Genomic DNA, 72089 nt, shown 5'->3' on the forward strand with positions numbered 1-72089 from the left:
TTTATGATACACTGTGTGGGAGGGAGGAGGTACACCCTAGCCTTTGATATTCTTAACCACTTATTATAACAGCCTTCAAAATGGGTATAATAATACATTACTGATTTATTCATTTATATCCACAATTTTGTTTAAAGTTTATTGTGTGCGATATAAAATCCAAATTTTATACTTTTTTCAATTTTCAATTAATTCCACAGTATACTAGTTTCCTCAGAAACTTGTTATGCCAGCATTACAATTTAAAGAGGGAAAAGCCAATCATTATCTTACATCCTAACTGCTTTCAGTTTGCTGTGCTGCAGTTGTACCTGTAAGCATAATTTTGAATATGAACATAAAGTTGACCAAAACCCTCAGCTAAATAATTTGCTAATACTGTACACACTTTGAAGGTTTTGTACATAAAAGATGATTATTTGGGCAGTCAATTACAGGACAGTTAGACTTACCAATGGACTGCCACAATCTTTCTTTTCTCATAATCAAAGCAGTAAGATTTGATAGTTAATATTGTCACACATAAGACAAACAACCTTACAGATTTTTGCTGTTATATCTGTATTTCATTAATGGCACATTCCAAAACAAGACCATGTAGATCAAATATTTAAAGTCCTCTGTAAACTATCAAATATTTCAAATGTTTGTAAGAAAAGGAAACATACAATAACAACCAGTTCAGATAAGAAGAGGAAAAGAATAAATTAAAGTTGGACATTTGTTAGAAACTATATCAGTAAATGTTATTATGCATTGATAATGATTTGAAATTACTTGTGCGTAAAGGAACAAATTTTGATCTTTCAGGTTGAGGCTCAAAGTGTTGCAAAGTCTGAATGTGCTCGTTGCAGTAGAAGTGAAACTATCAAGACATTCCTGTTAAAGCTCCAACGTTCATTTCAACAAGTGACCAAGAATTGTATGTGAAGGCATAATTATTAATTTAATTTTCTAATTGTTATTCTGTTCTGTAAATTATATATTTTCAACCATTTAATAAAATTGTATTTAGTTTTCCAGAAAAAAACAGTTTCTTTGTTTTGTTTTGTTTTATTTAAAATCTTGGACTATTAGGTTGAAGTTTCTATTATAAGTAAAATTACATTGGCAATAGAATTTAACAACTTATAAGGATAGAGCAACTTAAGGTCACAAATCCGACTTACTTATATTTTTAATTATTAACTTAAATCTAAATAATTATATGCTAAGATTTATCATCCTTGTATATTTTTATTATAAGTGATGTCTCTAGACTATTGTGTGTTGCTGTTCAATATGGCAAATCACAAGGATGGAGATAGCAATAAAACATACTTTATTGAAGGTAGTAAACACCCCACAAACACCAGTGACTGATACAACAATTTATCAAAGATATTATATGATAGACACACTCATATATTTTTCCATATAGGTTAATCTCATGCAAATCACAAACATTTATCAAAATATACCAGAAGCTAATTAATTAGGCAATTATTTATGGGGATGTACATCCTTATTTCTTAAATTTGAGCAAAGTTTATTATTATTGGACCATAAACTCTACCCCATAAAATATATTTAATGTCTCTTGATAACTACCGATAAAGTCTCCAAATAAGCTATATATGTTTGAAACTAATCTCTCATTCTGTACACAAATTGTTACTTTAGGTATACATAACTGATAATTACATCATTTAAAAAAGTGTCAATTGTAACACAGGCCAATAGCATATTAGCAACTACAGCCATTAAGAGAAGGCTTGTTAGAGCTGGTTGTGGTTGAGCCCACTAGAGGAATGCCAATTCTGGGTGGGGTGTTATGTAATGAACCAGATTTCATTAGATAACTTGTTAAAAAAACTCTTAGGAGACAGTGATCATGATATGACAGAATTCAGGCAATTTGAGAAGGAAAAACAAAATTAGATGTTTCAGTATTACAGTGTAGTAAAGGGAATTACAGAGGCACGAGAGAGGAGCTGGCCAAAGTTGATTGGAAGGGGACACTAGCAGGGATGTTTGCTGAACAGCAATCGTTAGAGTTTCTGGGAGCAGATTGGAACACACAGGACAGTTACATCCCACAATGAAGAAGTATCTAAAGGGAGGATGAGGCAACCGTGGAAGAGAAGGGGAGTCAAAGACAACATAAAAGCAAAAGAGAGGGCAAATAACATAGCAAAAATTATTGGGAACGTAGAGATGGAGAAGCTTTTAAAGATCAACAGAAGACAACTAAAAGACCTAAAAGAGAGAAAGGATGAAATATGGCAAGCTAGCCAATAATATAAAAGAGGAAACAAAAAGCTTTTTTAGATATGTAAAGAGCAAAAGAGAGGTTAGAGTGGATATCAGACCTTTGGAAAATGACACTGGAGAGGTAGTCATTGATGCACCATCAATAACTCACTCTGAGATGTAAGAAGCGAGATATCGGCTTTTATTGACTGGAAGAATGAACATCACTACATCCTGGAGAATGAGGCCGGGCTCAGGCCTCAATCGCCTTTATACAGGGGTCAGTGGGAGGAGCCACAGGAGCAGTCAGCAGGGGTCTGTGGGAGGAGCCACAGGAGCAGTCCAGACAGGTATATGTAGTTCACCACAGTCATATGGGACAAAGAGATGGCAGATGAACAAATATCTTGCATTAGTCTTCACAGTGGAAGGTGGACTTCACCAGTTTAAGATGGCGCTGGTGAAACACAGCAATGACCTATCGGCAGAAAACAAAGCTACTAATTACTTTATTAATCTCACTTTTTCTGGAAAACAATCATTGCAATCAATAGCCTGCAACTCCCCTTTTGGAATTGAGCTTAAGAAATGCCTGTATGTCCTGATATTTTTATGAGTGTGAACTGAAGTCTTGATGGTACAGGAAGGCTGTGGCGTGGTGTAGTGTGTACAGGCTGAATTGAGGGAGTAGGGCATGGGACAGAGAACAAGGAAGGAGGAAGATGTTTGACCAATTTAAGCGCAGGGCCAGATAAAAAAGGTCAGGGTGTCAGGGTTGGAGGAGAGGGGTGAGCTGGTGTTCAGCCCACTGCTCAACAAGGTTTACTTGTCTCTGCACCGAACTGAAGCTGTGACCTGCAATTAATAGGTCCTGGACCAGCTGCAGTAATGACTGACTTTGTGGCCAAGTGTCAGGAGGCAGAAGTGAGTGTCACTTCTGTTACTAAGGAGAAAGTGCTTGGGAAGCTGAAAAGACTAAAGGAAGATAAGTCATCTGACCCGATGGACTACACCCCAGGGTTCTGAAAGAATTTACTGAAGAGACTCTGGACGCATTGCTAATGAGTTTTCAAGAATCACTAAATTCTGGAATGGCTCCAGGGGACTGGAAAATTGCAAATGTCACTCCACTCTTTAAGAAGGGAGGGAGGCTTAAGAAAGGAAATTATAGGCCAGTTAGCCTGACTTCAGTGGTCAGTACGATGTTGGAGTCTATTATTAAGGATGAGGTTTTGGGTACTTGGAGGCACATGACAATATAGGCCAAAGTCAGCAAGAGGAAATTTTGCTTGACAAATCTGTTGCAAGTCCTTGAAGAAATAACAGGTGGAATAAACAAAGGAGAATCAGTGGATGTTGTTTATTTGGATTTTCAGAAACCTTTGAAAAGGTGCTGTACATGAGGTTGCTTAACAAATCAAGAGCTGATAGTATTACTGGAAAAATGAATGGATAGAAGATTGGTTGACTGGCAGGAGACAAGGAGTGTGAATAAAGGGGTCCCCAATTACTAGTAGTGTGCTGCACGGGTCAGTGTTGGGACCACTTCTTTTCATGTCATATGTCAATGATTCAGATGATATATTTGATGGACGTGGCTAAGTTTGTAGATGATATGAAGCTAAGTGGGGGCACAGGTAGTTTTGAGGAAGCAAGGAGTCTGCAGAATGACTTAAACAGTTTAGGAGAATAGTCAAAGAAGTGGCAGATGGAATATTGTGTAGGGAAGTGCATGGTTATGCATTTTAGTAGAAGGAATAAAGGCGTGCACTATTTTCTAAACAGGGAGAAAATTCAAGTATCAGAGGTGAAACGGGTCTTGGGAATCCTCATGCAGGATTCCCCAAAAGTTAACTTGCACATTGAGTTGGGGTGGTAAGGAAGGCAAATGTAATGTTAGCATTCATTTTGCGAGGACTGGAATACAAAAGCAAGGATAGTGCTGAGGCTTTATAAAACATTGGTCAGACTGCACTTTAAAGTTCAAAGTAAAATTTATTATCAGAGTACATATATATCACCTCTTACAACCCCAATGTTCTTTTTCTGTGGGTATACTTAGCAAATCTATAGAATAGCAACTAACCAGGATCAATGGATGACAAACAGTGCAAATGCAAATATAAATAAATAGCAATAAATAATGAGCATGAAATAACAAGATAAAGAGTCCTTAAAGTGAGACCATCAATTGTGGGAGTATTGTAAGCAATTTTGCAGCTCTTATCTAAGAAAAGATGTGCTGGCATTGGAGAGAGTCCAGAGGAGGTTCACAAGATAATCCCTGGAATGAAAGGGTTAACATATGAGGAATGTTTGATGGCAATGGGTGTAGAAGAATGAGGGGTGATCTCAATTAAACCTATCAAATATTGAAATGCTTAGATAGAGTGAATGTGGAAAGGATGTTTCCTATAGTAGAAGAGTCCAGGACCAGAGGGCACAGCCTCAGAATAGAGGGACATCCATTTAGAACAGAGATGTAGAAAAATTTATTTAGCCAGATGATGGTGAATCTGTGGAATTCATTGCAACAGACCGCTATGCAGGCCAAGTCATTGGGTATATTTAAAGCAGAGGTTGAAAGGATCCTGATTATTCAGGGCATCAAAGTTTACAGGGAGAGGCAGGAGAATGGGGCTGAGAGGGATAATAAGTAGGCCATGATGGAATGGTGGAGCAGACTCGATGGGCCAAATGGACTAATTCACTTATTGTATGCTTTACGGTCTTATGATCATTAAAGCCAAAAATCAGTAAATATATTAAGCAGAGATATCATTTTCCATTTTGACAACAAAGTGTGGTTGCAGGAGACAGAGGACCGGCTATGGGATTGCTTTGAGTCAGTAGACTGGGCCGTGTTTAAATACTCATCTAGGGATCTGAATGACTACACCATGGTTGTAATGGAGTTTACTAAAACAGCTCTACATGAGTGAGTCCCAACTAAATCATTCAGAGTCTTCCCCAATCAGAAGCCCAGGATGAACCATGAGTGCTGAAATCTGCTGAGAGCAAGATCAGAGGCATTCAAGTCTGGTGACCAAGAAAGTTACAAGAGGTCCAGGTACGATCTCTGGAAAGCCATCTCATGGGCGAAGTAGAAATTCCAAACCAGACTTGAATCAACGAAGTATGATCGACAATTGTGGCAGAGCTCGAAAGCTATCACCTCTTATAAATTTAATTCAAGCAACATAGGCGACAATAGGGTTTCGCTTCCAGATGAACTCACTTACTTCTATGCTTGACTGTAAAAGCATGGAGGAACGATCATGAACTCCCACATCCCCTGATGATCCTATGATTACAGTCACTGAAGCCAATGTGCGAGCTGCCTTCAGGAGGGTGAACGTAGGAATATCAGCCGGCCCATACAGGGTACCTGGCCACATACTAAGGACCTGTGCTGATCAACTATCTGTTGTGTTCACTGAGATCTTTAAAATTTCACTTCGGCAGTGTGTGGTATCCACTTGCTTCAGGTAGACTTCAATTATACCAGTGCCCTGGAAGAGCATGGTTACCTTCCTCAATGACCATCTCCCTACAGCACTTATATGCACAGTGATGAAGTGTTTGAGAGGTTGGTGATGAAACATATCAACTCCTGCCTGAGAAGCAACTTAGACCCCCTCCAATTTGCCTACTAGAGCAACAGTTCCACACAGATGTCATCTTATTGGCTTTTCACTCAACCCTGGAACATCTGGACAACAAAGATACATAAATCAGATGCACTATTGGCTACAGCTCAGCATTCAATGCCATCATCCTCTCAAAACTAATCGATAAGCTTCAAGACCTTGGCCTCAATACCTCCTTGTGCAATTGGATCCTGGATTCCTTCACTTGCAGACCACAGTCAGTTTGGATTAGCAATGACATCTCCTCCACAATTTCCAACAGCACAGGTGCACCACAAGGCTGTGTGTTTAACCCCCCCTTCTAATTCCTTTACACTTATGACTTTGTGGCTAACCACAGCTCCAAAGCCATATTTAAGTTCGCTGCTGACACCACTGTCATTTGTTGAATCAAAGGTGGTGATGAATCAGCACATAGGAGGGAGACTGAAAATCTAGCTGAGTAGTGTCATACAACTGCCATTCCCTCAACATCAGCAGGACCAAAGAGCTCATTATAAGACCGTAAGACCATAAAGCATAAGTGCCATTTAGCCCATTGAGAATGCTTTGTCATTTCATCATGGCTGATCATGGATTCCATTCAACTCCACAGGCCTGTGCTCTCACCATATCCTTTGATGCCCCGACCAATCAAGAATCTATCAAATTCTGCTTTGAATATTTCCACGGATTTGGCCTCCACCACAGTCTGTGACAGAGTATTCCATAGATTCACCACTCATTGGCTGAGAAAGTTCCTCCTTACTTCTGTTCTAAAAGGTCGCCCCTCAGTTTTGAGGCTGTGCCCTCTAGTTTGAGAAACCTCCACCAGAGGAAACATACTCTCCGGATCCACCTTATCTAGTTCTTACAACATTCGGTAGGTTTGAACAAGACCCCACATATTCTTCTGAATTCCAGTAAGTACAGGCCCAAAGCTGCCAAACATTCATCATATGTCTAAGTTGTCTAAGTCCTGCTGCAATCACATTGTTCCCTCGGCACTACCTACCCCTCCACCTACCTTCATATCATCCTCAAACTTTGCCACAAAGTTATCAATTCCACTATCTAAATCATTGACAAACAATGTGAAAAGTAGTGGTCCCAATAACGCCACATGAGGACCCCCCCCCCCCCCCCAGTCACTGGCAGCCACGCAGAAAAGGCTGCCTTTACTCCCACTTGCTGCCTCCTGCCTGTCAGCCATTCCTCTATCCATGACAGTATATTTCCTGTAACACCCTAGGACTTTATTTTGTTAAGCAGCTTCACGTGAGCAACTTATCAAATGCCTTCTGAAAATCTACGTAAATGACAGTTGCCTTTCCTTTGTCCACCCTGCTTGTTACTTCCTTGAAAAATTCTAACAGATTTGTCAGGCAAGATTTCCCTTTACAGAAAACAAGCTGATTTTGACCTATTTTGTCATTAGTCTCCAAGTACCCGAAAACTTGTCCTTAATAATGGACTCCAATGCTTTCCAAACCACCGAGGTTAGACTAACTGGCCTATAATTTCCTCTCTTTTGTCTTCCTCCCTTCCTAAAGAGTGGGGTGACATTTGCAATTCTCCAGTCCTCTGGGACCATGCCAGAATCAAGTGATTCTTGAAGGATAGTGACCAATGTATCCATTATCTCTTCAGCAATCTCTTTCAGGACTTTGGGATGTAGTCCATCTGGTCCAGGTGACTTATCCACCTTAAGATTTTTCATTTTGCCTAGCACCTTTTCCTTTGTAATGGCAATGGCACTCATTCCTGCTCCCTGACACCATGCACCTCTAGCATACAGTTAGTGTCTTCCATAGTAAAGACTGAAGCCAAGTACTTCTTAACTTATTCTGCCATTTCTTTGTCTCCCATTACTACTTCACCAGCATCATATTCCAATGGTCCAATATCCACTTCCACCTCCCTTTCACTCTTTATATAACTGAAAAATCTTTTAGTATCCTGCTTTATATTATCAGCTAGTTTGCCCTCATATTTCATTTTTCCCTTCTTAAGGCTTTTTTAGTTGCCTTTTTTTTTTGGATTTTAAAAGCTTCCCAATCATTCAACTTCCCATTCACTTTTTCTACCTTGTATGCTCTTTCCTCAGCTTTTATGCAGTCTTTAACCTCCCTTGTCAGCCATGGTTGCCTGGCCCTGCCATTTGAGAACTTCTTCTTCTGTGGGACATATCTATCCTGCATCTTGTGAATTATTCCCAGAAACCTCAGCCACCTCTGTTCTGCCATTATCCCTGCCGGTATCCCCCTCCAATCTACCTGGGCCAACTCCTCTCTCACACTTCTGTAATTCTCTTCATTCCACTGCAATACTAATACTTGTGACTTATGCTTCTCCCTCTCAAACTGCAGTATGAATTCAATCGTATGATCACTGCCTCCTAAGAGTTCCTTTTCGTTAAGCTGACTAATATAATCGGGGTTATTACACATTGTTAGAGATTTCAGAGAAATAAACCAGACGTCTATGAGCCAGTTTTCATCAGAGGATCAGAGGAGAGGGTTAGCAACTTTAAATTCTCAGGTGTTATTATTTCAAACGACCTGTCTTGAGCCCAGCTCGTATGTGCAATTATGAAGAAAACACGGCAGTGTCTCTAATTAGGATTTTGCAATGATTTCGGCAAGTTGTCTAAAACTTTGACATTCTTCTACAAATGTGTAGTGTAGAGTATATTGACTGGCTGCATCACAGCCTGATGTGGAAATATGGACAGCACAGCCTGGAAAAATGGTCGTTAAGGCCCAGTCCATCATGGGTCAAGCCCTACTAAACATTGTGCATACCTATATGAAACACTGTCACAGGAAGGCAACATCTATTATCAGGGACCCCACCACCCAGGATATGCTCTCTTCTTACTGCTGCTATCAGGAAGAAGGTACAAAAGCCTCAAGCTTCACACCACCAGGTTCAGCCACTGTTACTTCCCTTCAACCATAAGGCTCTTGAACCAAAGGTGATAACTTCACTCAACTTCACTTGTCCCTTTGTTAAAATGATCCCTCAGCCAATGGACGCACCTTCAAGGACTCTTCATCTCATGTTCTCTATATTTATTGACTATTTATTCATTACGATGGTTTCTTCTTTTTTGTTTACATAGTTTGTTGTCTTCTGCACTCTGGTTGACCACCCACGTCAGGGGATCTTCGACTGATTCTGTTATAGTTATTATTCTATACATTTCAAGTATACTACAAGAAAATTAATCTAAGGTTGTAAATGGTGACATATATGTACTTTGATAATAAACTTACTTTAACTTTGACCATTGATTCCATCGTAAAGCTCCATGCCTTCATGCCTCAGCCTGATATCTTGGCTCCATGCAGAGACTGAACATTTTCTCTTTCTTGCTGTTCGTGTTGAAGTTGAAAGTGATCACCTCTGAAACCCTCTCTTGTTTGCAATGCACACAATTCAGTCACAACTTTTCTTGATGCACTCTGGCTACAATGCTCAGAACTGATATTGGGAAGCCCATGGGATTTTCTGTCCTTTTGTATTGCCTCCATAGTGTGACCCATTCTTTACTCCAGGTAACCAGCTCAATCTGAATGTGATTCAGTCTGTTTATGAATTCTGTAACGCTTGGAAGCCCTGCAGATATCAGTCTCAAGCATCTCAACAATACCATCTGATTAAGTGAAATGATTTCATGCTCTAAACTCCTCAACTTCCGTCTTATCTGTGGTTTCTCAGAACGGCACAGCCATCACCCTGATACTAGTGAACTGGTTATCATGTACCAAGCAAAGTCTGTTCTTCTGAACTGCTTGCTATCAGGAACTGTGAACAGTTCTACTTATGTGGAAACATCAGATCACTGTCCAAATGATATTCAGGTTGCTTGAAATAGTCTGTCATCCTTTTCTGTGACCAAGAGATATTTTTATGGCTTTTTTGATGTCTCTTTACACAGATTTGAATTTGCACCTTTGTACCTTCAGAGATTTCTTCTTTTGTTTTTGTTTTAACCTAAATAAACTTTGTTCTTAATAAGAAATATTTACAAGAATAAACAGTGCAATGCCATTTCAATTGCAATTAAGTAATCTTCAATTACATTTTTTAAACCCCAGATACTTCAGCAATAAGCACTTCCTAAGCAAGTATCTCACTGCCACTGCAATATATCTATATATATATATATATATATATAGTATTTTTTTTATATCCTAATTTGCACAACAGGCCCACTTTTGGGAAAAATTCTTCTTCCATACACCAACACAAATTCTTGCTATAATTAACACCACCTTATCATATAATCTACTTTCAATGTCTCTGGAAGACAGCCTTTGTTTGCAGTGGAGACACAAGAACCTGCCAGTGCAGGGAATTTGGAGTGAAAAAACAAACTACTGGAGGATCATCTCATGCAGCATCTGTGGAGGCAAAGGGATATGTATTGGATATTTCAGGTCAAGACCCTGTGTCAGGACTGGCTGTATAGAGAGGATATGATCATGTAGGATCAAACTGAGAGATCACATGGAGTTAGTGATGTATTAAAAACTGGTGCACATCAGGAGACCAGCCAAAGCTGATCTACCTAAGCATGAATTTGTTAGAGCTGTTATATTCACAATTGATGAAATTACCAGTAAAATTACATTTTGATACCATAATGGTGGCTAAAGGAAAATTTAATTGTAACAGACTAGGTCCTGATTGCAGAATAAAATTATTATGCACAGATCCAATGTAAATTCAATTTTCTGTTACAACAATGGTTTGAAATGTCTTGACATGAAACATCGACTATCTATTAATTTCCATAGATGCCGCCTGACCTGCTGAATTCCTCCAGCATTTTGTGTGTGTTGCTACCTTGAAACCTTCTTCTTAACAAAGTTTTTGGTAATTTGTCCTAGGTGTCTAGGTATGGCTAGGTTCCAAATATAAATGTGGAACTTGTCGTTTTTATTGGAATGTATATAATTGTAAGGTGTGGATTGTTACTGACAGACAGGATTCAGATAAATCTGAAAGCATTTTATGAGAATATTAAGAACAAAAGAATATAACCGGGGAAAGAGAAGCCACCATTAGGGACATCAGGAGCAATCTGTGCATGGAGTCAGATGATATAGATGAGATTGTAAATTAATACTTTTCATTGGTATTTACAAAAGGAATAGATATTTTTAGTTGGAGGATGCAGCAATGAGGAAGGTAGAATTCTGTTGTAAGTCTCTACAAATAAAGAGGAGGCACTCGATGCCTTAGTGGGGTTAAAGTTGGATAAATCCTCAAGGTCAAATGAAGTTTATCCCAGGCTGCTATAGGAGGCAAGGGAAAATGTTGCTGGTGTGAGCAACTCTCAAACCTGCATATGCGGACCCCTCCCACTCTCCAACAGCTAACAGGATGTACCTGTCACTCAATCCAGACTCATCAGCCTACTTAACCTCCATCCTCATTCATTCATTGAACCAGCTAGACTTACCCATTTGCTTCTAGCTGGCATTCTCCCTGCTGAAAATTTACTGTGTTAACCATTGTGTTCAGGTCCCTTGTGGCTTGTTATTTTTTGGTCTATTATTAAAGTTATTGCTCACTGATAAATCATCTCTGCTGAACTGCTTTTGTGTCAAGCATCCTCTACAATTCTTGGTAGGATGAGTGAACCTTTGATTGATCCAGCAGAATGTGTTCACCTAAAGGAATTTGTCTGCTGACATGAGTACATGATCCAGAAGCAGGTGGAAACCATTGACATTCTGTCTGTCACAGCGTTTAGCAGCTTTGGGTCTGTGCCCACTGGAGCTTAGAAGAATGTGGGAGGATCCCAATGAAATCTATCCAATATTGAAAGGACTAGGTGGGTGGATGTGGAGAGGATGTTTCCTATGGTGGGGGTATCCAGAACTAGAAGGCACAGCCTCAAAATTGAGCGGTGACCCTTTAGAACAGAGGTAAGGAGGATTTTTTTTTAGCCAGAGAGTAGTGATTCTGTGGAAAGTGCTTCCACAGACTGCGGCGAAGGCAAAGTCCATGGGTATATTTAAGGTGGAAGTTGATAGTTTCTTGATCGGTCAGAGCATCAAAGGATATGGTGAGACGGTAGGTGTATGGGGTTGGGTGGAATCCAAAATCAGCCATGATGGAATGGCAGAGCATGCTTGATGGGCTGAATGGCCTAATTCTGTTCCTATGTCTTATGATCACTCTCTGCCTTGGTGCAGCAGCTGCTCTGCATCAGTCAGCCTCCTCCCTCTGAGCCCTGGATTCCCATGCCCAAATACTTCCATGGATCTCAAACTTGATGCCACAACTTCCTGTCCTAGTTTATCTTATACTCTGAGCTCCAGCCATCTCTGTATTCTACAGCTGCCTGGCTCGCTGAGTTCCTCCAGCATTTTGCCTGTCTTGTCTGTATTCTACAGATTGGGTCAAGATCGCCTTCATTGTCTCTCTCTTGGCTGGGTGAGTTTGACCTAGACCAGCGCTAAGTAGGACAATAAAGCCACCATTTGCAACAAATATGAGGGCTTCACTGCGGAGAAATGCCAGGTTTTCGCCCATCTGGAAAATGGAAGGGAGGCCGTGGATCAGACACTTAGTGCTGGATTACACTGTGGAATTCAGGACCCTCATGGCGCAGTGTGGCTGGAATGCAGAAGCGCTGCTGGCTGAATACCAACATGGACTCCTGGAGTGCTCAAAAGATAATCTGTCTAACCAGGAGATTCCCTGATCTCAAAAGCCTCATCACTCTGTCTCTCTCTATTGAGAAGTGTATTATAGAATGACCCTCCAGACCATTAGGCAGACCCCAGTCCCATTTCTGGCTGCAGACCCCTCAGCACTAATGCCTCCAGAATACACGCAGATAGGTAGAGTTCCCTGAACCCCCCCCCCCCCCCCCCTTTAGTGAGAGCATCGTTGAAGAAACAACTTGTGTGTCTGCAGTGGAACAGCTGACCACCAATTCATCTGATGCCCTCTGGCTGAATTGTGCCTCCAGGTAGACGTAAGTGTCTTTCTATCCCTGGCCCCTTGTTTCAGCATCCATAATCTCTCTATCCTCCTCCACACTCATTTGGCTCTACATGTACAGGAGGCTCTGGTGGATTCCCTACCAAACCTGTCTCTCAACCCTTCAACATAACAGCCATTGACAGGCATCCCTTGGTGTTTAGGATGGTCAGTGCACACACATAACCTGTGCACATGAGTTTCACAGATTATTATGAGTCTATCCCATTCCTCCCGATCCACTCACTCCTCTCATCCTGGGTTATTCCTTGCTGTCCACTCATGACCCTCATTTTGCCTGGTCATCTGGTTCTTTGTTGAATTGGGGACCCACCTGCCAGATCCTCTGCTGGCAACCTCAGTTGACTTCACCCCACAGGAATATCATGACTTAGCTCTTGTCTCCAGTAAAAAAAAAGGAAACCAGCACCTTGCCACCTCACATACTACATGAATGTGCAATTGACCTCCTCCTGGGTACCATAGCTCATCAAGGTAATCTATTCTTCCTCTCCGCTCCTGATATGCAAGCCATGAATGACTACACCATTGAATCCCTACAGCATGGCTTCATTCAACCATCCAAGTCCCCAGCCAGTGTAGGATTCTTCTTCTCCAAAAAGAAAAATGGGAGGTCTTTGTCCCTGTACTGACTACCATGGACCCAAAAAAAATCACCATTAAGAGATGCTATCCTTGATAGATAGTAAATTTAAATTCATGCGGCCCAGATCTTCACAAAATTGCACACAACCTGAACCTCATCCAGTAGGATGATGAGTGGAAGACGGATTCATAATACTCACAGGACACTAAAAATACTTGGTGATGCCTTTCGGACTTTCCAATGGTCCAGCCATTTTCAAAGCCTTCATTAATGAGATCTTCTGAAACATGCAACACAGATAATGTGTTTGTCTACCTCAATGACATTCTCATCTTCTCCAAGAACCCCCAGACAATGTCTGACATACACATTCAGCCCTTCAGCGACTCTTCAAAAATCAACTGCAAGTTACAAAAATGTCAGTTCCATACCCCAGTCATGTCGTTCCTTGGTTTTGACCTTTCACCTCCAAGGTGTAACCATCAACCCAGAGAAAGTGTGTGCTGTCATTGAATTGTGTCCATGCACCCTCAAACAGCTAACTTCTCTAACTTCTACCTCAATTTAATCAGAAAATAGAGCCAAATCGGCACTCCTCACACCTCCCACACCAAGTCACCTACCTCGTAGATAAACTGGTTTGCTGCCACGGACCACTCTTTTGAGAAACTCAAGAGACATTTCACCATCACATCCCTTCTCCGCCATCCAAACACACCAGACCTACTGTGGTAGAAGCGGATGCATCTGATGTGGGCGCTAGGGCCATCCTCTCCCAGCAAGGACTGGATGGGAAAACACACACTTGTGCCTGCTTCTCCCACAAGCTGAACCCTACACAGCACTGTTATGGAGTAGGAGACATGGAACTACTCGCTATTAAATGAGACTTGGAGGAATGAAGACATTGGTTGATGGGGGAACACTGAGCCCTTGCTGATCTGGACTGACCACCAGAACCTCATATCCATACAACCAATCCTCCAACTGTAATAAAGTTGGGCTTGCTGGGCTTTCAAATTAGCCATCTCCTACTGACCCAGTTCCAAGAATGCAAAAACAGTGGTCCTGTCATGACAGCTCGGCCCAGATGAAACAGAAAGTGACCCTCAGCCCGCCATTCCATCCTCTCCGATCCTTCCTCCAATCATCTGGGATCTTGATCCATCAGATCCACTGGACTCTACTGCTGCATAAGCCTGCTCCAGCTGACACAGCTGACAACCATGTGGATGTTCCGGTGGCTGAGCACTCAGACATTTCTACTCATCACCCCTCTGTGGGTGCATGACAGACTCTGGATGTTCTGTGTTGCCAGTTCTGGTTGTTCACCATGATTGCAGGTGTACGCCAGTTGGTCGCTGCTTGCCCTCAGAGCACCTGGTCCAATTCCTCCAACCAGCAGGCATCTGGGCTATTGTGACCCCTATGAGTCGCTTGACGCTGGGAGTCCCACATTTCCATGGATTTCATCATGGGTTTGTGACCTTTTGATGGGGCCATTCTGATCATGACAGTGGTGGACTGGTTCTCCAAGGCTTCCCACTTCATTGTCCTCCCCAAGCTTCAGTCAACTGCTGAGATGGTGGACCCTTTTCTCTAACTTGTAGTTCACCTCCATGGCTTCCCTCGGGACATTGTGTCAGACTGGGACCCACAATTTGTCTCTCGTTTCTGATGACCTTTCTGCTCCCTCCACTGCACCTCTGTGAGTTTGTCCTTTGCCTATTATCCGCAGACAGACGGTCAGTCAGAAAGAGCTAATCAGTGGGGAAAGTGGAAAAGTTTCTGTGATGCTTTGCTGCCTCTAACCCATCTACATGGAAGAAGTATCTGCTCTGAGTTGAGCTGTCCCACAGTCTGCATACATCCTCTGCCACTGGTATTTTGAGTGTTTCATGGCTACTAATCATTATTGTTCCCATGGAGAAGCCAATGGTGGAGGTCCAGTACAAGGACCACGGTTTGCCACTGCCAGAATGCTTGGAGGAGACCATCCAAGTAGCCATCTGGACTGACAGCTGCCAGGCCAAAGTCCATTGGCACCCAGCCAGACCACTCCAGCCTGGGGATCTTGTTTGGCTGTCCACCCAAGATCTCCCCCTGCGCACTGACTCCCACAAGTTCTCGCCCTGGTTCACTTGTCCCTCCAAGATCACCTATCACGTCAATCCAGTCAATTGCCGTCTCTGGCCACTGTCGGGGCTCTGAATACAAGAACCATGTGCTCCAACTTTATAAAAAGTTGTCTGGACCTCAGTGGGAGTACTGGTCACAGATCCGTTGACACTTTTTAGGAAATGTCTAGTAAGCTTGGGAATTGAGATCTATATGCCAGATTAACATGAATGTGTACCCACTTATTGGTGTTTATTTGGTGAGCCAAATGGTCTGTTTCTATGCTGTATGAATCTGCAACATACTGTAGATTTATATGTTGGAGGTATGGAGGGCCTTGGTCCAGATGCAGGTGGATCAGACTAAGCAAATAATAGTTTGGCATGGACTAGCTGGGCAGAAGAGCCTGTTTTTGTGCTGTATTGACCTATGACCCGATCACTCTGTAACAGTGAATTTTGTTTCCATTTGTAGTCAAGTTTAAATGTAAGAGAGTTCTTTACTCTCCTGAGATGCTGCCTGATTTATTTGAGCTTCCCTAACATTGTCCTTTATTTCTGATTTTCATAAACTGCCGTGTGGAATGGCCTTTCTTTGTTTTATTTTTTCTGCTCTCTGTTCTCTTTTTATAACCTGTCCTGCTATTAACAGTTTTCCAGTACCTATCACCATCTCACAGTCGATACTCGTAATGTTATCTGTCTTCATTTGGCCTCTGTGGCCATTTTGTTATGTACCTCCTGTTCTTCTGCTGCTGTAGTCCATCCACTTCAAGATTTGACATGTTGTGCATTCAGATACAATTTTTCTGCATGCTGCTGTTGTAAAGTGTAGATATTTGAGTTACTGTTACCTTCCAGTCAGCTTGAACCAGCTGGCCATTCTCCTCGAACCTCTCTTTTCACCCACAGAAATGCTGCTCACTGGATGTCTTTTATTTGTTTTTCACACTATTCTCTCTGAATTCTAGACTGCTGTACATAAAAATCCCAGGAGATGCAGCAATTTCTGAGATACTCAAACCACCCCATCTGACACCAACAGTCATTCCACACTCAAAGCTACTTGGAAGCTACAAACTCCCCATTCTGAAGTTTGTGCTTAGCAACAACTGAACCTCTTGACCATGTCTGCATGTTTTTATGTATGGAGTTACTGACACATATTTAACTGATTAGATATTTACATTAACAATCCGGTGTACCAGTGTACCTAATACAGTGGCCACTGAGTGCACATTCCTTTGGCTTTTGCCCACTCCATCCACTTCTATGCAACTTTAAATACAAATGCTTTCTAAATTTTCCCTTTTCTACTACAAGCCATTGACCTTAAATGATAACTTGATTTCTCTACCTGATGTGATGAGTATTTTCTGTATTTTCCTCCGACATAATAATCTGGATTATGAAGATCAAGTAAGGGTGCATGCTGAGCTGCAGATACAATACTTTGCAACATAGGTAGGTGCAGACTGAAGCCTCTATTTCTCTGCCTTATCTCTAACCTCATCTATGGCTTGCTACAGCAAGCCTAACACTTTTAGGTTCCAGAAATAGCTGCACCTGGCTTTCAATGCATACAACAAGTGTCAATTAACAGTTTGTACTGTGGATATATGGTCTAAAGAAATTTAGCTCATAGTGAAATTGCAACTAATGGAGGAGAAATTTGATCTCAATTACATATATTGTGCAAAAACCAAAAGATGCTGCACAGGTACCATCCCATTACAGACTAACTGGCAGTAAGTTTCAGTTTTCAAACTGTGTTTGAATTCAATGCGGATTTTTGAGATCATAGGACCCTTTGCTTAATTGGTTATTAAAATTATAAAAGGGTTTCAAAGAATATACAGCATATGAGAAAATATTCCCACTTATAGATGAATCCAAAAGGGCTGACCAAAGATATAATGTAAAATTTAAAAAGACTGGAAATATTTAGCAGATCAGATATATAATTTCCTAATTGCAATATGATCAGATAAAAAGTAGGTAATTGGTAAGTGTTGAGCGCATTTTAGAAAATAAAAGTTTATTTTATAATTATGCTCTATCGATAAAATACTGGATTGTCATTGTATAAAAGCATCTGGTTTACTTTTATCAATTTGTAAGGAAATATGACATTTCCCCCAGATTCGTAATGCTGGAATTATAACATACAAGGAGTAGATTACTGGTTAACCAACAATGTTTAAGTCAATGGGCCAGATCAAGCAGCAGCTGTAGACAACTGTGAGTTCACAACACTGAGCATGTCAATTGATTCCTCACTTCTGTGCCTGCACATTGCAACACAAGGATTACCATTGAAAAGATCAACATTGACAAATGCGAGAAAATCTGCAGCAATCCAAAGCAATCCTTAAAATGCTGGAAGAACTCAGCAGGTCAGGCAGCATCTGTAGAAAAAAGTACACAGTTGATGTTTCAGGCTGAGACCCTTCATCAGAACTCTTTGAAAGGATTAGCACTGACCTGGAAGTTAGTTGCCAGTGCCTCTGCTACTGGACTCAGCACACAATCCTGGTGGGAGTGCACAGTCATCCCGAGCTGAGGAGCTGGATACACTTCATCAGATACACTAAGTGCCTGTCAAAACACGAGGTGGCAGGAACAGGCTGGGCAGCGGGATCTCAGTATTTGCTGTCTGAGGCTACATCCACACTAGACCGGATAAATCCGTAACTGAAGCTTTTTCTCTTCATTTTGATCCTCTGTCCACACTGAAATGGCGTTTTCCTCCCCCAAAAACAGAGCTTTTCCAAAATGCCCTCCAGAGTGTGTAAATTTGAAAACACTAATTGGGCAGAGTAGTGTGGACGGGGTAACCGGAGAGTTTTAAAAATGCTGTTATGACGTGCGGGAACAGATGGTGGTGGCAGCGCAGCATTTCATTGTTTTCTTGAACGCAACCCTCCACGCGACCTAACAATTTCAGAAAAGACGGCAACGAGACTGAAGCCAGAGGAGTTAGAAATGTACTCACCAAATACTTTGACCCATAACTTACTGAATAAATAAGTATACTCACTTTGCCCTGTTTTCTGTCCTTGCTCGTATGAAGGTAGTTTACCTATTTATGCAAGTATTTCTCTGACAATAGATGTGTAACAGCCTAATGTAACATTGTATGGAAATACAAGATAACACAGATGCAGACATGTTTTATACATTTAAGAAGGTGCTTTATTAGTGCAACAGGGTTCGTCAGTTTCTCAATGTTCGTTGTCAGCCGGGTCATGCTGTCCGTGAACTCCCTGTTGGTTGCCTCTATACGCTCCAGTATTTGTTTTTTTTTATATAGTTTTAAGTCCTCCTGCGTGAGACCCAACAGCTGTCCATTGTTTGGCAATTTCCTTTTAAGTTTTTCTAGTCTGTAACTGCACAAACGCGCACTTTCACAGTGAGATTCAACACCAAGCGTGTGGCTTGTTTTCTGAAGATGTGTCCTACGCATGCCCAGTAGGAAGAAATTCACCCAAATACCCATTTTAATGTGGACGGAGGTATTTTCAAAAACGCTTGGTATGGACACCTATCGTTTTTATGCAAAACCAGCATTTTCAAAATTATCCAGTCTAGTGTGGACGTAGCTTGAGACTATATTTCTGGTTGTGGACTACTTCACTAATGTGACAAAAGTGCAAGTGATGCCCTTGCTCATACAGATTCACATTATTGCAAAATGTAAGTATAACACAGGACAAGAATGGAGATGGGGCAGAGACATCATGATCTGTCTCAAAGTTAGATCTAGACTGCTGTATTGTCTGCAGAGATGAGGTGATGTTACTTCAGCTTGTATTCAACTAGTTGAAGCAATATACAAGGTAAAATAGGAATGTATTGGAGAATTAAAGTAAAAGGCAACTGCAAGTTGTTCTTGCCTTACGCATTCCAAGGAAATGTTGTGCAAAATGGGCCCCTAACATGTATTTGGTTTCCCCTACAAAGAAACCACATCCTGAGCATTAAACACAATATATTAAATTGACAAATCACTTGGAAAGTTTGTTTGGTTGATTTCAAAAAGTGGTAAGTTGGTTTATTATTGTCACATGTACCAAGATGCAGTGAAAAGCTTCTCTGGCATACTGTTTACACAGATCTAATCATCACAGTGTGTTGAGGTAGAACAAGGTAAAACAATAATAATAATGTAGAATGAAGTGTAAAAGCTACAGAGGAAGTGCAGTAAACAATAAAGTACAAGATCATAATGAGGTAGATTTTGAGGTCAATCATACAAGTGGAATATTCAATAGTATTTTAACAGCAGGGTGGAATCTGTCCTTGAGTCTGATGGTACCTGCTTTCAGGCTTTTGTATTTTATGCCCAGAGGGAGGATGAAGAAGACAGAATGTCCAGATTGGTTGGGGGCTTTAATTATGTTCACTATTTTATCAAAGCAGAGAAATGTAGACAGAGTCCATGGAAAGGAAAATGGTTTCTATGATCTGCGGAGCTGAGTCCACAACTCTCCAGGTTCTTGCAGTCTTAGGCAGAGGAGTTGTCAAACTAAGCCATGGTGTACCTGGATAGCATGCTTTCTGTGGTGCATCTAAAAAAAATGAATGAGGAATGATGGAAACATACTGAATTTCTTTGACCTCCTGAGGAAGTAGAGGCGCTGATACACTTTCCTGGTCATGGTATCTATCCCTAGGCCAGAACAGGTCTAAGTTGAAATACTTGCACCACAAAAACTATTACATACTGTATATTAGTAAATTTAATCCTGTGTTGTTCTTTGTGACAAATCAAATGGCATACCACTTATTGCAGTCAGAACTAAATTATATAATGTAGCCTAGGGTTAGGGGTATGTAAACTCACTTACCCTTTTTGGGCTTCATTGTCTAAAAGACTTCAACTTTCTGAGACCAATTAAAAATGAAACATTCACACAGTAAGAATAATTCAGATAAATACATTTTTGTTCTGTTTTACCCATGTTTTCTTGTCTTTTTTTTAAAAATATGGATAAGGATTGTGAAACTAACTACTCAACCTTTTGAGAGTTCTTGCCTTATCTTTTATACATGGTTCAACATCTCTGTTTTCTACAAAACATAGATAACATCGACTCAATGATTTTATCAAATTTGCAAACAGCAGCTTGTTTATAATACACCACATTTCTCACAGAATTTTTTGTTTTGCTAACTTTTATCTTTTTATAATTTGAGGATAGAATTTCAAAATGAAAAACACAAGCCTCAAGTCAAGCAGTATTAAATAGTTAGCAAATGTAAGGCTCCTATAAAGCAAATTGCATTATTGGACATCATTCAACAATTTAAAAACAAATTATTTGCCAACAATTTAAAACAGCTAACTTGATACTTCAAAACCCAAAATAATTCATTAAGAATATTTTTATGACATAATGCAACTTACCAAGAATCACGATTCAAATGCCTGCCATTTCTCAGATTTTTGCATCCATTTTCTCCACATTTTGATTACTTATTTGGATAATTGAGGTAATATAATTTACTTGCACCTTTTTCCTCTGAATGATCAGCAAAATGCTTCTTGACTTTAAACTATTTTAAGGAAAGGTTCTATTTTAATCCCAACATAGCTCTGTGCACACCAATTACTGCGATTGGCGATCCTTTAATAGTGTTCGATCAATCAGACAATATTTGGGGAAATCGCTTATGCAAATGAATAATGCATTTCCTGGAAGATTAATTTATTCAATTCTTAAGTAAGTCTAGAATGATCACTCCTCTCTGCTGTATACTGTTGCAGTTGGTTTTCCTAAGACAATGCATGCAGGCAGTGTTCAGGAAGCCTGAATTAATAATGAAGAGTAAAAGAAACCAGTCTGCACGCACTGCCTAGATGTCCAATGGTCGTAATATGTTGAGTTTGAACTGCCACTTCATTCCCACATGAACCACTGGGAAGTAACTTTAATTTATTTTAATTTAATTTATCAGAACTTTAATTTCTGTAGGAGGATTGAAGAGCAGAAGGCTTCCAAGAAGATGGTCTTGGGTGAAGAGAGGCCACTTGGCATCTGTGGCCACTTCCATTCACTCTATGATCACTGGCACCAACTATCCAGAGATAAGGGTGAGCCCTAGCCACTGAGAGGAAAGGCTTACCTTTCAGGCGAATATTGCAGCATTGATTTTAATTAATTTAGCCACAATATATATGATCTGTGAGCATCTTTCCTTATATTCATTTCACCAATCAATACATGTTCTTACAATTCAGAACCAGAATGAGGCTTAATATCACTGCCATATGTTGTGAATTTGCTGTTTTGTGCCAATAGTACAGTGCAAGACATAAAAACTACTATGTTTATGTTACAACAAAGTGTAAAACAAGCAGATAATGTAAAAGAGGAACAGTGTGGTAGTGTTCATGAGTTCATGCACCATTCATAAATCTGATGGTGGAGGAGAATAAACTGTTTCTAAAGCAGCTGTGCATATCCTGTACCTCCTCCCTGAAGGTAGTAATGAGAAGAGGATATGTCTTGGATGGCGAAAGTCCCTAATGATGGTTGCTGCCTTCTTGAGGAACCACATTGTGAATATGCCCTCAACGGTGAGGAGGCTTGTGCCCATGATGGAGCTGGCTGAGCCTACAACCCTCTGCGACTTCTTTCAGTCTTCAGCATTAGAATTTACATACCAGGCGGTGAAGCAACCAGTTGGAATTCTGTCTGAGATACATGTGTAGAAATTTGCTGGAGTTTTTGGTGACGTACCAAGTCCTACTTCATCTGCTACTGAAGTATTTCCACTGGCATGCCTTTGTTGTGATTGCGTCGATATGTTGGACCAAGGATGGATCCTCTGAGATGCTGGTGCCCAGGGAGCTTGAATATGCTCAACCTTTCCATTAATGACCTCTCGATGAGGACTGGTGTGTGTTCTGCATCCTGAAGTCCATAATCAATTTTTTTGTCTTGCTGATGTTGAATGGATAAGATGCCAGAAAATATTCTGAAGGGAATCAATAATTACTTCTTGTTTAAGATGACGCTACTGAACACATGTGACAGCTCACAATGGTAGTTCAAAAGGTAATAAATTTGACTAAAAACATTACTAATAACACCTTTTCTAAAGTAAATTGTAGTAAATCATCAGCACAATGAAGAGGTGAGCGAAGGTGAAGCAAATTCAAGGGATGAACCATGCAGAATTGACACAGATGGAGTGAGCCATTCAAAGAGAAGAAGTTGAGGCAGAGGAGTTCTGATGCCCATACAAACGGCCCGGGTGTGAGGTTGGATCACTCTGGGTGCCATGCTGATTTGGAGAAATTGAAAGCGGCTTTGAGCTGGGTTGTGAAGTCTAGGCTGGAGCGAGTCACTGGGTGGCATGGTCTGGATTCAGAGCCTTTCACTACAGCAGTGCCCAGGTCCTAGTGCAAAGTACAATACGCTGTTTGGATAATTTAAATGCTGGCCCAGACAGGGTGTTGTGATCAGAGGTGAGAACCGATTTTGTTGGCTCTCCCACGATCTTCACTCCTCTCTCCATAGCACAGAGGCTATGAAGACTCCTCCTGGCGGCTGTGCTCCGTGTCCACTAATATGATGGGCTGATATCAAGGCTTTGGGCCTATTCCTGGGTTCAGATCTGAGAGCTCATTTTACTTTGGAATGTTATCGCTAGCTTCTACTGTTTGCATAATTTCTGGCTTTTTTTCCCTTTCCTTGCACATTGGGTGTTGGTCTTTATTTTATTTATTTTTTAATTGGGTTTTTAACTGTTACTTTTTAACACAAATCTCAAGATTGTGTAGTTTATACATTATTTGATTATCAATGAACTTTGAATTTGTAAAGGCAGGGATTAATCAAACAGCCAATGTGACTTTGAAAAGGACAGATCTTTCCTGACCAATTTGAATGAACTTTTTGAAGAGACAGTTAAGTATGACAGCCGGACGGTAGATGCGACTTTAGTAAACTTTTATTGCAACATGGACTTTAGCAAAACGTTTGATGTGGTCCCACATGCAGACTGGTTCAAAAGGTTATGGCCCAAGGGATGTAGAGCAAGTTGGCAAACTGGACCCAAAATTAACTTGGCAATAAAAGAAAGAGGGTGATGGTAGAAGGTTGTGTTAGGATTTGGACATCTGTGCTCAGGTCAGTTCCACAAGGACCCCTGTTGCTTGTAAAATACCTGAGTAATTTGGAATTGGATGTGGAAGGGAAGAATATTACGTTTGTAGATAACACAAAGATTAGCAGAGTTGTTGACACTGTGGAAGGTAATCTTCGGCTACAGAGAGATTTATTTTTAATTTATTTAGTGGTACGTTGCAGAGCAGGCCCTTCCGGCTCTTCGAGCCCCGCTGGCGCAGCAACCCGGACAAACTCTAACCTAATCACAGGCCAATTCGCAATGACTAATATACCTACCCGGTACGTCTTTGGACTGTGGGAGGAAACTGGAGGAGCTGGGGAAAACCCATGCATTCCTCGAGGAGAATGCATGGTGACTCCCTACAGAATGGCACCAGAATTGACCTCAGAACTCCGGAATGCCTTGAGCTGTAACAGCTTCGCTCTAACTGCTACACTACCGTGGTGCAGTGGCGTGGCGTGACTATTTTGGTGAAATGGACTGGAAAATACAAATGGAGTTTAAACAAACAAATGTGAGGTGACATGTTTTAGGAGCACCAATGAGTCTACAACACAGACCATGAACTGTAAGTACTGAGGAACTGAGGGACCTCAGAATAGAAGTACATACAAACGATGCTTAAAGGTGGCAACGTAGGAGATTGAAAAGGTTATTACTGAGGTGAATATTAATTGTTGTTAAAATTTCAGGATATGAAAGGAATAGAAGGACATAGGAATGGAGTGGGATAATGAAGCTAAGGTTAGTCAGAATCTTGACGAATTGTAGTGAGGTCTCAAAGGCCAACTGACTACATTACTTTTCAATTTTTGTTCTGAGGTTTTGGAAACAGCTTGAGAAAACCTCAATTTTTATTTGATGTTAAGTACCAGGGAACTATCTTGTAAGTCTTTAAGTTATCACTTACACGGAAAGCACTATGATGGGGCTGAAACTGTCTGAATGGTGCAATTATCATAGCTCAACATAAAAATACAAATAAATGATTATCAATTTCAGGAAATGAAGAAGGTATCAACAAGCTCCACTACTCACAAACAGTGAAGCAGTGGAAAGAGTCTCCAGCTTTAAGTTCTTGGGAATGAACATCACAAAGAAGCTCTGGTGGACCACCAACACCTCCTTGATAGCAGGGAAAGCTCAGCAGTGCTTAAACCATCTTAGGAGTTTAAAGAGCAAATCTGCCCCAAAAGCTGCTGGTAATCCTGTGGTGAACTACATATACCTGTCTGGACTGCTCCTGTGGCTCCTCCCACAGACCCCTGTATAAAGGCGATTGAGGCCTGAGCCCGGCCTCATTCTCCAGGATGTAGTGTTGTTCATTCTTCCAGACAATAAAAGCCGATATCTCGCTTCTTACATCTCAGAGTGAGTTATTGATGGTGCATCAATTTTATTGACTGGAAGTTAAAACATGGAAGCCGTTTTACGTCCGGAAAGATTGGATTTGGACCCTCAGGATCCCTCCCCCATCGCTGTTCGCCAACCTGACCCGCGACTGTAAACCGGTGGCGACTAAAAGCAGGAGGTACAGCGCAGGGGACTGGGCCTTCATTCAGTCAGAGGTGCAGCGGCTGCTCGGGGAGGGAATCATCGAGCCAAGCACAAGCCCTTGGCGGTCCAGGTGGTTGTTGTTCGGACTGGGCAGAAAAATAGGATGGTTGTGGACTATAGTCAGACCATCAATAGGTTCACGCAGCTTGACGCGTACCCCCTACCCCGCATCGCGGATATGGTCAACCAGATAGCTCAGTACAAGGTGTACTCGACAATAAATCTGAAATCCGCTTATCACCAGCTCCCCATCCGCCCAGAGGACTGCCCCTACACCGCCTTCGAGGCGGGCGACAGGCTCTATCATTTCCTGTGCATCCCATTTGGTGTCACCAATGGTGTCTCAGTCTTCCAGAGGGAAATGGACCGGATGGTGGACCAGTACAACCTGAAGGCCACATTTCCCTATCTAGGTAACATCACCATCTGTGGTTGCGACTGGTCGGATCACGACGCCAACCTCCAATGATTTTTCCAAGTGGCCGAAGCTTTGAACCTTACTTATAACAGGGACAAGTGTGTGTTCAGAACCACCCGACTCGCTATCCTTGGGTATCTCGTGGATACCCAATTACGCCCTATATCCTATTACGCCCAATGGGTTCCCCATTACGCAGACAAGGCCCGCCCCCTGGTCAAGTCTACCACTTTTCCCCTCTCTGCTGAGGCCTGCGCGGCCTTCAGCTGCATTAAAGGGGACATTATCAAAGCAACGATGCATGCGGTGGACGAGACCATTCCCTTCCAAGTAGAGAGTGACGCCTCCGATTTCGCGCTTGCCGCTACCCTCAATCAGGAAGGCAGGCCAGTAGCATTCTTTTCTCGTACCCTTCAAGGCTCTGAACTTCGGCACTCCGCGGTGGAGAAATAAGCCCAGGCCATAGTGGAAGCTATTAGGCACTGGAGGCACTATCTTGCCGGCAAAAGGTTCACCTTGCTGACCGACCAGCGCTCGGTTGCGTTCATGTTCAGCAACCAACAGCGGGGCAAAATCAAAAATGATAAAATTTTGCGGTGGAGAATAGAACTCTCCACCTACAATTATGATATCCTGTACCGGCCTGGCAGACTCAATGAGCCCCCTGATGCCCTATCCTGGGGAACGTGTGCTAGCGCACAGCTCGACCAGCTGTATGCCCTTCATGCACATCTTTGCCAGTGGGGGGTCACCCGATTTTACCATTTCGTTAAAGCCCGGAATCTGCCGTACTCCCTGGAGGACATCAGGATGATGACCAGGGACTGCCAAATCTGCGCTGAGTGCAAACCGCACTTCTACCGTCCTGACACGGCGCAACTTGTCAAGGCCACCCGCCCTTTTGAGCGACTGAGTGTTGACTTTAAGGGCCCCCTTCCCTCCACTGACTGCAATGTCTATTTTCTCAATATTATTGACGAGTACTCGCGATTCCCCTTTGCCATTCCCTGCCCCGACACCACTACCACGTCCGTCATAAAAGCCCTGCGCCAGCTCTTCACTCTGTTCGGATATCCCTGCTATGTCCACAGTGATAGAGGGTCCTCCTTTATGAGTGACGAGCTGCGCCGGTACCTGCTAGCTAGGGGCATTGCTACTAGTCGAACCACGAGTTACAATCCCCGGAGGAATGGACAGGTGGAGAGGGAGAATGCCACAGTGTGGAAGGCCACACTTTTAGCCCTTAAGTCAAAAGGGTTGCCGGTCTCTCGATGGCAGGAGGTCCTCCCTGAGGCACTCCACTCTATCCGCTCCCTGTTATGTACGTCCACCAATGCCACTCCTCACGAACACCTATTTTCTTTTCCCAGGAAGTCTGTCACTGGGACCACCCTACCAGTTTGGCTGACGTCCCCGGGGCCAGTGCTGCTACGAAAACATGTGAGGAGTAATAAATACTCCCCGCTGGTCGAGAGGGTTCACCTTTTGCATGCGAACCCCCAGTATGCTTACGTGGTCTTGCCTGATGGGCGGGAGGACACGGTCTCCATCCGCAACCTGGCGCCCGCAGGAGCAGCAGACCACTACCCCGAACACTCCACGGTAACTATGAACCCTGTACCCGAGGTGACACCGTGCACACCGTGCCCCACACAGACTCCTCCCGACGCTCATGTACCAGGCATCTCGTACGGGTATATTCCGGGCGTCTCGCACACACGTGAGGGATCCCTGACACCTCCAGTTAGGCCAGAACCAGCACAACCTCCGTCTCCTGTGCAATCACCACCTCCGGCACCTGTGCAATCGCAGCCAGAGCTACGTAGATCGCAGCGACAGATTCGACCATCTGATAGACTTAACCTGTAAATATACTTGTAAGAAACTTCGCCACCTGGGGACTCATTTTAAAACAAAGGGGGGGGGGGGGTGAATGTGGTGAACTACATATACCTGTCTGGACTGCTCCTGTGGCTCCTCCCACAGACCCCTGCTGACTGCACCTGTGGCTCCTCCCACAGACCCCTGTATAAAGGCGATTGAGGCCTGAGCCCGGCCTCATTCTCCAGGATGTAGTGTTGTTCATTCTTCCAGTCAATAAGTGTAATTTGAGAGCATGATGACCTACACATGACAGTACTCTAGCTGCACCAAAATCGACCGAAAAGCACTAGAATTGTGATCAGGTCACAATTACCCGATATGGGAACTATCTACAAATCACTATGTCAACAACGGGCTTGCAAAATTGCACCCCAGTAATAACCTTTTCAATCTCTACCATACAGAAACACCTCTGGACAGATATCCAGATTGATAAACAGCTTTTCCCCTCAGGGCTTTCGTGAAACTGAACAACGCCCTCCCAGCCTCCTATCAACCACAGGCACCTGATTGCAATACATGGGCATAATTCAGGATGATATTTTATATTTTATACGTTTTGTAACATGGGCACGTGCAACACTTGAATGGGGCAGCCACTGTCTCATTCAATGTTATATGTTTGTCTTCAATTCAGTTGTAACTTAGGTGTCATTCTAAATTACTCAGAGGTTATTTTAAATTTAGTCACTGTTTTTAGTAACTGAGTTTCCTGAAAGCTGTTCTACACTGAATAGAGTAACACTGCAATCTCGTCCTCAGGAATGACAATAAATCTCCAAATAACTAAAATTATGACGCTGCATAAGCAAGATATTATTTTAAGTATCTTAGTTAAAGCTTGTCATTTCCACATATGGCCTAGATAGAGTCGATGTTTATTTACCTGTTTATTTGTCTGAGCATTGAATTTTCACAACTTCAATCTTCATTACAAAAGAGCTAATCAGATTCAGCACCGCCTCGGAAAATCACGTGTCAAGACCCGCGGGGCGTTGCATTGTGGGCTTGTAGTTTAAAAGCCGTCTTTTTGTGGTGAAATGTTGTAGAAGACCACAACTCCCACAATCCATCACCGGTTTAGGCTTGCGGGGTTTTTGCCCGTCAAGGTTACGAACGAGGTCTTCCCGGTTCGTCCATTTGTCAATCATCATTGAGCCTGCAGCTGGTTGGTCAGTTGTGGAAGTTTCGCCGCAACGCGCTGTTGTCCCGGATACAGAAGGCGTCCGCAAATGATTGATGGCTAATGCCATCTGAGCTCATCTTTGAATGGCTGGTTCTCACGTCAATCTGATCCAAGAGGCTGCGTAGGGAGGTGGAGGTGGAGGTGTTTGGCAGCCTTATTAACGGCCGTCGAAGGCTGCTGAAGTGGATAGTGGCGCACTATGTAGGAAAGTAAGCTGGAAGATAGTTAATGTTATTAATAATTGCAATGAGATTATTTTCTTTTGTTGGTAATTAAGGGATTCTTATGATGTGTTAGGAAGTGCGTGTGGGGGGCTGGCTCGGGCCTCTTCCGCTCAGGTGGTCTGTTGGGGTAAATGATGTCGCTTTTCTTCCACTTTGCAGGAAGATGTGAGGCTTATTTCGGACAGCCATCTCCCACACACCTCTAGACGATGTTAGATGAGCGACCTTTCTCTTATTATCTTGGGCTGATGTAAGGTTGTGATCAAAACATTGGAGATTCTTGGTTCCAACCCAAATTCTCTCCATTTTGAGCACTGTTTGTTTCAGATGCTCAAACGTTGCTGTGGGCATACTATTTTAAGGAAGCTTTGGGTATATCCTTGAATCCTTTCATTTGTCTGGTAATCTCTTGGCTGTGACAGGGCTCAGAAAGTGTCTATTTTGAATGTGAGAGTGATTCTTGATGCCAAATAAGAACTAACTGGCACTTTTTAGAGCTGGTGTATGGGGTGTCAGGGAGGGATAGCACCTCTGGTGGGGGAACATGTTGTGTTCTTTTCAGGCGGTTTGTCCACCTTTGGTTCCAACCTGGCACTCAGCTCTCACCTGTGGCTCCCTGAAGCTATTTGCATACAACAGCGGCCACATCGCGGGCAATGGCTTCAACAAGCCGGCTAAACCAGGTGAGGGTAGCCGATAGGTCTCAAACCCTCGGTGAGATAGGGAGTTGTCTATCCCAGCACGTGAAGCCAGACTCCGGCGGATTGAGTGGACAAGATCAATGGAAGGTCCAAGGGTCAAGAAGGCGGTCTCTGCAAGCCTCGTGGAACGCGTAGAGCATAACAAGACACAGAAGATGTCCTGGCCATCCACTGCATCTAGTCCCATCTCCAGCCGTCTCGACTCTTGTCTTGCCACTGGATCCAGATGGGAATTGGGAAGAGAGAGTGAGGCTGATGCTGTGCAACTCTCCCTCACTTAAATCCAAATCAAGTGCTAGTCTTCAACACCATCATCACATCGTAATGCTGTTGAGGTCTTCAACGACGGTGGACGAACCACCAGAGTTGGTGATGGTGGGCGTAGTGAAGATGCTAATGCGCATTTGCAAATCCTTCCAATGGATTTTGAGCGTTTTATGAAAGTAATGAAAATGTCTCTTATGGAAATGCTATTTGTAATGTGTTCTTATCTTGGAAGCATAGAAGTGGACATTCTAAAATATCTTTTAGAATTTGAGGTTTAATCTTTTAAATATTTTTTTCCCTCTAATGGGCCAAAGTCTGCCTTTACTGTGAATTTGTTACTCATGTGGAAAGTTAGCCATGTTTGCTAGAGTCTTGTGGAGATGGATTTCTACAGGATCTGAGTTTTGTGGAAATTAACCATAAGGTATTCTTGTTTCATTGAGTCAGTGATAACTTGGAGTTTGGCCTCTGAAGCTTGAATGTACAATGCATGTCTGTAGTCTGTAATTGGAATTGGGCTGTGAGAGTACAGGTTAGTGAGATTGAATGCTTTCCACTTGCAGTGTAGCTCCACTCCATTGGTGAAGCCAGTTGGTTTTACTCTCCAGCATTATAGTGAGATGGCCTGAAATTAATACTGAGGTAATGAACTTACGCTTGATACCAGAGGTCTTTATGGCCTCCTCTACTGTCAAGATGAAGCCACACTCAGGTTGGAGGAACAACACCTTATATTCCATCTGGGTAGCCTCCAATCTGTTGGCATGAACATTGATTTCTCTAACTTCCATTAATGTCCCCCTCCCCTTCTTACCCCATCCCTTATTTATTATTTTTCCCTTTTTTCTTTTCTCTTTCTGTCCCCCTCAATCACTTCTTACCTGCTGTCCATCTCCTTCTGATGCTCCCGTCCCCCTTCCTTTCTCCGTAGGCTTCCCGTCCCATGATCCTCTCTCCAGCTGTGTATCCCTTTTGCCAATCAACTTTCTAGCTCCTTCCCCTCCTGTCTTCTATCATTTCAGATCTCCCCCTCCCACTTTCAAATCTCTTACTATCTCTTCTTTCAGTTAGTCCTGACGAAGGGTCTCGGCCCAAAACGTCAACTGTACTTCTTCCTAAAGATACTACCTGACCTGCTGTGTTCCACCAGAATTTTGTGTGTGTCTTCATGACCCTGTTGGGTGAGGTACCCAAAGTAGCAGAAGGCTGCAGATCCAGCGTAATTTTAAGAAATTGACTATTTTAAAAAAAACTGCTAAATTGCTGAGATCGAATTGCCTACATCATAGGATTTTGGAAACAATGCCTACAGCAATAATACACTCATTGCCATCTTACAAAACCCTTTGAGTTTTAGAATAAATTTCACAAATTGAAAGGTAGTAAATGCATCCTACGGAGAGAAAGGGCCAGTTATAAACCAACTACATACCTGATTGAGATGTCTTGGACCTCAGAAAGTCTTTGCCAAGGTGTTACAGAAGATTAAGCAAAATTAGAATGCAATATTTGATGTGATATACTGGTGTAGATTGGTTAGTGGGAAAAGTAAAGTAAGAATAAATAGGTCTGTTTTTTGGTTGGGAGGATGTGGGATTTTGTAGGGATTTGTGCTGTGGCCCCTTGTTATCAGTACTGTCAATGAGAAATCAAGTGTCTTATACCCTGATTTGCTGTGGATCTCACCAAAGTGGGAATGAGTTGTGGGGGGGTCAAGGAAATGAAGGACAAGCTGAGTAAAAAATTTTGCATTAGTCTTTACTGTGGAAGACTCTAGCAGTATAGTGGAAATTATTTTGTGTCAGGGGTCATGAAGTGTGTGAAGCTCTATTGTATGCCCTCTCTTTGGCTTTTATGTTGGCTTTGACTTTTCTTAGCCATGGCTGTGTCATCTTTCTTTTAGAATACTACTTCCTCTTTGGGATATACATATCCTGTGCCTTCTGACTTGCTTCCAGAAACTCCAGGTATTGCTTGCTCTCTGGTCATTCTGCCAGTGTTCTTTTCAATCAATTCTGCCCACATTCTCTCTCATGCCTCTTTAATACTGATAAATCTGACTTTAGCTTCTTCTCAAATTTTAGGGTGAATTCAATCATATTAAGATCACTTGCCCGTAAGAGCTCTTTTACCTTTAACTCTCTAATCAAATCTGGTTCATTACACAACACCCAATCCAGGATAGCTGATCCCTTAGTGGTCTCAACCATGAGCTGCTCTTAAAAAGCTGTCTAGTAGGCACTCTAGAAATATCCCTTCCTGGAATTCAGCACCAACCTGATTTTCCCAATCTACCTGCATTTTGAAATCCCCAATGACTATTGTAAGATTGTCCTTTTGGCATGAATTTTCTCTCTCTCATTGTAATTTGTAGACCGCATTGTTACTATTTGGGAGTCTGTATACAACACCCACCAGTGTCTTTTTACCCTTGCAATTCCTTTGTTCTATCCACAATGGTCTAATATCTTCCGACCCTATGTCATCTCATTCTGATGATTTGATTTTGGATATCAGGGGGACGGCGAACCATGGAACAATTGGAAGGTGATAAGGGGAACTGTGGGAGGAGGGAGGTGAAATCAGTGTACATGCTATTGGGTTGGAGATTACCAAGGAGGAATATCAGGTGTTATAATATGTGTCTGGCCTCAACTTGGATCTTGGCAGCAGAGGAAGCTGTGGATAGACGTGAAGTGGAATTAAAATGATCAGTCACTGGTTGTTACAGTGGAGGGAGGGAATGAAGTTGCTTGACAGCAATTATTTTTCCTCTCCCTACATCACTGCCCCACCCTGCAAATCTTTGTCTGGTCATATGGATGCAGAGGAAGCCAAGCTGGGAGCATTGGATGCATTGATTGATTCTGATAGATGCACAAGTGAAGAGCTGCCTCATTGTTGGTGGACTGTGTTGGTGATAGTGGAAGTTACAGATTGATGGGATATATACAGAGGCCCTAAGGGTGACAGTTGAAAACAAGGAGAGCTGTATTCCTGTTATGTCTGGGGGTGGGGGGGGGGGGGAGGGGGAAGATATGGAGTGAGGGTAGATGTGGGAAATAGAAGTGATGCAGGTGAGGACTGCATTGGTAGCAGTAAGGGGTTCCCCATTCACTTTCTGGAGGGGGGGGATAGATGACATCTCAGAATTTCAGGAATGGAAAGCTTTGATGAAGGGTCTCTGATCAGGAGGCCTGATGAAGAATCTTGGCCCAAAATGTCAGCTATTTATTCCCCTCCAAGGATGCCACCTGGCTTGCTGGGTTCCTCCAGTATTTTGTGTGCATTGTTGAAGGGAATAGTTTCTTTGCAAGTGACAAAATGTGAAGAAATATAGTTGAGGTAAGTTGGTGGGTTTGTAGGAGACATTGGTTGATTTATTTCTTGAGAGAAAGGGGAGGGAAGAGAGAGAGAGGAGTTGGATGTGGACCAAAGGAATTTGAAGTTGTCAGCAAAGGTTTTATGATTGATTAATTAGTAGTTATTTTAAGATATAGAACATTGAAATCTACAGCTCAGTACAGGCCCTTTGGCCCACAATATTGTGCCGACCATGTAACCTACTCCAGAAACTGCCTAGAATTTCCCTACCACACAAAAAAAAGTTGAATGAAATTGATTTGTCATCTGGTAGGAGCCATGAAAAGGAGAATTATTGAATATGTATTGCTGTGTAGTGGACGTTTTATAATGGAAATAATTTTAGTTCCTCTATGTTTGAAAGGGATTTGATTATTTGGAAGTATGAAAGGGATGAAGCAGGTGAGTGGAAACACAGTGATCATTTAATGAAGCGAAGACCTTATGGTTTAGTAGGTGTCATTTCATAAAACTGATTTAACAAGTTTAAATCGGCACAAAAATCAGATAATGCACTATGATGTAATGTTAATACAATTGTTATTGCTGCTTATAATTAAATGCTAAATGTATATTTACCAGTAAAGATGGGGAGGGGAACAGAGGCATAAAGTCCATAATATCTCATACATTGAACCTGATGTTAATTTTTTGTTGGTCTAATTGTATTTCTGGTGCCTGAAACTTTTTTTGGTGGGCTTATTGGTGGTTGATAGCCAGCTTTGAAAATGAATTCAATTGTATTAATTTTGTTTCATTATCTTCATTATGTAGTTTATTTTAAATAGTGCATAGACTGGCAGAGCCAAAGACCAGGCGCTTTGATCATCAATGTCTGTGCTGACTGTACTGCCACTTGGACATGATTCATATCCTTTTATTTCCTGTCCTCATCTAAATACTTGTTAAATGGTGTACCACCATCCTCTGACCAAGGAAATTTTAAAATTTAATTACCAAGTCACTGTATGTTATAAGTACTTCAGTCTTTTGAATAAGCCTACCATTAATGGCTGTGCCAAATGCTTTAGTAAAGCCTATGGAAATAGCATGCCCTGCCTGACACTCATCATTTTTGTCATCAGCTCAAAAACAATTCACGTTTGTAAGACCTAACCTCCTGTGCACAAAGCCAAACAAAATTGTTCCAAACAAATTTTGGGTTGATTCTGTCCATAAGAATCTTTAATTTCCTGGTTTGTCCTTATTAACCTTAAAGTAATAGGCAATTTCCTCACTCATCTGGGATTTCCTCTATTGCTAAAGAGGATCTAAAGATCTTGGTCAAAACTCTAGCAGTCTCTTGCCTCTCAGTAACCTGGGATTTATCCCATCAATATCTGAGGACATCCATTTTCTCTCCCTAATCATCTCTTCCACTTTTAAATTCCTTTCAGAAGCATCAGAACCCTGGAATGTTGAATTGCCAGTACTACTCTTCGCTCAGCCAAGTTTCTGAAATGGCTACAATGCCTATGTACTAATCCAGGCCCCAAGTTTATCTGCATTGTCAATAATAGTGCTTGTATTAATACAAATACATTACAGCACACCAGACCAATGTTCATTAACCTTGCTTGACATGTATTTCCTTCAAACTTGACCCAACCTCTACCTTCCCCGCAATCTCTCTACTCACTGACCTATTGTCCTGGTTCCCACCTCCCTGTCACACTCCCTGTCACCTCCCTGTCCTAGTTGAATCCTCCCAGGGTAGCTCTCTCTAACCTCCTTGTGGGATTTGCTTGTGGAACTCTGGATAGTTTAAACTTATTCGGGTGTGACCTGTTCTTGTACAGATGGTACCTGCCCTGGAAGAGAGACTGATGATCCATGTTCTTGGAGCCTGCCCTCTGCACCAGCTCCTTACCCACACATTCAACAATACTTACTATGTATCTATGTTGTGATTTCTAACATGTGCCACAGGGAGTAATCCTGCGATTAGACTATAAAATATAAAAGCAAAATTAGGCCATTTAGCTCATTGACAATGCTCAGCCATTTACTCATGGATTTTTTTCCCCCTAACCCCAGGAATTCTATTTCTTTAAACTTTCTACCTAATTCAAATTCTCTCTATCTTCTGTTCCTGTACCAATCATTAGTACCAATGTGGGCTGTGATCTCTGGCTGTTCTCCTTCCCCTTTCAGGATTTCCTGTGCCCACTCAAAAGCATTCTTGACCTGGCCACAGGGAGTCTACAGAAACATCTCTCTGTACCCCTGACTGAAGTGCCCCTAATCACTATTGCTCACTAAATCTTTGGCCTCCCCTGTTAAACAACACAGCCAGTCATGATATTACTAATCTGCCTGCTGCTGTTAATCTGAGGCTGTCCCCCTTCACAACAATTTATAGTTTGAGAGGAGTAGCCATAGATTCCTGAACTATCTGCCTACTATTGATAGTCACCCATCATTGTATTACATTTCAGAATTGGAAGTAATAAATGTAAAATCAATTTGTTTTTAACTTCGGAACTTGGCATTACCAGTGACAACTGGATTAATTGGTTGTTTATAATTGTACATTAGCTCTGAAATCCATAAAACCTTATTTGTGGTAGAGACCATTGAAATTGAAGCACTGAATAAAATATAGAGGATCTCACATTTTCTCCCAGCATCCTTTGAAATTAGGGAGTCAGACTGGAATTTTAGTAATTTGCCTCTTGCATATCCAAATTTGTTTTACTGAATGGCAGTCTAGTAGGAAGAGGGAATGAAAAATGATCACATTCATACCAGAGGCACAGATTTACAGATCCTTCCCAAATAATGACACGGTTCTGTTCATGAGAACCGTCCATAACCTGAACGGTTTGTGAATTGGAGTTCAGTCAGCTTCACTGGTTGGATAAGGGTGACGGCTGGTGGGGTGGAGAGAAAATGCACAGAAGTGCCTCATTCCCACCCAGCTGTGTTTGGCAACTTCATCTTGCCAGTCTCCCAGAAACTCACTTGCATGTATAGGCTATCTATAAGCCAGGTGTTTGTAACCTGGAAAGGGCATGAATATATTATTATTCTGATAGGTAGTGTTATGCAGTGTCTGGGGTAGAAATTTGTGCAATCTCTATGACTAGTTATTAAAGTTACTTGTTAGGACTGTAATTTATCTGAAGTTTTTAACTTTACTCCCTAACAACAGCATTTTCAAGATGCTAGAAAATCTTCAGGAGGAATCTTCATTACATAAAGATTTGGGAGGTATTAAGCACTTAAATACTAGACAAATTTAAAATGGAATAATGCTATAGTTTTCTTGTGTAATTAATTTTGGACCACAAGCAGTACTAACAGAATAAGTCATGAACTATTACGTGGAGCTTTTTATTTTCAAGTTGAACTTGCATGGTTCAACTTGTACCTGTAGAATTTACTATTTTTCCTACTTTTATTTCTTGTGTAAATCCTGTGTTAACACTTTGAAATTTATGGTAATCTAAATTGCATCCTTTAATTCCCGACAAAAAATAAGATGGGTTGTTATGATATGCTGGTGAAATGTGTGCTTTTGAGATGGTATATATAAAAAATTATTTTTGTTGCCAATTTATTTTTGGACAAGAGGCATAATTGGTGTTCTGTAGAGTTAACTAGCACTCCATGTTTAATATCTGAGTTGAAAATCAAAACTGCATATGGTAGTAATCTGGAAAACAAGCAGAAAATGTTGGAAACATTCAGAGGCGGACAGTATCAGTTCTGACAGGTTCTTCTATTTGAACTATTAACTGTTTCTTTCCACTGATAATGCATGATCTCAGTATTTTCAAAATTTTCTGCTTTAAATGTATATGGTGTTACATTTGAAAGCTGAAAGTTTTACAAGTTAACAGAAAATATGGATACTTTGATTTGAGGCTAAGCAGTTATTTGCAATAAATCTAAGCATTTGTATCTCTCACCTGCTGTACAACAATTTTCATGGAACTTTGCACGTATAGAACCTTGGTGGGGAGTGGGAGAACGAGAGGTTTGTTAATGATACAAACATATCTATGCTACAAGCTAATGCAGTTTCCAATTTATATTCCTAAAGCTGCCATTTTGTTACCAATGTCCAAGCGGATCTCTTTTCTACCCCCCCCCACCCCCCCCCAAAGATCTTTGTTGGCAATGGTGAGCTACTTCAAACTAGATTTGGTGCACTGCGCTCACCTACTGAGTCCATATGTATAGGGCTAATTGAGTTGACCGCCCACACCCAGGAGACATTATATGTCTAAGTTCTTCAGTGAGTATAGCAAGGATACTTTGTAAATTCTCTGTGTGATGTAGCAATTTTATCTTTAAGCCATATGAATGGCAGACTGATCTAGGAACTTGGTGTTCCTGTACAGGGGGATGTCTTCAAGTAAACACTGCCAACTGTTATGTTGCAAGGTGTAGGAGAGGGAAGCACTAATGGGGCATCCAAAAGTATTAGGAACAACTTTAAAAGTCCCGTAGAGGAAAGCCTAAGAATGCTGCTGGAGTTTTGCTGTGAGGCTTTTAAATCACTTTGTTTATTGTATTGTTACAGAAACATTGTAATATTTTGCCATTTTATCCCAAGGTTGCTATGATAATTTGAATTTTGCAATATATTGTATTAAATGGAATAATATTAATGCTTACATTATAAAATTGCAAATGGATTTAGAATAGTCAGCAGAAATGTTATAAAGGAAGTTCCTTACAAGAGAAAAATTAATTTGAGACCATGCACAAATAACATTAGCTCTGATGAATAAATGTGGTGAACTGTAGAAATTTTGCTAATTTTCAAGTCTAAAGAATTTCAAAAGAGCATTCAAGATAAGTTAGGAAGATGATATTAGAGAAGCACAAATTTGGGGAAGGGTACAAGACCACCTCAGTGGCAATGAACATACTTCAGAACTTGGTGCAGTCCATCGTGGAAAATGTATGAAACCACAGCCATACTGCCTAGGTCAGGCCAGCCCTCTAAACTTAGTCACCAGAGAAGAATGGTGCTTGTAAGAGAGGCTACTGTGACATCAGTCACTGAGGGAGCTGCAAAAATCAGTGGCTATAACTGGAGATGAAGTTACATGATGTGCAAACTCTTAAGGCATTGCACAAAAAGAGAATGGAAGAGTGGCAAGGAAGAAGCTCTGTCTTTTTTTAAAAGAACATATGCTTGCCCATTTTTTAAAAGAAAAATAAATTCTTTTTGCGAAGTATCACTTAGAAGATGCTGTAAAGATGTGGAAGAAGGTCTTTGAGACTAAAGTGGGACTTTTTGGCCTTAACACTAAGTGGTACATATGGAGTAAATCCAATACTACACATTAGCCACGTAACACCATCCCCACTGTAAAGTTATGGTAGAAGTAGTATCATGCTCTGGGGATGCTTTTCAGCAGCAGGGACTAGAAATCTGGTCAGGATAGATGGAAAGATGAGTGCTGCTAAATATAGAACTATTCTAGATTTAAAAAACTGCTACCCTCTGCCAGAAAGCTTAAACTGGTGAGGAAGTTTGGCTTTCAGAAGGACAGTGACCCAAAACCCACTGCCACAGCAACCATATTGTGGCTTCAAATGAAGAAAATTGATGTCCTTGAGTGGCCCAGTCAGAATCCTGAACTTAACCTGATCGAATATTTCTGGCAAGACCTCAAGATTGCTGTCCACTGCTGCTCCCCAAGCTCCCCAACTAATCTGGCATATCTTTAATAATTTTGCAAGGAGGAATGGGCAAACCTTGCCCCATCACCTTGTGCAAAGCTAATCGCGATTTATCCCAAAAGACTGTAATAACTGTGAGGTGGTTCGACTAAGTACTAAGCAAAGGGAGATGAATATTTTTGAATTGCTGACATTTCAGTTTTTGAATTTTTAGTTTTTCATGCTTTTGCAATTTTGTGTTTTGGGCTCTACTATGGAAAAAATGAACATGTGAGTCACAAATTTTAAAAAAAAATCTCAGTTGAATTGATCAAAATCCTTTGTTGTAATAGTCATGTGAACAAGGGGTTGGGTGCTGAATACTTTTATAAGGCATTGTATGTTGAGTCAGAGTTACAAAGAGGGAGAACAGGATTGATGGATTTCTGGGTCCCCTCCAACATTGCAGAGATCAGCTTGTTTAGAGGATAAGTATTTTTATATTTTTGAAATACAGTGAGGAATTGCTGGCCCTTCAAACCGTTCCAGCCAGCAATCCCTCGGTTTAATCCTAGCATAATTACAGAACAATTTACAATGCCCAACTAATCTACTAACCTGGATGTCTATGGACTGGGAGGAAACCCACATAGTCACTAGAATGTGTAAACTCCTTACAGGTTACTGTAATATAGACTACTGATTTTGAACGGCTATTACTATAGACATTTGTTTATTCTTTCTGTATTAACACTTGTGCTAGTTCTGATTGTGTTTTCTTGTGATTTTAATACATTAGTAGTGAATCCTTTGTTCGCAAATGTATATGAGAATACTCTGAGCTGAATGAGAAAAGAACACATTATGAACTTTAAAAATTTTCATTAGACAGTAAAAAAAAGTGTTTATTTCTGATTTGCATCACTTGTCATTTAAAGTATTTTAAAACATGCAAAATGTGTAGCAATTACTTTTTCCTCCCAAAAAATCAAAAGTAATATTTCAAGTCAAATCAAGTCACTTTTTATTGTCATTTTGACTTTAACTGCTGGTACAGTACATAGTAAAAATGAGATGTTTTTTCAAGACCATGGTGTTACATGACACAGTACAAAAACTAGACTGAACTACGTAAAAAAAAAAAACAACACAAGAAAAAAAAAACTACACTAGACTACAGACCTACCCAGGACTGCATAAAGTGCACAAAACAGTGCAGGCATTACAATAAATAATAAACAAGACAATAGGGCAGTAAGGTGTCAGTCCAGGCTCTGGGAGTCTGATAGCTTGGGGGAAGAAATTGTTACATAGTCTGGTCGTGAAAGCCGGAATGCTTTGGTGCCTTTTCCCTGACAGCAGGAGGGAAAAGAGTTTGTATGAGGGGTGCGTGGGGTCCTTCATAATGTTGTTTGCTTTGCGGATGCAGCGTGTGGTGTAAATGTCTGTAATGGCGGGCAGAGGGACCCCAATGATCTCAACTGACCTCACTATCCGTTGCAGGGTCTTGCAATCTGAGATGGTGCAATTTCTGATCCAGGCAGTAATGCAGCTGCTCAGGATGTTCTCAATACAACCCCTGTAGAATGTGATAAGGATGGGGGGGGGGGGGGGGGGGGGGCTGGTGGGAGATGGACTTTCCTCAGCCTTCGCAGAAAGTAGAAACGCTGCTGGGCTTTCTTTGCTATGGAGCTGGTATTGAGGGACCAGGTGATATTCTCCACCAGGTGAACACCAAGAAATTTTGTGCTCTTTACGATCTCTACCGAGGAGCCATCAACGTTAGGGGGGGGGGGGGGGATTCGTTGCTCTGTGCCCTCCTGAAGTCAACAACCATCTCTTTCGTTCACATTCAGAGACAAGTTGTTGGCTCTTCACCAATCCATTAGCCGCTTCCTATTTCAATATGAATTTTCATTCGGGTGCTAAGGGAGAAGTAAATTTTTAAAAACATTTTCAAACTTTTTCAATGCAGTTTTGATATAATCTGATTATAGAAAGTTTAATAAAATATTTAATAATTGTTGGTGCCAAACTGATGTAATACCTGTTATAATTGAGGGGAGGATCCTCTGTTTCAATTAAAGATGACCAATTCTCTTTTCTTGTAGGATGAAGCAGAGCAGAGTTGAACAAAAGGTTGGGATCCAGCCTACTTCCATTGTTGATAAGGGAAGTAAAAGACAGAAGACTGGCTTGGCTCAAGACATTGAGATGTTAAATAGTTCTCATGCAGATTGGGGAAATCTGCACTATGATTTAATTCTGCACATCTTCCAGTACTTGCCATTGGTGGATCGGGCTTGTGCATCTTCAGTGTGCAGAGCGTGGAATGAAGTCTTTCACATGCCTGAACTATGGAGAAGGTTTGAATTTGAACTGAATCAGCCAGCAACGTCCTATTTGAATTCAACTCACCCAGATCTGATCCAGCAAATAATCAAAAAGCACGCTGATCATTTGCAATATGTCAGTTTTAAGGTAAAGAATCGTGTGTAGTTTCCAAAGAAAACTTGGCTCCAATGCACATTAGACTTGGGTATTGTTTACTGTTCCAACCATCCTATTGTAGGAGAAAGGGACAAAGGGGATTTATGAAAGTGTTGCTGGGAATGGAAAATATGAAGACTCTGATTAATTGGGGTTATATTCTTTGTGACAGCAGAACTTGTGGGGAAAACTAAATTGAAGTTTGTTAAATCGAGGGTATTGGACAGTAACTAGGAAGTACCTATCTTTGATCAAAGGTCATAAATGTAAAATAATGGGTAGGAGGAGGAGAGATGAAGAAATAGTGGCCAATAGCTTGCCATACTTGAAGAGTTGTGATTTTCAGGACTATGGGTAAATGGTAGAAGGTGGGATTTAGGTTGTTTATTGACATTAACGGTATGGACCAAATAATTTTGTTATTCTGAGGTCAATGTTTGTGACACATAATTCTTCCTGCTTCCTTTCTCTCACTGCAAATACTTTGCTCTCCTTTTCTGAATTCCAGGCTGCTGATAGTCATCTAATCCTGAACAATGGGGCATATTTAGAGAATCACAGGAGGTTGGTTTACTGTGTGGAAGAATCACAGTTGAGTGTTACGACTTAATGTTTAATGTTACTACTCATTTGATAATCATTTTATGCTCAGAGGTACAGAGTCTAGTTTTCTCGCTCTTTATGCCTATCCTAAAAGTCCTGGGAGCAACAGAATAAAATTTTAACATGCATATCAACCTTGGAGAAATGTAAGCAGCTCATGTGAGAAGTGAGGTGTTTTTTTTTACCTCCTGGTATTCATACAAGTACTAGAATAAAAATCTCAGTATTTGCAGAGTATTAGTTGTGTTAGTATTAAGGCAGGAAAAGTGTTGCGGTCAGTTTCTAAAGTTTGGATCAGAACAAAGAAGCAGTATTTGTAGTGCTTGCAATTTCATGCCATAGGCTGCCCCATTCACCATTCACAAATTCAAAATTGCAGTGTCATACAGACAATAACCACAATTAGAGGATCAAACAAGAGCAAAAATATGGATTTTGGGTGGGTGTGAAATGAAGATATTGTAAAGGAAAAATAAAGTTTTGAATGGCCAGAATTGAAGCATAAAGTATGTTTAATTGAACTTGTGATCATAAACATCTATTATGTGTATATTTTGAAATTGGAACTACCATTGAGTTTGCAACAGTTTATGAAAAATAGGTAAATTGTATTACTTAAAAATTAATTCTTCAATAAGGTTGAAGAAAGAGTACAGAGAATATTTATAAGGATGTTGCCGGGTCTGTAAGACCTGAGTTATAAGGAAAGATTGAATAGGTTAGGGCTTTATTCATTGGAGCATAGAAGATTGAGGGGAGATTTGATAAAAGTTTATAAAATTGAAGGGTATAGATAAGGTAAATGCAAGCAGGCTTTTCCACTGATGTTGGATGAGACAAGTACGAGAGATCATGGGTTAAGGGTGAAAGGTGAAAAACTTAAGGGGAACGTGAGGAAAAACTTCACTCAGGTTTGTGAGTGTGGAATGAGCTGCTAGCACAAGTGGTACATGCAAGCTTGATATCAACATATAAGAAAAGTTTGGATAGGTACACAGATAGTAGGGATATGGAGGGCAATGATACTGATGCAGTTGGTGAGAGTACGCATTTTAAATGTTTTCAGTACAGACTAAATGGGCCGAAGGGCCTGTTTTTATGCTGTACTTTTCTCTGACTCTATGACCCATCAACTAAGTTAAAGATAAATCATTTTTTTCCAGTTAATCCATACAAAGCTTTTGTGGGAAGAGTTCCATATTCTCATTATCTTGAATGTTTTTATTGCTAAATGCTTAACTCTTAAATTATACCCTCCTCTTCTGGAAGAGTAGTTTGAGTTTGGCTTTTAATCTTACTGAGACCTGTGTTAAAGAATTAGTGCAGGTTTGGCAATGTTACTGTGCATGAAAACGGAATTAAAATCAAGTGCATGGTTAAATATGAAGAATACTTTCTTTTAGAAGGCAAAGGGCAGCTTGATGTTTCTCAATACAGAGAAAGGTGATAGTTGGAAGAGGATGTACAAGGACAGAGCAGCCACTATAACTTGGTGTTAAGATATACAAATCTTTAGTTTTAAATTAAAAAGTAATTCAAGTGGTATTGTAAGTTTGTAAAGAACAACACTTACTGATTTGGCTGGAGTTAGAATACTGTCCTGTAGGATCTGGGACATAGAAGTCTTGTGGACAAGGAATGCCGCAGTGTTTTTTGCATTTTGGATATTTTTTTAAATTGCAAGGATATCTAGTGGAGGAGTAAATTTGTTTAAGCATTCATTCCACTATATATTGCAATTTTTTGTAAATCTGTGACTCATTTTGTGACACTTTTGCTTGTATACTCAACTCTGTGTGGAGTCCTTGGACAAATATCAAAACTTGCAGTCCAATGTAATAAGGAAGGTTTGCCAGAATGAGAATTAAAGCAATTTAGGGGACCAAATGATATCAAACAAGAATTAACAGTAATATTTAGAATATCATTCAAGTTAAAGTGAATTCACATCAATTCTTGCTCTTCAGGTTTGAATTATTGTCCTGTTTTTCCTATTTTTAATCCTTGTTTAATACCTTCAGCCTCTAAATTGGTTTACTTTTTCATTTTGGAAGCATTTGCTAGGCCAGACCCGTGAAGGTGGAAAAATGTAGGTTGTATTTAACTGCAGTGAGGCTAGAAGAACACTATGCTAGGTAGTGTAGTTGTTGCAGCTGTTAGAACCTTTTGAAGGCTTACATGTAGGATATTGACAATACAGTATGAACATCAAAAGGATACCATGAGATAATGACTACTCATAAGTTTTCTGAAAATGGTTATTAAGGGAGATATTGAAAGCCTAGGTCATTAATTTTGTTCTAATTAATATTCTTTGAATAGGTCATTATTGTGCAAGGAGGCAGTTTGAATATTTCAGTTTCATTATATGGTGCAGAAGAAGATTATCAGTAAGGGGGTTACTGCAATTCTATCAAAACCATGTAATGTTATTTGTATATTTGGTTTAATGTGGAAAAGGATGAGCTAACTGAACAACTATTAGATTTTCTTCATTCCATGAGTCCTAGAAATCCTCTAAGTCTGTAGGAAAACAAATATTCAGGGTTGCTGCCGTGAGTTCCGTCTCAGTGGACTGGTCTTTCCTGGCTGCATTTGGTACACTTGATTGAAGCTTAAAGAGTCATTACATGGCCTCCTTTCTCACTACTTCTGTCACTTCTCCCCCCCCCCCCCCCCACCCCACGTTTATCCTCGTCTTGTAGCTTCTCTGTTAACCTTGTCGTGTAGCCTCTGTGTTAACCTTCAGCAATATCCAAAGGTCTGAACTTTTTTCCATTTAATGACTCTCAAGATGCCTATAATTTTTTTGTCATGTTGCTTGTCCACTTTTCAGCTCTAGATGAGTGATCTTTCTTCCAGCTCTAGATGAGTAAATTTCTTTCAGCTAAATGCAGAGAACCAAAACCATTGCTTTTGATTCCTGCTATGATGGTGCTAGCCTTTAACACCATCCTACCCCAAGTGTAATCCACCATTTTGCAACTACAACATACCATTTTGCACTGAGATGAGTTTCTGACTATCACCAAGATGCTAACAGTCACCCTCATGCAGGGCCCCGATTTAGAATTTCTGTTCAATGTCAACAGGTTCTTTCCTCACCCAGATGCTGTTAGACTGGCTGTATTCCTTCAGCTGATTGTTTATTGTTTCACCTTCATAATATTCAGTCTCTGGTCACTAGCTCTGTCGATTTGCAGAAATCTCTATGCGTAACCCACCATTGTGGGTTGGTGATCTACCTTACATAAGTTTGAATTTATTCTAACTTACTTTTCATATTACTCATACCAGTTCTGAATGCACTATTGCCTTGTTTTCAAGTTTTCATTGACTTGGCCTTTATCTCTCTAATTTTCCCTAGTGCTAACCCTGTGCCCATGCTATCCAGTTGTGGTCTTTCTCCTTCAAGTCAATACTCAAAGCTATCTGTTTGACCAGATGTTTGGTCATTTGTCTATTTACCTTTTTGGTGTCAGGTTTTATTTTGATATTGTAGAGTAGCTTGGGATGCTAAATTATCAGTGGTACATTTGTACTAGATGTGATGTGAGTGAAGTTTTTCCATACATTTTTGACAGTTTAGGTGGTGTCAGATGTAATATTGCGTTGTACTTCTCTCTGAAGTAGTAATTGAGGTGGCAGCTTCAGGCAAGCAATACGGTCAGGCAATTTTAATATTAAATCCAGTTCTAGTATTTTATTAAGACATAAATGTGAACCAGTTTCATCTTGATTGCTGTGGACATTTGTGTTCTTTGAAACTTTAATTACTGAATCAAAGGTGTAATTGCTTTGTTCGGCTTAACTTAAGGTCTGCTTCTTGTCTTCACTAGGTTGACAGTAGCACTGAATCTGCAGAGGCAGCCTGTGATATTCTTTCACAGCTGGTCAACTGTTCCATAAAGACCCTGGGACTGATTTCCACAGCAAGACCTAGTTTTATGAATTTGTCAAAGGTACTTTTTCCAGTTTTATTCCTTTTAAAGTTCTTGCTTATTATGTAGCATTCATTGTTACCTTTGTTTTCATAGTCACGCTTCGTATCAGCTCTGACTGTGGTGTTTGTGAACTCCAAGTCGCTTTCATCAATCAAGATTGATGACACACCAGTAGACGATCCATCTCTGAAAGTTTTGGTGGCTAATAACAGTGACACTCTGAAACTGTTGAAAATGAGCAGCTGCCCTCATGTTTCACCTGCAGGTAAATCCTGGTTTACAATGTAATTTGCAATTCATCAATAAATATTTTATAGTACTACAATAGTGTGCCCAAAATGTTTCTATTCTAGCAGTACTGATTCTGGGAATCTATTGAATCTTAATTTTCTACCCACCCACCACTTAAGATGTTTAACATCATGCTATCTAATCTTTATTTAATAATTAGAAATTCATTTTTAAATCAGTTTATTCAGAAATTATGTTGGGTATTCATCATCCTAAAGATGATAGTGTTAAACTGTTGAATAGTTTGCAAAGTGCCTCAGTTTATTTATAATATATTTATTGTTTTGAATGGATTTGGGTATTATATCTGACAAATTAATCTTGCTTTACCTAGTGTTTTCCTCATGGATCTAATTGTAAAGTAAAATCACTTTCGTGTTCTCCCTTCATCTGTTTTGTTTAACAAGATGATAGACAAAGAATGCAATAAGAATTGTCTGATAGATTTGCTGAAGGATGCTGGGCTGATCTTCTACCCCAAGGTATGTTTGTATTGGGACTTGTCTAGGTAACCTGCAGAAGTGCGAGTTTCCATTGCTATAACCAGCAGAAACTGCTGGTAGCATATTCTTTGCTGCCAGTGTTTGTTTCAGTCAAGCAGAAAGATCTTCCAGTTTTCCTATTTTCTCAGTTTTCAAGCTGGAAAACCTGCCCACTAAGCTTGTTGTGATGTCTTGAACAATATGGCCCATATTTAAATGAAATGGTTTGTTAGCTCTGAAAGGTTATACTAACTTGGGGAATGAAAGTTGTGATCCATTATTAGTCTTTAGACTCTGGAAGTTAAATGTTAATACAGAGTATAAAAGTAGAGAAGTTGTATTAAATTTTTCTAAAACACTCATCTGATCTCAGCTGGAATATTATTTATTTCTAAGTTCCACATTATGAAAACTTGTATCAAAATTGGAGAGACTCCAGACTAGATTTGAAAGTTTGGGGTGTGGGCTACATTTGTAGATAAGAGATGGTGGGTCTGTTTTTCATGGGTAAAAATCAGGAACCTGAGGTGAGGGATCTTGGGTCCAAGTTTATTGCTCCTTGTAAGTTGTTACCCAGGTTAAGAAGACATGACATGCTAGCCTTTATTAGTTGGAGCATTGAGTTCAAAAGCTGGGAAGCTATGTTGTAGCTTTATAAAACTCTAGTTGGGCTACATCTGGAGTATTGCATGTATCATCCCATTATAAGAAGGATGTTGGGGCTTTGGAGAAGGTGTATAAGAGGCTTACCAGGGTGCTACTTGGATTAGAGAGCATGTGCTATAATGAGAAGTCAGACAAACTTGGGTTGTTTTCTCTGGAGAGGCAAAGGCTGAGAGAAGATCTAATAGACGTTTATAAGGTTATGAGAAGCATAGATAGACAGTATCTTTATTTTCCCAGAGCTGAATGTCTAATACTAGAGGGCATGCACTTAAGGTAAGTGGGTAAATTTAAAAGAACGTGAAGGGCAAGTTTTCTTTTAAGAGATTGCTGGTTGCATCAAGTGCACCGCCTTGGGTGATGGTAGATGCGGATATGTTTGGGGCTTTTAAAGGATGTTTAGTTAAGCACATGAATGTGAAGGAAATGGAATGATATGAATTTTGTGTAGGCAGAAAGGAGTAGTTTAGTTGCTCATTTGATTGCTGTACCAAACCAATTAAATTAGCATTATGGGCTGAAGGGCCTGTCCCTATGCTGTTTTTGTTTCTCTGTAAAAGTTATCTTGAGGCGATATTTGACAGAAATGTATTAAATAAAAAGGAGAGTTGGAGGATTTAAGGATGAGGTCATGTTCAAAGATTGAAGTCAAAGTAAATTTATTATCGAAGTACATGTATGTCACTGTATACAACCCTGAGATTCATTTTCTTGCAGGCAACCACAGCAAATAAAGTCAATGAAAGACCACACCCAACAGGATGGGAAACAACCAATCTGCAAAAAAAAACAAACTACAGATACAAAAAAAATCATAATTAATAAATATTATTTATGAAGAATCCTGGAAAGTGAGTCCATAGGTTATTGGAGCAGTTCAGTGACAGGGCGAGTGAAGTTACCCCTCTGGTTCAGGAGTGTATAAATTTGAAGGGTAACAGAGTTATAAATAAAAAAAGGAAAAACATTTTTCTATGGTTGGAATCTGGAATATGCTGCCTGCAAGTGAGGTGGAGGCAAGTTCCATGTGACCATCAAAAGTAAATTCAATAAGTATACGAGGTTAGGGGAAAAGCCACTACATGGAAGTAGAGTGCCAGTGCAGGTGTGATGTGCCAAATGACCACTCGTGTGTAATCATTGATTCTAAGAATGTGATTATGTGTTTTTTTAAAAATAAAAGTCTTAAGTAATTTTTTAAGGATTTGGAGCGGTGCGGTTATATTTCACAAATCACATGACTCATTGCTGAACTTGAAATTGATAGTACCACTATGTTGTGGGGGAAGTTACTAAATTTATATTATTTCCTATCCATATTTCATCCTGATCCTTTCTCTGCATGTGCAGTCAATTCCCTCTTACAATTTTGTTCAAATTGCCTTTGATTTAGTTGTTTTTTTTTAATTGACTGAATTTTTGCTTTTCTTTAAATATTGTTTTATAATGTACACAGGCATTCTTTGTGTGGCAGACCAATGCTATGGACTCAGAGAGCTGGCACTGAATTATTACCTTTTGAGCGATGAATTGCTATTAGCTCTTTCCAGTGAAAAACATGTTCACCTGGAACACCTTCGCATTGATGTGGTGAGTGAGAACCCTGGACAGACCCAATTCCACAGCATAAAAAAAAGCAGCTGGGATGCTCTTGTTAAACACTCTCCAAAAGTCAACATTGTCATGTACTTCTTTCTGTACGAAGAAGAGTTTGACCCATTTTTCCACGATGAGACTCCAGTCACACACATCTATTTTGGCCGTGCAGTCAGTAAGGAAATGTTGGGTCGTATTGGAATGAACTGTCCAAGACTTGTTGAGCTGGTGGTCTGTGCAAATGGTCACCGGCCTCTGGATGATGAGCTCATTTGTATTGCAAAGCGCTGCAATAACCTAACTGCCATGGGCCTGGGTGAATGTGAGGTTTCATGCAGTGCATTTGTAGAATTTGTGAAGCTTTGTGGAGGACGATTAACTCAACTATCCATCATGGAGGAAGTGCTGATACCAGATGAGAAATATAATGTGGAACAAATCCACTGGGAGGTTTCCAAATATCTGGGAAGGGTATGGTTCCCAGATATGATGCCTACATGGTAAAACTGATGTATGTTATCTGAGATAGAGAATAGGGAAATAGTTTGCTCTGCTTCAACAAATAAAAGTTACTTACAAAACAACTACTAAAGAAGTAACATGCTAAGATTTATGAAAGCCAAGATCTACTGGGGTGTACTTTTTTGTGTGGATTCAGATGATTGCCATAATTATGACTATTTCTGATTACTTTCAGATTATATAATTGTAAAGCATAATTATATTTCAGATTCTGAACCGATTGAAGTGAGAATTGATATTTAAGATACAGGTTGAATACCTCTTATCCGAAATTCTGAAATCCAAATATTTGAGTGCTAACATGATGTCACAAATGGAAAATTCCATAAGGCACTGTGACGGTTCCCAGGCAATGCATAGGTCTCTGCATATCACAGACAGTTCTGAAACATGAGAAAATCTGCAGATGCTGGAAATTGAAAGAAACCTAGAGTTCAGATATGTAATGAGCATAAGTTAATAAATAAATAAATAGAAAAACATTGCATAAAGTGAAAAATGAGTATCTCTATGGAGTATATTTTTTTTAATGGATTTGTCAGTGTTGGAGTGAGCATGTGCTGCTTAATGGTGTGATGATCATGGTTGGTCCTTTGCTTGTAAAGATCTGGAAGGAAAATGACCATCACTGTTGGACTTCCTGCCTGGGCTGTGTAGGTTTATAGTGAGGATTGGTGCACACAAACCAATTCCACTCTAGGCTGGGGCATGTTCCACAGTGGCACAGCAAGCTGTGGCGACCACAAGGCTGTAGGAGAAGTATCGAAGTTTTCCTTCTCCTGGACTGCTTGGCAAGGCTAATGCATCCCATCTACCCAGATTTGGAATCTGAGTTGGGCTTCTCCTAGTCTGGCTGCCAACAAAGGCTGAGCCCTGCCTGCCCTCCCAGTTATACTGCTGGACACTCGATCACACCATAGCATAGCAAGCTCCATAAGAACAGGGATGCCACTTGATGGCACAGTAGTGTAGGAGAGGTCATATGTGAGTGAACTACTGCTTGGCAAGCCAAACAGCGGTCCTGCAGCGATCACTGCACCTGGAGCGGAGAGGCTAAGGAAGACGCTTCAGCTTCCGTAGGTGAGCAAGACCTCCAGCCCAGGACTCACTCGTAACATTGTGCTGATCATGAAACAAGTAAAGATCGATGGCAATGAATTAAAATTTGAAGGTAATTGTGAATATTCAGCAGGCTGGTTGCAGAAATTTTAGAAAAGGCATGGCATTAAATTTTTGAAGTTTAAAATTTTTTTTAAGAGGTAAAGAATCTACTGATCATGAAGCAGCAGAAAAAAACATTAATTTTCATTAGGTGGAGACTGAAAGCCTGCCGTTGCTTGTTCAGTAGCTGATTTGGGTATTCTCCCAATGTGGCTGTGTTGCTTTTGTTACCCTGCACACATCATATTTTCATTATATTAATGTTATGTGATTGTTACTGTTAAGTACCTGTGTGATAAGCAAATGTAAGACTTCTTACTGGTAGCACATAATTCAGTCAGAAATATGGCTATCTTGTATATTCCAAAATCTGAAGAAAGCACTTCTGGCCCCAAGTATTTCAGCTAAGGGGTAAAACCTGTATTCACTTGGTAATCACAGAATTGAGCTGAATAATGTGGACTGCTCAAGACAGTGGCATCTATAAAGATTTTCTTTGGCTCAAGTATAGAAAATCTGAACTGATTGACAATAAGTTAATTTATTTGTGATTTTGTGCATGCTGCTTTTTTTCTGAATGAGAAATAACCCAGTGCAAAAATCTGTCTGCTTCACAGTTTAATTTTGTTTTGATTCCATGGCACCTTACTCACATTGTAAACATAAGCAGTAGCATATTTAATAAAATGTAGCTATTGTTTTGGCTAAAAGAAAACAAACCACATGAACTGATACACTTTAAAACTTGTTTTGGAGAAATGCACCAGATATCGTATCCAGTTTAATTTATTCTCTGATTACTTTTTGCTGTAAATATCACTTGATACATAATCAGAATTTTAAAATCTTTCTGTGTATCAGCTTAATTTACATTTTGAGGCAAAACAGATTTTGTTTAGTTTTCAATGTATTTATTGAAAGTTAGAACTACTGAGTTAAGCTACCTTATTTATCTCTGCAAAGATTATATGGGTAATATTTGATCTGCTCGCAAATGTATAAGCTTGATAAATATCTGGAATATTTAACTATTCTGAGATTTAAACTTGCCATTAGATAGTGGAAAATAACTAATGGTGTAAATAGATATCAGGAATTAATATGGATGTCATTCAAAGTTGTAATGCCTCCATATGCATTATATTGGATTCTGATATAATAACTACAGTGTAGTTGATTATCAATTATTGTACAATTTGAGATGTTTCCTGTAAACGCCTGTGCAAGCAAATGAATATTGAAGTAGGATATGGTAGCATGTATACTTTGATAATAAATTTACTTTGAACTTTATTGATGTGAAAATAGCAATGCTAGATTTTTGAACATGTCATTATACAGAAGCAGGACATTTGGAATTAATTTGGAATGGTATTACTTCATCTGACTTCATCTTCTCAACATTTCCAGTGCTAACACCCTATTTGATAGGTCAGCTCTGTAAATACTATTGTAAAACTTGACATTAGTTTTTCATTCCCATGGAAGGACCCAACATAAATTTCACTCAAAATAAATTTAGCAGATTAGTAACCTTGGTTGATTAGAAAGCTCTCGGATCATGGAAGGTTAATTGGAATGTATTAGTATTACAAGATGATGCCTCATATTGATCCAGTTCAAATGGAGTGTCTAAAGATAAATAAGACAACAATAATCTAAGACAACAATGGTTTGATATCCACATTGCATTTGACATGCCTGAGTTTGAAAAGTTGAAATCCAGTTGAAGAAGCAAAAACATTAAAATGTGGCAAAATTCCATGTGAAGGCACAAAATCAAAGTTACTGAACATGAGGGTCGATGAAAATTTATGGTTTGGAAGTAGTTGTAATACTGTGCTTCATTACACCGTTAACTAAGGTAATCTACAAACAAGTAGCTAAAGCTAAAAATGCTTTTGGAAGTACAATAAATTAATGTACATAAAATCCTTTAATAAAATTGCTGAGAATATCCTGCAGTTACTAAAAATATGGAAAGAGCAACCCTGCTTGTGTGTTTATATGGATCAAGTTAGTAATGTAGCAATAACACTGTTAGCAGTTTTAAAATAAAATCATTTAAGTTGTGTCCAATAAGCTTAAATTGAATATACGGTACCTCTTTCATAATATGACTGAACTTTGCATTTAATTATCTTATGATTACTATTCTATGGGAAATCTTGGCTTGAATAGCAAATGAATTAAAAACAATTTTATTTTGGGTGAAATGTCAACCAACATGTACATCTTAAAAACACTGTTACCAAATTTAGATGACTATCTTATTTTTAAGGTTAATTAAATTTGCTGTAGATGTATGAACTTGCTGATAAACAGTACATCTTCAGGAAAATATTTACACTGCTCATTAAGTTATGTATATTTTATGTATTTTCTTTACTGTGATTATAAAATTCAGAAATCAAAGGTGAATGATTTTTGTGTAATTGACTGGAGCAGATAATTAATAGATGCTTTAGAGGTGGAATACTTTGGTCATTAAAGCAAACTGTGTTCCATATTCTGGTTTTTTTTTTAAAGATAATTCTGTGAAGCTTGTGTGTTTTAGAAATCATTTTACAATTATTATTTTTTTTAAAATGGCCAGTGATTGATATTCATCAATCCATGTAAATTCTACATTGGCACATTCCTGGAATAAATTCTAAAAGATTTAGTTCAGGTGCAAAAAATACACTTTGTGCTTCTCAGATTCTGTCATTGCCTCAGTTCTGGTTCAATTAAATTGGTTCAAAGCTCCAATTTAATGTCAGAAATGTAAACAATATACATCCTGAAATGCACTTCCTTTGCGACCATCCACAAAAACAGAAGTGCCCCAAAGAATGAACAGCGATTAAATGTTAGAACCCCAAATTTCCCCCAGCTTCCCTTCTTCCCACCTGTAAGTGGCAGCAGACAACAATTCCTCCCTTACCCCACCAGCAGAAAAAAAGCATCAACACCTGCCACTGAGCACTCGAGCATGAGTAAAGCAATAGCAAAGACAGACTTGTAATTACTCCAAAGACTTCACGTTTCACTCTGTATATGACATTCTCTCTCTTCCTAATAAGGAAGAAGGAGGTGTCTGGTTTCCCAGCAAGCAAATTGTTTGTCATGTTTCCCCAGTGGGTTATGATGTTAAAAGTCCATTATGTCACTTTTTTTGAGTTCTGTGCCAGAAGATGTTAAAGATCTTGGGGCTCCAGGCACACAGCAGCTATCCTGACTCCCCCGTTGACATATGGGTTTCCTGTCGTGACACCAACCCTCGATCCGCCCGTTTCCAGAGCCCCGACATCTAGGTTTCCAAATCTGAGCCAGACTTGGGCTGAGCCCTTGGCGTGCTGAACAACAACAGTTGGTTATGAAACCCCGAGAGTGACTCCCATTCCCACAAAGAATTGAAGTCGGCGTGTAACTCCAGGTCAGGATCTTCCAAAGAACCCTGAAAGGGAAAAATAAAGATATTAAAGATGGAAATACAGCTTTTTTCTGAAGATGTAAACAAAAGAAGTTGCTGTATAGCGCCATCGTTACTCCGCTCCACCTCTTCTGGGTTTTAGTAGAGATGTCCACATTCTGTGAACAAACTCTCATGCACTCTTGTATGTATGAAAGGCCTTGCTAGGCCTCATAACTTATTATCAAGGCATGTCCATCATTAATCTATAATGCTTTCTCCAAATTGGCTAATTTATAACATTTATAAAATTAAAATTTTTAAGCTTTCAGTTGGGAGATAAACACTTTGGGGAAAACAAACTTAGCGTTTTCTAAATTTTACTCTTTTTTCATTATTCAATGAAAATTAAGTTCTGAGAAAACCTCCTACTAATACTGGGTTTTTCTCTCTTATCTCTGAGCCTCTTCAGTGCTTGCGTGTTGTGATTGAGTGGAATGATTCAGAATGTAGATAAAACCATTTGTTTTTCTGAGAATGAAAATCTTAAGTAATGGATAGCTTTACTAGGAGCATTATTAAGATATCTGTAAAACAAGTTGGAGCTAGGGCATGGCTTAGAACTTTGTTGTCCAATGAAGAGTAAAATTTGCTGTTAAGGTAACAGTGACTTGTACACCTGTTTATTTAATTAAAGTTGCAACCCAAAAGCCATTTGATCTTTCAGTAGCAACAATCATCTAAACAGAAAAGTATACTGCAGAATCTGTGGTCAAATAAACAGGTATAAACAAGCTGGATGAACTCAGCAGGTCAGGCAGCATCTGTTTAAAGGAGCAGTCAACGTTTTGGGCTGAGTCCTGATGAAGGGACTCGACCGGAAACGTTGACTGCTCCTTTAAACGGATGCTGCCCGACCTGCTGAGTTCATCCAGCTTGTTTGTACGCAACAATAATCTGATAGGACAGTTTAACTCTTGATCAACATAATAAAATTGAATTTTTCCAAGCAATAGATTATTCCCAGTGGTTCTCATTAGCTGCAATGTTTGAGTGAATTGTCAAAGTTAGGGCTTGCTCGAATAACTTAATACATTGTTCCAGGCACCAAGGAATTATCTGTCAACACATTTTGACTTCTTCCACAACAGAAGATCTGATCCCAGAACCAAATTTATGATGACATTTTAAATTTTGCATAATTATTTTTATATATTCCTGTTGCCTAGTTGACGGCTTGTCATTAACTGCTACATATACTTGAGATTGTGTTGGATGCCTAAGAGGAAAATGTGATCATCAGTTTTTTGACTTGCCCCAGGTTTTTGGTAATTTTTCTGCCAAGGGGATAGATTTAGAGGAATTTTACACCAGCATGCATGATGTAGAGGAAAAGAGATCTGCAAATAGACACTTCCAACATTCCACCTTGTTTTTTCACTCCTGCATTTGTAACTTGAAGTGCAGTGTTTCAAGGGTGCATTTAATGTCAGAGAAATGAATACAATATACATCCTAAAATTATTTTTATTTGCAACCATCTGCAAAAATAGGAGTGCACCAAAGAATGAATGACGGTTAAACGTTAGAACCCCAAAGCCCCAGCTCCCCCTCCCACACATAAGCAGCAGCAAAGCAATGATACCCCCACCAGCAAAAAATGCATTGTGGTCCCTCACTGAGCATTCAAGCATGCAGCAAAGCATCAATAAAAACAGAGTTGCAGCACCCCAAAGACTACGTGTTCACGTGGTAATTCTACATACCATAGACACTCCCTAATAAGGGAAAAAGAAGTGTCTCCGTTTCACAGTGAGAGGGGAGACATAATAAACAACTCACTGATATACAATGGTAAAAATCTGTTGTGTTGCTTTCTCTGAGCTCTGTGCCCAAAGAACTCGGATCTCTGGCCACACAGCCAGATATCTTCAGTCTCCCACGGTACACCAATTTCCTGCAGAAGCACAGACCTCGAGTCCACCTGCCCCCAGAGCCACGAAATCCTGAAACTCTGAAGGTGAGCTAATCATCTAGGCTGTGTCCTTGGTATAATTGAATAACAGCCAGTCGTGAGACCCCGTTCTCACAAAGAGCCAAAGTCAGCGTGTGACTCGGGTCAGGGTCTTCAAAAGAACCCTGAAAGGGGAAAATGGAGATACTAAAGTAGAAATAGAGCTGTTTCTGAAGATGCAAGCAAAGGAATCACTGTTAGGTGCCATTGTCTCCTAAGCTCCATGGTCTTCTAAGTCTGTACCCCCAGACTTGTTTTGGCAGGTTAGATGAGCACCCCAGCACATAATAATGAAGATTAATCATTTCAGTTTTTCAAGTTGTCTTCCAAGTTAAATGGGATTATTGCTGATTTCTGTGGTGGCCAACAAGCTGCAACCTCCACAGTTAGCTGCTGCTTGTACCCTGCCCAGTGATGAGAGAGACATTCTCTGACTACTTTTAATACTACAGATGCTCAATGTATCTGGAACACTGGATGCAAATAATCAAATTACAGCATCATCTCTATATCAGGTTGGTTGTTCAAGTTCTACTAACTTGAGTGTGAAAATACTCTGTCCTGCTTATTTTCTGATTTTACAGTCAGTGGGGTGTGAGAATAATGTCCATATTGCTTTTGAGTGGCTGATGAGGGAAATAATGAAGTGATAACTGAGTGTATAATTTCCAGGATTATTGCTATTACTTTTTTTGAAGGAAAGAAGGAACAACATTATCCATGCTCCAATATTCTGGTAATACTCCTGTGACCAGTGAGGATGCAAAGCTTGTTGTCAATGTTGCAATCTCTTCCCTTGCTTCCTGTGGTAACCTGGGTATACTCTGTCTGGCCCTGGGTACTTAATTATCCTAATTTTTATAGAAATGCCAACACATGGTCCAGCATTTTAGAAAGAAACGAGGGCAGAAGCTGAGTCGCCATTGTTAGTGGTCAGACTTTGGCTGAAGAGGCTTAGACGAGAAGTCCTGAAGGCTCTTAAGTAAGTTTTTAGTAAGTTTTTTTAAAAAAATCTTTCTTCAACTATTATTACATAGCTGTTATGAGAATAGGTCAAGGGTTAGTAGTATGTTCTTCAAGTGAGATGTGGGAACTCTGGGAGACCTCCAGTCTCCCTGATAACTACATCTATATGAGGTGCATTGAGCTGCAGCTCCTTAGAGCTCATATGGGAGGAAGTGATAATAGAGCAGGATTGCAGTCAGTGGGATGAGTTGAGGTACAACAAGGGGCAAAATTGAACATGATGATGAATACAAAACTGAAGGTGTATTTGAATGCACGTAGTATAGGGAAGATGACCTTGTAATACAGTTAAAAATTGGCAGGTATGTCATTGGTATCACTGAGCCATGGCCAAAGAAGATCATGTATGGAGCTCAGTATCCAAGGATACATGTTGTATCAAAAGGATAGGCAGGTATGCAGAGGGGTAGGGTACCTCTGTTCATTTTTAAAAAAGAAACCAAACCCTTAGACATGACATAAGATCAGAAGATGTAGAATCCTTTTGGATAGAGTTAAGAAATTGCAGGTGTGAAAAGATCCTTTTGCGAGTTAGTGTATCCAAATAGTAGCCAGGATGTGGTGTATATATTATAACGGGAGATTGAGAAAGGATGTCTAAAGAACAATGTTTTAATAGTCATGGGGAATCTAATATGCGAGTAGATCGGGGAAAATCAGGTTAGTGCGAGATCCCAAGAGATGGAATTTTTAGAAAGACTACAAGGTGGCTTTTTATTTTAAACAGCAACTTGTGGTTGAGCCCACTAAAGAAAATTTAATTCTGGAGTAGGTGTGTAATGAACCAGACTGATTAGGTAGCTTAAGGTAAAGGAGCACTTAGGAGGCAGTAATCATAATATAACAGAATTTCCCATTCCATTTGAGAGGGATGAGCTAAAATCAGATGATTTAGTATAACAGTGAAGTAAAGGGAATAGAGGCATGAGAGAGAAGCTGGCCAAAGATGATTGGAAGGGGATACCAGGAGAGATGTTAGAACAGAAATGGCTGGAAATTCTGGGAGCAATTCAGAAGGTGCAGGACAGATACATTCCAAAGAAGAAATATTCTAAAGGGAATGCAAGACAACTGTAGCTGAAAAGAGGAGTCAAAGATAGCATTTAAGCAAAAGAGAGGGAATGCAATATAACAAAAAATAATGGGAAACTAGAGGATTGTGCAGCTTTTAAAAACCAACAGAAGGTAATTAAAAGCAAAAAGGAGAGAAAAGATTAAATATGGTAAGCTAGTTAATAATCTAAAAATACCAATTTTTTAGATACAATATTTAAAGAGTAAGAGATGAGAGTAGATATCGGAATACTGAAAAATGTTGCTGGAGAGGTAGTAATGGGGCAGGGGGAAAATAGTGGACAAGGTGAGTAAATATTTTGTCAGTCTTCACTGTGGGAGATGCTAAAAGTTCACAGTACATTTATTATCAAAATATGTATACAGTAGCATGCAAAAGTTTGGGCACCCCTAGCCAAAATATCTGTAACTGAATAATTAAGTGAGTAGAAGATGAACTGATCTTCAAAAGTCATAACGTTAAAGATGAAACATTCTTTTCAACATTTTAAGCAAGATTAGTGCATTATTTTTGTTTTGTACAATTTTAGAGTGAAAAATAGGAAAGGAGTGCCATGCAAAAGTTTGGGCACCCCAAGAGATTTGAGCTCTCAGATAACTTTTACCAAGATCTCAGACCTTAATTAGCTTGTTAAGGCTATGGTTTGTTCACAGTCATTATTAGGAAAGGGCCAGGTGATGCAAATTTTAAAGCGTTATAAATACCCGACTCCTCAAACCTTGTCCCAACAATGAGCAACAATGGACTCCTCTAAGCAGCTGCCTAGCACTCTGAAAATTAAAATAAATGATGCCCACAAAGCAGGAGAAGGCTATAAGAAGATAGGAAAGCGTTTTAAGGTAGCCGTTTCCTCAGTTCGTAATGTAATTAAGAAAATGGCAGTTAACAGGAACCGTGGAGGTCAAGTTGCGGGCTGGAAGACCAAGACACTTTCCGAGAGAACTGCTCATAGGATTGCTAGAAAGGCAAATCAAAATCCCCGTTTGACTGCAAAAGACCTTCAGGAAGATTTAGCAGACTCTGGAGTGGTGGTCCACTGCTAAACTGTGCAGCGACACCTGCACAAATATGACCTTCATGGATGAGTCATCAGAAGAAACCATTTCCTGCATCCTCAACACAAAATTCAGCATCAGAAGTTTGCAAAGGAACATCTAAACAAGCCTGATGCATTTTGGAAACAAGTCCTGTGGACTGATGAAGTTAAAATAGAACTTTTTGGCCGCAGTGAGCAAAGGTATGTTTGGAGAAAAAAGGGTGCAGAATTTCATGAAAAGAACACCTCTCCAACTGTTAAGCATGGGGGTGGATTGATCATGCTTTCGGCTTATGTTGCAGCTAGTGACACGGGGAACATTCCACTGATAGAGAGAAGAATGAATTCAATTAAACACCAGCAAATTCTGGAAGCAAACATCACACTGTCTGTAAAAAAGCTGAAGATGAAAAGAGGATGGCTTCTACAACAGGATAATGATCCTAAACACACCTCAAAATCCACAATGGGCTACCTCAAGAGGCGCAAGCTGAAGGTTTTGCCATGGCCCTCACAGTCCCCCGACCTAAACATCATCGAAAATCTGTGGATAGATCTCAAAAGATCAGTGCATGCAAGACGGCCCAAGAATCTCACAGAACTAGAAGCCTTTTGCAAGGAAGAATGGACAAAAATCCCCCAAACAAGAATTGAAAGACTCTTAGCTTGCTACAAAAAGTGTTTACAAGCTGTGATACTTGCCAAAGGGGGTGTTACTAAGTACTGACCATGCAGGGTGCCCAAACTTTTGCTTCGGGCCCTTTTCCTTTTTTGTTATTTTGAAACTAAAAGATGGAAATAAAAAAAGTAATCTTGCTTAAAATATTAAAGGAATATGTCATCTTTAACTTTATGCCTTTTGGAAATCAGGTCATCTTTTACTCGCTTAGCTATTCACAGTAACAGAAATTTTGACCAGGGGTGCCCAAACTTTTGCATGCCACTGTACATTATACAACCTTGAGATTTGTCTAACAAGCAGCCATGAAACAAAAATTCAATAGTGTTAGGGAACAATTATGAGTGCAGTTTTTATTACTAAGGAATGGGTTCATGGGAAGCTGAAAGTTCTGAAGGGAGATAAGTCACTACTGGGATGGACTACACCCCAGGGTTCTGAAAAAGGTAGCTGAAGAGATTGTGGTCGCATTAGAAAATCTTTTCAAGAATCACTAGATTTTGGAATGGTTCCAGATGACTGGAAAATTGCAAATGTTACTCAAGTCTTAAAAAAGGGAGGGAGTCAAAAGAAAGGAAATTATAGGCCAGTTAGCCTGACTTCAGTGATTGGGAAGATCAAGTCAAGTCAAGTCAACTTTTATTGGCATTTTGACCATAACGGCTGGTACAGTGCATAGTGAAAATGAAACAACGTTTTTCAGGACCATGGTGTTATATGACACAGTACAAAAAAAAGACCGAACTACGTAATAAAAAACACAACGCAGAGAAAGCTACACTGGACTACAGACCTATATTGGACTGCATAAAGTGCACAAAAACAGTGCAGGCATTGCACTGAACTCCAAGATATTGGAGTTTATAAGATGTTTTGGTGTTCTTGGTGGCACATAATAAAATAGGCCAAAGTCAACATATCAGAATCAGAATCAGGTTTATTATCACCGGCATGTGACGTGAAATTTGTTAACTTAGCAGCAGCAGTTCAATATAATGCATTATCGAGCAGAGAGAGAAAAAATAATAACAAAATAAAATAAAACATAAAAATAAACAACTAAATGAATTACGTATATTGAATAGATTATTAAAAATGTGCAGAAACAGAAATACTGTAAATTTAAAAAAATGAGGTAATGTCCAAAGCTTCAAGGACCATTCAGGAATCAGATGGCAGAGGGGAAGATGCTGTTAATGAATCGCTGAGTGTGTGGCTTCAGGCTTCTGTAACTCCTGCCTGATGGTAACAGTGAGAAAAGAGCAAGCCCTGGGTGCTGGAAGTTTTTAATAATGGATGCCGCCTTTCTAAAACACTTCTCCCTAAGATGTCCTGGGTATTTTGTAGGCTAATGCCCAAGATGGAGTCAAGTCAAGTCAAGTCAACTTTTATTGTCATTTTGACCATAACTGCTGGCACAGTGCATAGTAAAAATGAGACAACGTTTTTCAGGACCATGGTGTTACATGACACAGTACAAAAAACTAGACTGAACTATGTAATAAAAGAAAACAACACAGAGAAAGCTACACTAGACCACAGACCTACACTGGACTGCATAAAGTGCACAAAAACAGTGCAGGCATTACAATAAATAATAAACAGGACAGTAGGGCAAGGTGTCAGTCCAGGTTCGGGTATTGAGGAGTCTGATAGCTTGGGGAAAGAAACTGTTACATAATCTGGTCGTGAGAGCCCGAATGCTTCGGAGCCTTTTCCCAGACAGCAGGAGGGAGAAGAGATTGTATGAGGGGTTCATGGGGTCCTTCATAATGCGGTTTCCTTTGTGGATGCAGTGTGTGGTGTAAATGTCCGTGATGGCAGGAAGAGAGACCCCGATGATCTTCTCAGCTGACCTCACTATCCGCTGCAGGGTCTTGTGATCCGAGATGGTGCAATTTCCAAACCAGACAGTGATGCAGCTGCTCAGGATGCTCTCAATACAACCTCTGTAGAATGTGATGAGGATGTGGGGTGGGAGATGGAATTTCCTCAGCCTTCGCAAAAGTAGAGACGCTGCTGGACTTTCTTTGCTATGGAGCTGGTGTTGAGGGACCAGGTGAGATTCTCCATTAGGTGAACACCAAGAAATTTGGTGCTCTTTACGATCTCTACTGAAGAGCCGTCGATGTTCAGTGGGGAGTGGTTGCTCTGTGCCCTCCTGAAGTCAATAACCATCTCTTTTGTTTTGTTCACATTAAGAGACAGGTTGTTGGCTCTGCACCAGTCCGTTAGCCACTGCACCTCCTCTCTGTAAGCAGACTCGTCGTTGTTGCTGATGAGACCCACCACGGTTGTGTCATCAGCAAACTTGATGATATGGTTCGAGCTGTGTGTTGCAGCACAGTTGTGGGTCAGCAGAGTGAACAGCAGTGGACTGAGCACGCAACCCTGGGGAGCCCCCGTGCTCAGTGTGATGGTGTTGGAGATGCTGCTCCTGATCCGGATTGACTGAGGTCTCCCAGTCAGGAAGTCTAGGATCCAGTTGCAGAGGGAGGTGTTCAGGCCCAGTAGGGTCAGCTTTCCAATCAGTTTCTGAGGGATGATTGTGTTGAATGCTGAACTGAAGTCTATGAACAGCATCCGAACGTATGTGTCTTTTTTGTCCAGGTGGGTTAGGACCAGGTGGAGGGTGATGGCAATGGCGTCATCTGTTGAGCAGTTGGGTCGTTACGCAAACTGCAGGGGGTCCAGTGAGGGGGGCAGGACGGTCTTGATATGCCTCATGATGAAACTCTCGAAACACTTCATGATGATGGATGTAAGTGCAACGGGACGGTAGTCATTTAGGCAGGACACTGAAAACTTCTTAGGCACGGGGACGATGGTGGCGGCCTTGAAGCACGTTGGAATGGTGGCGCTGCTCAGGAAGATGTTGAAGATGTCAGTGAGAACACCTGCTAGCTGGTCTGCACATCCTCTGAGCACTCTACCATGGATGTTGTCTGGTCCAGCAGCCTTCCGTGGGTTGACCCTGAACAGGGTTCCTCTCATGTCAGCCATGGAGAGACACAGCTCCTGGTCATTTGTAGGAGGGGTGGACTTTCTCACCCCCACGTCATTTTCCACCTCAAACCGGGCATAGAAGTTATTCAGCGTATTTGGGAGGGAGGCATCACCTGCACTAGATTTACAACCTTCTGCAGCTTCTTTCGGTCCTGTGCAGTAGCCCCTCCATACCATATAAAGGAGGATAGTAAAAGCTGCTTTAGGTATGTGAAGAGGAAAAAATTAGTTAAGACCAAAGTTGGGCCCTTGAAGGCAGAAATGGGTGAATTTATTATGGGGAACAAGGAAATAGCAGACGAGTTGAACAGGTACTTTGGATCTGTCTTCACTAGGGAAGACACAGACAATCTCCCAGATGTAATAGTGGCCAGAGGACCTAGCATAATGGAGGAACTGAAGGAAATTCACATTAGGCAGAAAATGGTGTTGGGTAGACTGATTGGACTGAAGACTGATAAATCCCCAGGGCTTGATGGTCTGCATCCCAGGGTACTTAAGGAGGTGGCTCTAGAAATCGTGGATGTATTGGTAATCATTTTCCAATGTTTTATAGATTCAGGATCAGTTCCTGAGGATTGGAGGGTAGCTAATGTTATCCCACTTTTTAAGAAAGGAGGGAGAGAGAAAACAGGGAATTATAGACCAGTTAGCCTGACATCAGTGGTGGGGAAGATACTGGAGTCAATTATAAAAGATGAAATAGCAGTACATTTGGATAGCAGTAACAGGATCGGTCCAAATCACCATGGATTTACGAAGGGGAAATCATGCTTGACTAATCTTCTGGAATCTTTTGTGGATGTAACTATGAAAATGGACAAGGGAGAGCCAGTGGATGTAGTATACCTGGACTTTCAGAAAGCCTTTGATAAGGTCCCACATAGGAGATTTGTGGGCAAAATTAGAGCAGATGGTATTGGGTGTAGGGTATTAACATGGGAAGAAAATTGGTTGGCAGACAGGAAATAAAGTGTAGGGATTAACGGGTCCTTTTCAGAATGGCAGGCAGTACCGCAAGGCTCGGTGCTGGGACTGCAGCTATTTTCAACATACATTAATGATTTAGATGAAGGGATCAAAAGTAACATTAGCAAATTTGCAGATGACTCAAAGCTGGGTGGCAGTGTGAAATGTGAGGAGGATGTTATGAGAATGCAGGGTGACTTGGACAGGTTGGGTGAGTGGGCAGATGCATGGCAGATGCAGTTTAATGTGGATAAATGTGAGGTTTGGTGGAAAGAACAGGAAGGCAGATTACTATCTGAATGGTGTCAAGTTAGGAAAAGGGGAAGTACAAGATGATCTAGGTGTCCTTGTTCATCAGACACTGAAAGTAAGCATGCAGGCACAGCTGGCAGTGAAGAAAGCTAATGGCATGTTGGCCTTCATAACAAGGGGCTTGAAGGGCCAAATGGCCTACTCAGGCACCTATTGTCTATTGTCAGACAGTGATGCAGCCTGTCAAAATGCTCTCCACGGTACAGCTGTAGAAATTTTCCAGTGTATTTGTTGACATGCCAAATCGCTTTAAACTCTTAATAAAGTATAGCCACTGTCTTGCCTTCTTTATGACTACATCAATGTGTTGGGACCAGGTTAGATCCTCAGAGATCTTGACACCCAGGAACTTGAAGCTGCTCACTTTCTCCACTTCTGATCCCTCTACGAGGATTGGTATGCGTTTCTTCGTCTTACTCTTCCTGAAGTCCACAATCAGCTGTTTCATTTTACTGAAGTTGAGTGCCAGGTTGTTGCTGCGGCACCATTCCAATAGTTGGCACATCTCACTTCTGTATGCTCTCTTCACCACCCAAGTTTCTACCAACAATAGATGTATTGTCAGCAAATTTGTAGATCATATTTAAGCTATGCCTAGCCACACAGAAATGTGTATACAGAGAGTAGAGCAGTGGGCTAAGCACACATCCCTGAGGTGCGCCGGTGTTGATTGTCAGCGAGGAGGATATGTTATCACCAATCCGCACAGATTGTGGATTTCTGGTTAGGAAGTTGAGGATCCAATTACAGAGGGAGGTACAGAGGCCCAGGCTCAGGATTGTGGGAATGATGGTATTAAATGCTGAGCTATAGTCGATGAACAGCATCCTGACGTAGGTATTTGTGTTTTTGCCTGATAAATCTGTCGGAATTCTTTGAGGGAGGAGCAGCCAGGATGGACAAAGGAGAATCAGTGGATGCTGTTTACTTGGATTTTCAGAGGCCTTTGATGAGGTGCCACACATGAAGCTGTTTAGCATGAGCCCAAGGTATTGCAGGAAAGATAGTAGCATTGTTAGAAGATTGGCTGACTGTCAGGTGTCAGGGTGGGTATAGAGGCATCTTTTCTGGTTGGCTGATGGTGGCCGGTGATCTGCAGGGGTCTGTGTTGGGATTGCTTTGTTTCATGTTATACTTCAATGATTTGGGTGAAGGAATTGATGGCTTTGTGGCCAAATTAATGGATAATACGAAAACAGATTTGGGTGCAGGTAGTGTTGAGAAACCTGAGAGTATGCAGAAGGACTTGAGGCAAATTAGGAGAATGGACAAAGAAGTGACAAATGGAATATAGAGCTGGAAAGTGTATGATTATGCACTTTGGTAGAAGGAATAAAGCTGTAGAGTATTAAGAGTTGATTTGGGCCCCTTACCTAAGAAAAGATCTTTCACTAGAGAAGGTCCAGAGGAGGTTCATATTCTGGGATTGAACAGGTTAACATATACCATAAGCAGCATTTGATGGCTCTGGGCTTGTACTCATGTTTAGAGGAATGAGGGTAAAGCTAATTGGATATGGAGAGGATGTTTCCTATCCTGGGGGAATTGAGGACCAGAGGGCACAGCCTTAGAATGGAGGGAAGTCCCTTTGAGAGAAGATATGGAGGAGGAGTTTCTTTAGCCAGAGTGGTGAATCTGTGTATTTCATGACCACGGAGAGCTGTGGAGGCCAAGTCATTGGGTATATTTAACACAGAGGGTGATAGATTTTTAATTAGTAAGAGTGCAAAGCTTATGGGAAGAAGGCAGGAGAATGGAGTTGAGGGATAATACATCAGCCATGATGGAATGGACTCGATGGGCTGAAAGGCCTAATTCTGCTCCCATATCTTATTGTCTTATTGGTATATTAGCCTATTATATGCTGAACTTGCATTCATCAAGGTTCCTCGCACTGGTGAATACTGAAGCAAATTAGGTTTCCTCTTTTATTCTTTATCAGTTCTGCCGTTTCCCAATTAAATACTTTTCCGTACTGTCTGTTCCTATTCCTGGCTAAGGCTATTGTAAAGCTCAGGGGGTTCTAGTCACTGCGTCGAGTTGCTCACCCACTGTAAGATCTGTCACCTGATCAGATTCACTGCCTAACACTAGATCCAATATGCCCCTGAGCTGGCCTGAGTACATATTGTGCCAGGATCCTTCCTGGATGCACCTTACAAACTCCTCTCCATCTAAACCTTTTGCACTAATGAAGTACCATTCAATATTAAGGAAGTTGAAGTCGTCAATGACAACCACCTTGTTATATTTACACTTTCCAAAATCTGCCTTGATCGTCCTTCAGCGTCGCTTGCTGTTCAGTGGAATATAGAATACTCCCAGTGGAGTGATAGCTTCCTTGTTTCTGACTTCCACCTATACTGATTTGTTAGATGATCTCTCCACAACGCCCTCCCTTTCTGCTATTGTGATGCTATCTCTGATTAGGAATGCAACTCCCCTACCTCTTTTATCTGTCTCTGTCCCTTTTGAAGCAACTAAGCACAAGGGTCTTTCCTGCCCTTATGACAGCCAAGTTTGGGGTAGCATGGTAGCATTGAGGTTGGCACAATGCTTTACAGTACGGGCAACATGGGTTCAATTCCTGCTGTTGCCTGTAAGGAGTTTGTATGTTCTTCTCTCGACTTCATGGGTTTCCTCATGATGCTCCAGTTTTCTCGCACAGAGCAAAGACATACCAATTGGTAGGTTAATTGGTCATTGTAAATTATACTGTGTTAGATTAAGATTAATTGCTGGGTGATGTGGCTTGAAGGGCTGGAAAGGCCTATTCCCTACTGTATCTCAGTAAGTAAATAAAAGTTTCTGTAATGTAGGGTCCATGTATTCATCCATGTTCTAAGTGAATTACCCTTATTCCTTCTTCATCTTGCAACCCCAACAGCTCTAGCAAACTTGTCCGCAAGGGTATTAGACTCCTCAAGTTCAGATGTAACCAGTCTCTTTTGTACAGGTCATACCCTCTCTAGCAGAGATCTCAATGATCCACAAAGAATGGTTTTACCTTTCTTCCTGCTGCCCTACCTGTAAGGAGTTTCTACATTTTCCCTGTGACCTCGTGGGTTTCCTCTAGGTGCTCTGGTTTCCTCCCACAGTCCAAAGATGTACTGGTTGGTAGGTTAATTGGTCATTGTAAACTGTCCCACGATTAGGCCAGAATCAAATCGGGAAATTGCTGGATAACATGGCTTGAAGGGCCAGCAAGGCTTATTCTACACTGTATATCAATAAAAAAAATTAAAAATCTGCACCAGTTCTTCAGCCACATATTCAATAGTTATATCATCCTACAAAATCCCTCAATAACCAACGCCTTGTCTTTTATTCTAACATGGAACATAAGAATTCTGTACTCTCAATATTACCACTTACCAAGCGACCTATGTCAATCCACACATGCCTGTTATCTTCAGATGCTTTCAAAAATTAGCTTTGGTCCTGGCCTGAAATATCGACTGTTCGCTTTTTTCCATAGATGCTCCCTGGCCTGCTGAATTCCTCCAGCACTTTGTGTGTATAACCTTCATTTCCAGCATCTGCAGATTTTCTCTTGTTTAAAGTTAGCTTTGCATCAATTTACAATCTCAGTCTGAGGACCAGTCCTGTCAATTTCCATAATTATCTTGAAACTAATAGCATTGTGATCAGTAGATCAAAAATGATCTCCTACACACCCTTCCGTCACTTGCCTGTCTTGCTTCCTAAGAAGAAGTGCAGTATTGTGTTCTATCTTGTTAGGATGTCTACATTTTGATAAGGAAACTTTCCTGAATGCTACACATTCTATCCCATCCAATCCTTTTGCAGTATGGAGTCCAGTTGATATGTGGAAAGTTAAAGTCACCTATTACCGCAGCCTTATTTTTCTTGCAACCGTCTGCTGCTTTTGTTCCTCTAAATCCTTATCTTCAATAAAACTATAGTATTTAAGTGAAAATCATAAGACTTTCATAAACCTAATTTGTATATTATTCTGCATTTTAATGAGTACACATACATAATTAAATGCAAGAATCAAGAAGTCAATGTCTGATGTGCTGTGTTTTTTTAGTAGCTGCCTGAGAATGGTATCTCACCAGTGTCTCATGTTTGAAATACAATGTGAAATTGCTGCACCTATTTGGTGTATAAATGCACAAGTTAATAGCTTGTGTCAAACCTTGTCTTAATTTTTGCCAAATACTCTCCTTTGAATTGATAGGTAACTTTTAAGTGCATTTTTTTTCAAATTTCAGTTAATGTAGGTGGAACGCCCTCATTTTCTATACATATTCTGTTGTATTTAATGTTTTTGCCACCACTTTCTCATTGAGATACTTTAAAACAACACCTAATTCTCTTCTAGGAAGCATTTGGGATGTTGATTCTTTTAATTACTAAGCACCTCAGATTTTATCGTTCTTCCAAGTTGAACCATATTTGGGTTTCTTGGAAACAGGGAAGTGAAGGCAGTTATAAGGAAGAGATAAATAACTTTTTCGTTAGACTAATGACAAAGGTAGAAGTATATGATCTAATGTGTACTGTAAAATCCTGACAATCTGTAATCCAGTAATTCAGCATCTAATTCATTGGGGACATGAGACAGCAGATGCTGGGAGCTGGAGTAAAAAGAGGTTCCTGGAAGAACTCAATGGGTCTGGCACCATCTCTGGATGCCAAGGAATCGTTGTCATTTTGGATCAAGCAAAGTGTAAAGGGGAAATGGCCAACATAGAGGTTGTGGGGTTATGGTGAACCAAGACAAAAACTCCACAACATCAAAACGCCTGAATGTGCCTCCCCTTTCTCCAGTTCTACTTTAAAATCTCCCTTCAGTAAATTAATGACCCTTAAATTTTGGGGAATTATGCTGAAGTAGAAAACAATATTCCCTGTGTGTCAATAACCTATTTTACAAAAAATCTGATTTTATGCAAGTCCATCCATATTTTTGAAATATTCTTCAAGCTAGTATTAACAAAAATAAACTATATTATATTCATTAATGAATTTATACAGTATATATTCTATCAGTTTAATTATGGGTAGTGTTTGGACATGAAAGTGCACACAGAGCCATATGGTATGCGTTAATAAAAGAAATACAATTTTAAAATGATTCCACAATATATAAGTTGTATTCCTTTCTTTAAAAAAGTATAATACATTTTGAGTTGACAAAACAATATTTCAGAAAGTGATTTATGAATTTATTTACTTTAATACATGTGGAAAATACATACTGTTAGCCTAACAATCTTAGTAAATGAAGAGAGAAATAAAAATCAAAAAAGATTTGTAAAACTGAATATAATTATGAAGAACACAACTCATCTTACCTTTTAAAAATACATAGTTTTACAAGTGGTTAAACTACATGTCTAGCAGGGGCCTGGAAGAGTGAGCCCTCCACATTTTTTTACCAAAACACAAGAGACTGCAGACGTTGGAAACCCAGAGTAACTTGTACAGAATACTGGAGGAATTCAGCAGATCAGGCATTGTGCATGGAAAGGAATAAACAGTCAATGTTTCAGGCAGAGACCATTCAGGGCATTAAAAAAAAACAAGGCTTTGTTTGCATGAAGCAAAAAAGATTATTAAAAGATGAAAAAATCAATAAGATATTATTAGAGTAATTTCAGTTATATTGATAATTGTAGAACCACAATGTAGAATCAGAATCACGTTTATTATCATTGTCTCATAGAAACATGAAAATTGTTGTGGCAGCAGTACAAGGTAAAAGATATAAACTTGCTGTAAATGACTAAATAAATAAATAACTTGCTCAAAAAAAAGAGGCAGTTCATGGATTATTCAGAAGTCTGATGACTGAGGAGAAGAAGCTGTTCTTGAATCATTGAACACGTGTCTGCAGACTCCTGAACCTTCTCTCTTAAGGTAGTAAACAAGGCATGTCCCTGATAATGAGTGTCCTTAATGATAGATGCCACCACCATGAGACACTGCCTCTTGATGATGTCCTTGATGGGGAGGATGCTTCCACTCATGCTGAAGATGTCTGAGTCTACAATCTTCGGTAGTGTTTTGCCATTCTCTGATTTGGATCTTCAATATCAGGCTATGATGCAACCTGTCACTATAGACATTTGCAAGAGTCTTCAATTTCATACCAAATCTTCCCAAACTCCTAATGAAGTAGAACTACTTGCATGCCATCTTCATGATTGGATCAATGTGTTGGGCACAGGGCATATCCTTGGAGATGTTGACACCTAGGAACGTAAAGCCACTCATCCTTTCCACCGCTCACCCATTAATGAGAACTGGTGTTTGTTCTCCCAGCTTCCTCTTCCTGAAGTCCATAACCACTTCCTTGACCTTACTGATGTTGAGTGTGAAGTTGTAGGTGTGGCACCATTCAACCAGCTGGATCTATCTCACTTTTGTATGCTTCCTCATCACCATCTGAGATTTTATGAACAACAGTGATGTTATCTGTGCATTTATAAATGATGTTTGAGCTGTGCTTAGCTACACAATCATGAGTGCAGACAGTGTAGAACAGCGGGCTAAGCAACAGGTGAAGGTACGATCTCCAGAAAACCATCTTTTGGGAGAAGTGGAGATTCCAGAGTAAACTGGAATCAATGAGGGATACTCCTCTGTGGCAGGGTTTAAATGCCATAACCTCCTACAAAGCTAAATCTCATGACATAGGGATCAGTAGAGCATTTTCAGATGAGCTCAACGCCTTCTATGCTCGCTTTGACCACCAGAACAGGGAGGAATCATTGCGCACCCCCATGTCCCCCAGTGATCCTTTGGTCTTGGTATTTTGAAGTTGACGTGCAGGCTGCCTTCATGAGAGTGAATCCAAGGAAAGCTTCTAGTCCAGATGGAGTACCTGGCTGAGTACTGAAGACATGTGCTGACCAACTGGCTGGTGTATTCACGGATCTCTTCAACCAACTCGGTAACCACCTGCTTCAAGCAGGCTTCAGTCATACTGGTGCCCAAGAAGAGCGCAGTAACCTGTCTAACTGACTATCGCCCAGTGGCACTTACATACACAGTGCTGACGTGCTTTGAGAGGCTGGTGCTGAAGCATATCAACTGTTGTCTGAATAGTAACTTGGATCTGCTCCAATTCGTCAACTGAAGCAATAGGTCGACAGCAGATGCTATCTCGTTGGCTCTGCACACAACCCTGGAACATCTGGGCAGCAAAGCTGGATACAACAGAATGCTCTTTATCAAGTACAACTCTGCATTTAACACCATCATCCCCACAAAACTAATCAGTAAACTCCAAGGCCTGGTCCTCAATACCCCATGTGCAATTGGATCTGGGATTTCCTCATTTGTAGTCCTGTCAATTTAGATTGTCAAAAACATCTCCTCCACAAACTCCATCAGCACAGGAGCACTGCAGTGCTGTGTGCTTAGCCTCCTGCTCTACTTGCTTTACACCTGCAACTGTGTGGCCAAGTACAGCTCCAACACCATATACAAGTTTGCTGGTGACACCACTGCTGAGGGCTGATCAAAGGGGGTGATGAATCAGTATACGGGGGGGAGACTGAAAACATGGCTTAGTGGTGTAATAACAACAACCTCTCACTCAATGTCAATAAGACCAAGGAATTGATTGTATACTTCAGGAGATGGAAACCAGAGGTCAATAAGCCAGTACTCATTGGAGGATCAGAGGTGGAGAGGATAAGTAACTTTAAATTCCTGGGTGTCACTATCTCAGAGGACCTATCTTGGACCCATCAAATAAATATTATTGTGAAGATATCATGGCAGTATCTCTACTTCCTGAGGAGTCTGTGGAGGTTTGGCATGTCATCAAAAACCTTGGCAAAGTTCTATAGATACGTGGTGGAAAGTGTGCTGACTGGCTGCATTACAGCCTGG

General features: G+C 40.6%; 1 protein-coding gene across 1 annotated transcript; it reads left to right on the forward strand.

Moving 5' to 3' along the window:
- The first annotated feature begins 28855 nt into the window (after positions 1-28855).
- Positions 28856-53213, forward strand: LOC140739293 (F-box/LRR-repeat protein 3-like). Its single transcript, XM_073067450.1, has 5 exons — positions 28856-28986; positions 41066-41435; positions 45887-46009; positions 46085-46256; positions 48884-53213. The coding sequence occupies exons 2-5, from the start codon at positions 41067-41069 to the stop codon at positions 49525-49527; spliced, it is 1308 nt and encodes a 435-aa protein (XP_072923551.1). The 5' UTR covers positions 28856-28986; position 41066; the 3' UTR covers positions 49528-53213.
- Positions 53214-72089: the final 18876 nt, after the last annotated feature.

This window comes from Hemitrygon akajei, chromosome 15 (genome assembly GCF_048418815.1).
Source record: "Hemitrygon akajei chromosome 15, sHemAka1.3, whole genome shotgun sequence".
NCBI classification, from domain to species: Eukaryota; Metazoa; Chordata; class Chondrichthyes; order Myliobatiformes; family Dasyatidae; genus Hemitrygon; species Hemitrygon akajei.

What these genes read in the sequence shown, in the direction of transcription:
- LOC140739293 (XM_073067450.1), top strand. Translation starts at nt 41,067, where the DNA reads ATGAAGCAGAGCAGAGTTGAACAAAAGGTTGGGATCCAGCCTACTTCC. An exon ending in TGCAATATGTCAGTTTTAAG is followed by an intron (nt 41,436 to 45,886) that starts GTAAAGAATCGT and finishes TGTCTTCACTAG; the next exon opens with GTTGACAGTAGCACTGAATC. An exon ending in GTTTTATGAATTTGTCAAAG is followed by an intron (nt 46,010 to 46,084) that starts GTACTTTTTCCA and finishes TTGTTTTCATAG; the next exon opens with TCACGCTTCGTATCAGCTCT.